This window comes from Dromiciops gliroides, chromosome 1, assembly GCF_019393635.1.
Source record: "Dromiciops gliroides isolate mDroGli1 chromosome 1, mDroGli1.pri, whole genome shotgun sequence".
NCBI classification, from domain to species: domain Eukaryota; kingdom Metazoa; phylum Chordata; class Mammalia; order Microbiotheria; family Microbiotheriidae; genus Dromiciops; species Dromiciops gliroides.
The window spans coordinates 724,765,080-724,837,168 of record NC_057861.1 but is presented as its reverse complement, the minus strand read 5'-3'; positions in this window follow the sequence as shown (position 1 = coordinate 724,837,168).

The window sequence follows — 72,089 nt, the reverse complement described above, 5'->3', positions numbered from 1 at the left end:
TTCTGAGCTCATCACCTCTCTATCGAGAGATGGGTAGCATATTTCATCATTAGTCCTCTGGAATAAAGGTTATTCATTGTGTTGATCAGAGTGCTTAAGTTGATTAAAGTTATTTGTATAAATTATTTTCCTGGTTCTATTCACTTTACTCTGTATCAGTTCATATAAGTCTTCCCAGGTTTCTCTGAAACTATCCCCTTCATCATTTCCTTTAGTACAATAGTATTCTTTCATATTCATATATCATATCAAGCTTACTTTTCTATTGCAAAAAGAATGGCAATTAGACCTAGTGGTAGTGGCATTGCTGGTTAAAAGAGTATGTACAGCTTAGTAGCTTTTCAGAAATAGTTCATATTGCTTTGGGGAATGACTGGATCAGTTCACAGCTCTACCAAACAATATCTGTTTTCCCATAGCTTCTCCAGCATTGGTCATTTTCCATTTCTTTGGGTCAACTTTGCTGATCTGATGCATGTGAAACAGTACCTCAGAGTTATTTTAATTTGCATTTCTCTAATCATTAGTGTCTTGGAGCATTTTTTCCCACATGGCTAGGAATAGTTTGGACTTCTATTGAAAACCGATTATTCAAATCCTTTCATCAATTAAAAATGACTCTTACTGTTATAAATTTGAGATGGTTTCCTACATATTTTAGAGATGAGACCTTCACCAGATGAACTTGTTGCAAATATTTTCCCCATTTATTTGCTTCTCTTTTCATTTTAGCTTCATTGCTTTTCTTTGTGCAAATACTTTTTAATTTTATATAATCACAAGTGTTCATTTTACCTTCTGTGATCCTTTATCTCTTGTTTAATCATGAATTTGTTCCCTATACATAGAATTAATGGGTATTTTCTTTCTTGCTCTCCTAATTTGTTTATGATGCCACCCTTTATGTGTAAGTCATATCCATTTGGAGTTTATCTTGGTATATGGTGTGAGATGTTGGTCTATACCTAGTTTTCTGCCAGATTGCTTTCAAAATTTTCTAACAGTTTTTGCCAAATAGAGAGTTCTTGCCTTAATAGCTAAGATCTTTGCATTTATCAAATACTAGGTTATTGTTCTAGTTTTCTTTTGTATATTGTTTTCCTTCTCCAGCAACTGCTAGATTTGTATGATCAATGCCTAGCACAGAACTTTGCCTTAAGTAGAGACTTAGTAAGCATTCATGGCAGTGACAAATTGTAACGCCTCTCTCTTGTTTCCTCTGTAGGAAATATAGAATCTGCAAAAGGACAACTTAATACATCACCTTTTCAAATTTATTAAATCTTTATAGGATCTTGCACAGTATTTCCTAGACATTGGGTACTCATTTCATACAGATAACTGGGTAGAACCTAACAACTCTACTGGTGGCTCTGAGATAAAAATCTGGACTTGATGACTTTTCCTTAGACCCCAAAACCTTTAATTCATCACACTAAGTCAAACTGTGGATCATTTACTATATAGTTTTGGGTTTATATCTTTGGGAATATGGGCACATGTAGCTATCTCCTCCATGAGGCATTTCCTGATCATCCCAGCCCTTTTCTCTCCTCTCCCCCCCCTCCCCCTGCCATAGAATATAAACTCCTTGAAGGCTGAATCCATCTCACTTTTGTCTTTGTGACTCCAGGATGTGGTACTATGCCTGGCACATAGAAGGCCTTTAAGAAATGCTTGTTGATTGATTGATTGACAGTTGAGGTGTGTGAACTTTACTAGATGTTGCAGATGTGACTTAACTCCCTCCATGAGTTAATGAATGTGAAAGCAACCCTCCTTCCAATACTTACAAATGAAAACTATCAGACCCTCATTATAACATTGGCTACGGAGTGAATTGTTAAGTCAGTCTCAGACCCTAGTCAAGGGCATCAGTCTTATTGAGAAAGTAGTCTTCTGGCTTAGAATCTTAGGATCATCGATAGAATCAATGATTTAGAATGAATCCTAGAGGCAGAGCTCTAGGAAATAACATGGTAAAGGGGGGGAAGAAGAATGGAAATCAGGAGACCTTGGCTCTAGCAATTCCTCTGCCACTAGCTGTGTGACCTCAGGCATGTCACTTGGCATCAGTTTCCCCATCTGTAAAACAAAGGAATTAGAACTACTTATCTCCAATGCCTTTCCAATTACTTTCTACTATGGTTCCAGTGAGACTTCAGTGTATTACTGATAAAAAATATGAGTTTTGGTGCTATGTGTATAAGCTTGTGATTGTTGATATAATTGAAATATCTTTCTGCTTTCTAAAATGCTTGTGCAAGGTGTTTACTTTTCTGTTTGCTGGATGGATTTTAGAATCCATTCCCTACTTCAATCCTGTGTAGATTTAAGACGCTTTCCTTCCAAACAAAAGAAGTTAATGAAGTGAGTTACATTAATATTTTGTTAAGTAAAAGTCTCTGTAGACCACATTCCTCAGCTGTGATTAATTCTTTTAAAGTTCCTCTAAATTGCATGTCTGCTCTACTGGTGTGGAACAAATATATGATTTCAAACTTATGTTTCTTGTTAGGACTTTGGGACAAAAAATAAATGTACTTCTTTATTAAAAAAAATCAAAGACCTGAAAATGGATTGTTGTGAAAGGAACACATAAATACATTGTGATCAATATTTGAATCCTCAAAAGTACCATCAAGACAAACTGTTAAATGCTCTAAGTCAGTGATTGGTGAAGCCAGAAATCCATAATGTTGCAGGTCACACAATATTTAATAAATGGTATCTAGAGTGTCTTAATTGTACGCATTTATCACTTTCCTCTGTTTCTAGATACATAAGGTTATTAAACTCTCGAAATGCAAACAGTCTCCTTCCTCTATCCCTGCCTTTGTTGAGTTGGGCTTTGTTCTTCCCTTTTGTTGAATTGGTTTTGTTTTGAAATTAAAGACTTCTGACATTGCTTTCATGAGTCATTGGCATTTACATATAGTGAGAGGAAATTTCTTTGCCAAGAAGGATATTGGAAGCAAATTTTACACCAGATCTTATTTTTAAAAAGCCTCATTACCAACTATTTCATACATCAAAATGTTCTGGGTTTTTTTTTTAACAAATGTAAATATTATAGGCATTGTAACATACTGTTTTAGAGGGGCAGGGGCTGTTTATTATATGGAGAGCTCATAATATTGAGCAGTTACTATGTGTCTAAAAACAAGCAATAAAGCTGACACATATCTATAAGACGAATAATACCTGTACCTTGATGACACAGTGGTCAAAGGAGAGAAATAGAACCTTTACAAAGGATGAAATATAAACTGTTAACCTCCATATGAAGAGATGCTTCAATTCTATAGTAATAAGAGAAATGAAAATCAAAAGAATCATCTACCTGCTAGAATGACAAAAATGGAAAAAAGCCAAAAGATCAAATCCAATGTTGGTAGGACTATGGGAAAGCAAGTGCTCTTGTACATTGATGGCAGGATTGTAGATTGTAAAAATATTTTGGAGAACAATATAGCAATGAATGAATGAATGAGAAATCTTTTATTAAGCAAACATGGGCTAAATCCTGGAAATATAAATTAAAACAAAAAAAGAAAATTGTTCCTGCTTTCAAGGAGCTCACCTTGTAGTAGGAAGAAATAACACAAATACGAGAGTTCAGATGGAGGGTAGGTAGAAAGACTTCATGGTCCTGTGGTTATAGTGGCAAGGCAGATAGCAAGACTTGAGAATCCTTAGGATAAATTGGGGCATCTACTATGAAGGACACAGACCCTAGAGGAGACTGGCCCAAACCTTGGGCAGGGGGTATGGATGTAAAGGTTTCAATGAAGCAGAGATTCTAGGTTCGAGATTTGGGGGTGGGCAGTATCTGACCAGATGGAGAAAAGTAGAAGAGGGGCAATGAGAGTAAATATTGGGATAAAATCTGGGCACCATGGGAAAGGGGAGGGGGGAGCACAATCCACTTTGTGGCATCTCCATCTAGTGCCCTTAAGGCATTCCAATGGATAATATGGAGTAAGACACAAAACTAATCATACATTTCCATCCAGTGGTTATCCATTGTTAGGACTTTATATCAAAAACATCATGAAATGGATGAAGTGTAAAAAGGTTTTGTTGATGCAAAAATATAACTTCTCTATTTGCAATATAAAAAAAAATTAGAAACATCCTCTAAGTCCAACAGTTGGAGAAAAGTTGAATGCCATAGTAAAATCACAGAATACCATGATTGTATAAAAAGATCGAAGTGTGTAAGGAAATCTGAAAAGACTTTCATAAAATAATGTAAAGCAAAATCAGCAGAACCAACATTTTGTGTACACAGACTACAACTATATGAGAGAAAGGAAAGAAGGGGAAAAAGAAAGAAAAAGAGAGAGGAAGTAAGAAAAAGGGAAAAGGCAAAAAGAATGAATAAAAAGAAATAAAGGAAAAGAGAAAGAAGGGGAGAAAAGAAAAAGAAAGAAAAGAATGAAGAAAAAGGAAAAGGGGAAAAGAAGGAAAAGGGGAAAAGAAGGAAAAGGGGAAAAGAAAAAAGCTAAAAATGCAAAGAAAAAGAGAAGAGAAAAAGAAAGAAGGAAAAGAAAGAAAGAGAAAGGAAGGAAAGGGTTATTAGAAGCATTTTTTGGTTGTTTATCCATTTGATTCTACCTCCTTAGATGCTACCAGGTTTTATGTAAACATTAACCTCATTATTTATGTTTATTTTCTCATTTTTGGTTGAAAGTTATTAAGTCTGCAATAACATGAGTAGCCAACGGCTGGGACGTTGGAACTCTCAACACTCACTACCTATGGGGGTGAAATTTTGTCAAAGGCTTTTCTCTAATATATCCAATGGAGTTTTTTTTTTCAAGTTGAGTAAGATCTGTATATACAATGGATAGTGTACAATTAACAGGGGGATCTGATGAGATCAAGTAGATTTTTAATCAGTGAATTAATGTCTGATTTATAATGGTCAAACTACATGGTGTTTTAATTAGGCTTAATGCATGTCCAGAATGATCAGAGAAAGCAACTCTAATTAGAGAATGAACAAACATCCACTGAGGAAGCTAGCAGGATTTCATTTCTTTAGACCTGTAACAGTTCTCAGGCATCCAAACACGGACAGCCAACCCCACTACCTCATATCCTCAGGAATCCTTTCAAGAAGGATTGTATCAACACAGGATGGTTCTCAAGCTTGTAAAGTGATTTGAATGACTTCAGCTTAACTAGGTATTGTTATTCTAGGTGTCTGTAGGAGTATACACAGTCATCGCACCCAGAATTCTAGCAATGCCTTTCCTCTGAATTGCTCATGAAACTTTTACATCTGGAGTGCCAACTTGATTAACTGGACTGCTTGAACGTTAGGGTCTATGGGCGTATTTAATTTCCCTTTTAAGTCAAAAGCCTATTTGTTTAAACCCTCATAGTTAAAGTTCTAAAAGACATGAATTCACTTTCCTTACGTATATTTAGTGTACTTAACATAGCCAAGCATTTCTCTGACAATTTGAGATATTGTAGCACCTTAAAGTCATCTTTCCAAACGTCAATTCTTATAGAATTGTGCTTTAGAGGAAAATATCAGCTTTTGTTGTTGAGCCATTTCAGTCACATTTGACTCTTTGCCACCCCATTTGGAGTTTTCTTGGCAAAGATACTGGAGAGGTTTGCTATTTCCTTCTCATTTTACAGATGAGGAAACTGAGTCGAACAGTGTTAAGACTTGCCCAGGGACACACAGCTAGTAAATGTCCAAGGCTGGATTTGAACTCAGGTTTTTCTGACTCCAGGCCTTGAGTTCTATCCACTATACCACCTAGCTGCCCCAAAGGTTAGTAGGGAATAATCTTGGTTGCTAGAGGGAAGTAGGGCAAAGGCCAACAACTTCATTAGATTCGACCTACTTTTTTTCAGTTTTGTTCCCAAATTGATTTGCATGGCAACGAGGCAGGCACATATCATGTCATTATCCGGCTCTTTTGCAGTTATGCTAAATGGGGATCCCAATATGAGGCTAAATAACGTTATCCAGCCTAACTTCCCCCAATAACTTAGACACTAGTTTGGAGGGTGTGGGGCCTGGGCAACAAAAAGGGATAAAAGGTAGCTCAAGAGACAGAATTTTAAAACCCCTAAAGACTTTTCTAACTAGCTGAGGTCTATATAACAAAATAGCTAGAGATAGCCACTGAGGTAGACCCCGCCTACTTATGGGAAGAAGCCACATTGTAGCTGAAGACCAGTAGGTGGCAACAAGTGTCTTATGCTCATCCAATTCACCTCATCACTGCTGACAACCAACATATGGCAGCAGAGAGCAGGCACATTTCTGCAGTAGGTAAGCACCATAAGATTATTGGTACCTCTGCAGCATCCTAAGAGTTAATCCCCCTTGTCATACATGATCCTTGACCACATGTGTTCCTTTTAGGTTTGCTCTAGCTATTCATACTTTCTGTGGTGGGAATAGCAAGGTCAGTGTTGCTAGATCATAGAGTAAAGAGAATTAGGTGCAATGAGATTGGAAAGGTAAGAAGGGTTCAGGTTATGGAGGGATTTAAAAGCCAGACAGAAACTTTGATATTTGATCCTGGAGATAATAGGGAGCCACTATAGTTTATGGAGTAGAGAGGTGACATGGTCAGAACTGTGCTTTTGGAAGTTTATTTTGGCAGCTAATTGTGGGATGAACTGATTTTGGAAGAGACTTGAGGCACAGTGACCAACCAACAACCTATTCGTGATGAAGAAGAAGAGGAGGAAGAAGAAGAGGAAGAAGAAGAAGAAGAAGAAGAAGAAGAAGAAGAAGAAGAAGAAGAAGAAGAAGAAGAAGAAGAAGAAGAAGATGATGATACAGGCTAGAGACTATGAAGACCAGTACCAGGGAGGGGGTTGAGTGAGTAAATAGAAAAGGAAAAGGTATATGGAAGATGCAAAGGTAGAAATGGAAAGATTTGGCAATAGATTAGATAGATAAGCAAGATAAGTGAAGAATTAAGGATGCTACTAAGGTTGTGAGCCTGGGTGTCTGAGAGGATGGTGGTCTCTTAACTGTATTGGGAAATTTAGAAGAGGGGAAGGAGGGGAAAGACAATGAGGTTTGTTTTGGACATGTTGAGTTTGAAATGTCTTTAAGACATCCAGTTCAAGATGTCCAATAAGCAGTTGGTGATACAAGCATGGAGGTCAAGAGAGGTGCAATGATCACAAAGTAGCATAATGTTGTCATCAAGAACAGATCATGTCAGAATAGCCCCCTCTCCCACCTACTCCTGGTATTACTAGCTAAGTAATATAAGCAGATAGTTTCCCTGGTTTTTAGCAAAGCTATCATGCTATTCTGAAGGGAAGATTGAGAGAATTTTTATTATAGATTGGCATGAGTAATACATTTGCAGATGGCATAAAGCTAGGAGGGACAGCAAACATGTTGGTTGACAAAGTCAGCATTCAAAAATAACACAACAGGCTAAAACATTGGGCCAAATTTCATAAGGAGAAATTTAATAGGCATAAAAGTACAGTTTTCCATTTCTGTTAAAAAATTAGCTTTATAAATAAAAGATGGAGAAGGCATAAATTAACAAAAGTTTATCTGAATAAAAGTCTGGGGATTTTAGTGCACTGTAAGCTCCCTATTTTCCTTCAAGGCTTAGTTCAAGTGCTTAGCGGGTGTTTAAAAAAATCCACATCCACATCCATATCTGTACCCACACAATCTATATCTATCCATATATCTTCATATATCCGTATGTGTTGTTATTCAGTCAGTTTCTTTTTTCTTTTCTTTTCTTTTCTTTTTTTTTTTTGCAGGGCAATGGGGGTTAAGTGACTTTCCCAGGGTCACACAGCTAGTAAGTGTCAAGTGTCTGAGGCCAGATTTGAACTCAGGTCCTCCTGAATCCAGGGCCAGTGCTTTATCCACCGCGCCACCTAACTGCCCCTATTCAGTCATTTTCTTTTTTTTTTTTTTGTCTTTTTTTTTTTTTTTTTAGGCAACGGGGGTTAAGTGACTTGCCCACGGTCACACAGCTAGTAAATGTCAAGTGTCTGAGGCCGGATTTGAACTCAGGTACTCCCGAGTCCAGGGCCGGCGCTCTAACCACTGCGCCACCTAGCTGCCCCAGTCATTTTCAATAGTGCCCGACTCTTCATGATCCCGTTTGAGGTTATCTTGGTAAAGATACTGCGGTGGTTTGCCATTTCCTTCTTCATATCATTTTACAGATGAGAAAACTGAGGCAGAAGTTAATTTACTTCTCCAGAGCAACATAGCTAACAAGTGTTTGAGAATTGATTTGAATTCCAGTTTTCTAGACTCCAGGGTCCTATCCCAAGCCACTTTGCTGCTGTGAACCTATGTTGTTTGGACTTCAAGACCTGCTCCCTATTCCATCCCATACTGCTTTTCTATATGTGTACTGTATTTGAGCTTTCCAAAATGTAGGTGTATATATTCATGCATGCATGCATATGCACATATGTACACAACACACACCTGTACACATACATATAAACACATACACACATACATACATTTTGGAAATAGCACATTGTAAATCATGCTTGTCTTTGGACAAAGTTGTTAGCATTCCATGTTCTTCTACCTCCCTTTCTATTCTATGGCTGATCTTCGACCCTCCCCCACCCCATGCCCAATCAGGTATGCAGTGTCTTTGTGCTTGCTGATTGGCCAGACTCTACTCTGTAGGACTCCACCCAGGCTTCCATAGCCTAGGCTCATCACTTTGAATGATATCATTGTAGAACATTCGGGTTGTAAGAAATCTTAAAGATCTAGTCATTTTATTAATGAAAGCCCAGAAGGGAAATGTTCAGGATTAAATATAGGAATTTGTACTAATAGCATCCCTCTCAAAAAAAAAAAAAGTTATGGGACATATGAAAATGCAAGGAGTGAAGATTCTGGAAAGGGTTGAAGGAAGAGACTTCCAACTAAGGATCATTTGTCCCCCAAATGGGGCAGTTTTTTCAAATACTCTTGGCTAAGTAATTGAGGCCATTAAGAGTGGATAAAGAGGGTCAGCTAGGTGGCGCAGTGGATAGAGCACCAGCCCTGGAGTCAGGAGGACCTGAGTTCAAATCTGGCCTCAGACTCTTGACAGTTACTAGCTGTGTGACCCTGGGCAAGTCACTTAACCCCCATTGCCTCACCCCCCCCCCAAAAAAAAGAGTGGAAAAAGAGCTGGACCTGGAGTTAGGAAGACTTGATTTCAAATCCAGCCTCAGATACTTAATAACTATGTAACCTTGGGCAAGTCATTTAACCTCTGTTTGCCTCAGTTTCCTCATCTGTAAAATTGGGACAATAATAATATCCATTTCTCCTGGTTGTGGTAAGGATCAAATGAGATTATGTATGTAAAGTACTTTGCAAACCTTAAGATGCTGTATGAATACCAAAAATTGCTATTATCTGTCTAAGGAAATATCAAGTTAATGGGAGAAGTAGGGATAGAATGCAAATTCTAAGAGTACAATTCTCTTTTTATCATGCTGTTTTCTGACTGACAGGCATCTTTTTCTTTCCCATAAAAATGTACCTAAGAATTGAATTCTATCCTTGCCTTGCTTTCCAAAGTTATATGTGATGCCTTACTCCCCAAATCTCTAAGGGTCAAATGTCAGGTTCTGGGCGGGTCAATGGGGTCAGGGTGGGGAGATTCGATGGTAAGGAGGCCTTTTGACCCTTCTCACATGATACTCTGCCTACAGGAAAGGTTAGCCCTTGGTAACAAGGCTTGTCTTGTGGTAACCCTAGCAGCAGATTGGAGAGGTAACGGTTACAGGGTCTTATTTGTAAGGCATTTGGAGATAGGCCATTTGGCAGTGATTAGCTCCTAATAGGGGCTTCATCTTAGGCATTTCCAGGTTCATTTGAAGTGTCTTTTCTTTTCCAGGAGTGATCTCAGAATCCAAATCCCAAGACCCTAGAGGTGGAAGGGACTTCATGTTGACTAAAACTCACTGAAATGCCCCCTATGACATACCCCACTGTTTGCTCGAAAACACCTCATGATGGGGGGACTTCCACATTAGAACAGCTCCCATTACTAGGAAGTTTCCCCTTAGCTGAAGCCTAAATTGTCTTCTTAACTCTCATTTCTCCCAATTCTGATTTCTGCTTCCAGGCAAAAAAAGTTGAACTCCTGCTTCCCCAGAACAATGTTTCACCTACTTTCTTGAACCTTTTCTCTTAGTCTGGTATAAGTAGATTGCTTCCACCTACTGTAATATGAATCCAAGGCCCTTGACTATCTGAGTTGCCTTCCCCTAGATAGAGAGCTCTTAATCCAGAGTCTACAGACTCCCAAGGGCAACATGGACAGGCTTCAGGGAGTCTGTGAATTTGGATGGACACCCCACTTTGCCCCCAACATCTTTATTTTCATGGACTTCTAACTGAAATTTGCTATTTCCTTCGATTGTGAAATAAACAAAAACCATTTTGGGAAGTACAATAGATTTCACCAGATGGCCAAAGGGTTCCATGACCAAATGGTCAAGAACTCTTGCTTTAAATGCTCTCTAGTTGTTCAGTGTCTTTTCTTTTCTTTTCTTTTTTAAAAATTGTTCAGTGTCTTTTCTAAAAAGGGGAGCCCAGAACTGAACCCAATACTGCTGATGGGATTTGACCAGGGTAGAATAAAGCGGGAATGCCATTTCCTTAGTCTTGGATGCTAGGCTTCTCTTAAAGAAGCCTAAGATTGTATTAGCGTTGTAGGGCTATTATATCGCACTGACATTTTCTTCTTTCTTTATAGAAGTGGGGGACAATGGGTGTGAAATATTGCATACACTGTTGGACTCAATGTGTTGGTTTTTCTGAACTGCTTTTCTTTCTCTTTCTTTTTTGTTACTGGGGTGGCTCAGTATTTAGGGGAGGGGAAGAGAGGGGAGAGGAAGATACCTTGATACTGAATGTGATCTAAAAACAAATTATATTAATAAAAATGAAAAATAAATAATAATCAGAGTTTTTAGCTCATGAAAAACCCCAGACCTTTTTTTTTTCTTCCAGAAGAACTGCTACCTGGTCATCTCTCCCAGATCTTCCACTCCTATTTGTTTGATTTTGTTTTTGTTTTTGTTTGTTTTTTGTGAGGCAATTGGGGTTAAGTGACTTGCCCAGGGTCTCACAGCTAGTAATTGTTAAGTGTCTGAGGCTGGATTTGAACTCAGGTCCTCCTGAATCCAGGGCCGGTGCCTATTTGTTTGATTAATGGGGAAAACAGAGACTTGGACATTTGAAAGCAGGGCCAAGACAATCACAAAGAAAGACATGGATATAAGACTCTTGATTTTCACTCCCGATTAGTTACTTCTGTCACGGTTACACCTTTCTAGGATTACCTGGGTAACGAAGCTGACTTGAGATGTGCGTTAGAGACAGTGGCCTCCCCAAAGACAGTTTGGCTTGTTGTGAAGCTGACTTGCATATGCACAAATTGAAATAATTCTGGACTTGTTCTACCTGTTGTTTTAAAAAGGCAGTGCTGAAAATACTTTGACGATTTCGCTGCTGGGGTTTTGGCAGAAGATATTTCAAATGAGGAAAGATAACAAACAGTGGGAAGGAACGGATGAAACCTAGATGAGGCACAGCTAGTTAGGACACATCTGGAAGTTCCTTCTGTATGTGAATTAGAATATTTTGAGACCTGCTGGTATTATTTTTGAAGGCCATTTATCCTTTATAAATGGCTCCATTATCAGCGTTTTTATTCACACACACATTTATTGGGGGACCTGGGGTTAGCCATTTAAAAAACAAAATAAAACTCACCATATATTTTAGAGTTATAGGTGCATGCATTTTTTTCCTACCCCATCAAATCTTGCTTTTTATTTTAGCCACGTAAACTGGTTGTCACAGGGACATTTGCTTCCAACCCCTGCAGCTCTGATAGGGCAAGCCATGCCCACATTGTAGAGGATGGTCATAAATCCAGTTATAACTGTCCCCTAAGCTCTCGGAGACTCATCACAATTGGGCCTGGACCCAGAATTATGGAGGCTGGCAGTGAATCCAGTTGAAAACACATAGTGACATAATGAAACAGCTGGACACATTCTGATTGGTATTGCTCAATTTTAGAGGGGGGGAGGGATAAAGTTAATTATTCATTCAGAATTGTAAAGAGGTGTTTAGCCTGGCCCACTGGTGATAAATCTTTGTAAATGGTAAAGAACAAAGTTTCCTTAATGTTAACTATCTTTGTCTATGGTCAGAGGGTGGGAATTTAAAAAGTTGGTGTGGCTTCCTAAGATTTTAAATTCTTTTTTTTTTTTTGCTGGGCAATGAGGGTTAAGTGACTTGCCCAGAGTCACACAACTAGTAAGTGTCAAGTGTCTAAGGTAGGATTTGAATTCAGGTCCTCCTGAATTCAGGGCCGGTGTTTTATCCACTACACCACCTAGCTGCCCCCAAGATTTTTCTTGAAAGGTTGTTAGTTCAATAAGAGCCTTAAATATCTAACTCTTACAACTCTTTGCTAACATTATTAGGAATTACTCTTGGCATTTATTAAGAGTAGAAGACCATCTGTAGACTATTGAAAAAAAGATTTTCTTGTGCTCTAAAAAAAATGGCATATTGGTTAGTTTACATAGACTAAAAGTAGATTCTCCGTAGCTGAAAATTTCATGAGTTATTGATTGTGGGCTTGTATAAACTCCCACATGTTTGCTCTCTATATGTTTATAGAGGAAGATGGGGAGAAATAATCCTTTTGTCCAAGAACATTAAAGGGGACTCTTGTTTGGTGTCAAGACTGCTCTCTTAGACACTGAGTGGCGCAGAACACTTCTGGTTTGAAAAGAAAGGAGATGAACTTTTTGTTCTTAGCATTGGAGGGAAAGGTGAATTTGACTCAGTGGCCAGAGCTGCTTTTTCTGTATTTCCTATCTTCTCCTGTGTGCTTGGTGTGGTCGATGGAGAGCTGGGCTTAGAATCAGGAAGGCCTAGGTTTAAATGCTGCTTGAAACTTACTGTGAGACCATGGACAGGTTACTTAATCTGAGATCCACTTTCCTCATCTATAAAATAGGCACATATATCACAGGGCTGCTTTTCAATTCCCTTGATGAAACTGTAGGGTGTGAACCTCTGTCAGAAAGCGGCATTTTCCACAAAGCACTTTATCTGTCTTGCTGGGATGACACAGAAACTTTTGAGACTGGTCCATATGACTAGGGTATTAGATAAAAAAGGCCTAAGGTTAGAAAGGCCTCTGAGTCTTGTGGAGAAAAGAAGCTCCTCCCGAAGCCTTTCCTTATAGGACTCCTTGCTAGTGATATCTCTCCATCCCTCCTCCCAAGCCACAATGGGAACTCTAAGTACAAGGCAGTAGGAACGCTTGGGTGCCTAGATAACTTTGAGTTCACCAAATCCTGAGTCCCAGGCTGCTTTCTTCTGCTTTAAGTTTCCTTCCCTGAATTTAGGTTTTCAGTCAGTCAACTACCATTTGTTCATCCATCCATCCATCATCTATCTATCTATCTATCTATCTATCTATCTATCTATCTATCTATCTATCTATCTATCTATCTATCTATCTATCTACCATCTTCCTTTCTTTCTTTCTATCATCTATCTTTCTATCATCTATCTCTTTATTGGTCTAAGATTTACTAATAAGAATTTTATTTTTAATATTCATTTAAAAATGATCTCCCTCCCATCAGCCCCTCCTCCATTTCTTGAGAAGGTAAAAAATATGAAATGAATTACACATGTGAAATCATGCAAAATATATGTTCATATTAACCATGTTGCAAAAAAAGCATAAAAATAAAGTTTAAAAATTATGCTTCAGCTTGCACTCAGAGTTTATTAGTTCTCTTTCTGGAGGTAGCGTTTTTTCATTATGAGCCCTTTGGGATTGTCTTGGATCATTGTTTGTTCAGAGTAGCTAAGTCTTTCATGTCAACCAGCCTTTACTAAGCATTTGCCATTGCTAGTGATCCATTGAAATGGATATTTTCAACCTTGGTGATTACCTCATGAATTTGAAAAATCCTGAGATTTGGAGTCAGATACCAGCTACCTAGTAGGAGTTCATTTACATACAAGAACTCTTTCCAGAGAAGAGATATTTTCTGTTTTTCTACTGGTTAATGTACTACAAACCTTCTTATTTTAAGCCCTTTTTTTTTTGTGGTGGAAGAAATAAATAGCTGTCCTGTAAGTACCTGATACTCATATTGCACATAAATGCCTTTTCTGGAAGGAACTTAATCTTCCTGCATATCAGTTTCCTTCTCTGTAAAATGAGGGAGTTGTCAGGAGGTCCCTTCAGTTGTAGGTTACATCTAGGGATAGCCTAGATATGAGATATACCTAAGTTTTTTTTGAGAGATTTCACCAGTTTTACTCCAAACTGGAGGAGAGGGAGAGCAAGAGCTATAAGATATTACAGGTAAGTTTCATTTTTGTTTTTGCCCAACAGTGCTTGGCATATAACAGTTACTTAATAAATGCTTATTTTTAATTTTTAAGATAAATCTTTTTTTTTTTTACAAACTTGACAGTCATCAACAAATATTTCCATATATAAGGGAGAGAAAAAAAGGACTTCATACTAAAATGTGAATCAAACACATACAGCTAGTTTGTGTGTTTTTTAAAAGTACATATCAACTTTAACATGACCATGGTACCAACAATCCCCTTCTTGTCCATGTCTCCTTCTGCACTTCTGTTTGCCCCTTAATAGATGCTTGCTGAACTGAATTATGTAAAGTGATTTGCAATATGAAAATAGTCTTATCAATGTCAGCTTTTTTTTTTGAACCTGTAGTATTTTTGTTTTAGGGGATTCCAGAAAAGGAAAGTTCTTTTTATCAATACATCAATTGCTTCTCTGCAACTTATAGCCTGGAGTGAAATTTTGGTGAGAGAACTTAAAAAATTAAATAATTAGCCCGGGGTCACACAGCCAGTATATGGATGTGTGCACATACACACAATGAATGTATGCATACATGCTTATAAGAACATATGTGATCACACAGATAAAAGTGTGTATAGACATACATACACATATGCCCACACATGTATGTATAGACACACACGTATGTAGGGGGGTGAGACAGGGCTTGCACCCCTCCCTTCCCTATTCCAAGGTTGGCTCTTTACTCACAAAACACATGCTGCCTCTTGATTTGGCTTCAGCATTTGTATCCCTAGCACTTAGCACAGAGCCTGGCACATAGTAAGCATTTAATAAATACTTTTTCATTCATCCATTATGAAAAGCAGCACTATTAATTCTTCCTAATTAAAAGCCCACCAATAAATAATTTTATGAGTTATTCTCCCTCCTCCTTTCTGCATTTCTGTAGAAGAGGTGCCTGTCAGGAGAGCTGATCATGTTGTCTTGCTTGGCTACAAATCCCCAGGATGAATAATAAAATGACAATAATCTCGCATTGGAGGGAAGACAGCCAATTTGTAAAGTCCATTAAGAGGAGAGCAAAGGATTCTCTTCACTAATGAGATGGAGAGTGGCAGGGAAACTATGCATCAAGATGGTATGCCACAAAGGCACAAAGGGGTGGGGCAGAGGGGCGAAGCCTACTGTAAAGGAGGCAGACAGGGACATGTCAGATTGGATTTGCATTTGCATATTGTCATTGATCAGCCCCCCGGAGAAAAGAGATGACAAGCAGAACACTGGAGTTCTCCATTGTAAGGCCCACGGTGTGTTTATGCTGCCATTGATTCATTTCCCAGGGGACAGGGAGTATTACTCACCATTTCCTTATGTGCCAGAAAGAGAAATGGAGTCAATGGGCATATCATCTGCTTGTTGGGATATGACAGGTTCCTTATTATAAATCCGCAGTAAATGGATGGAAGAGCTGTTCATACTTCATAGATATAAATGTTTCTAGAGATTAATGGGAAGTTATTCCAAGAAATGACTTACATTTCAGGAACCAATCTTTGTGTTTGGGGTATTTTTTATTTTTTTATTTTTCAAGGGTCACAGTGCCCCTCAAGCCAACTGAGCAGAAAAGGGAGAGATTTCCTGATTATGCTTACCGTCCCCTGAAGAACCTCCCCTCTCTTTGTCTCTGTACCCTCACAGTTGCATTCCAAGATCTAGGAGGGAATCCTTTTGGCTGGTATTTCTCACATTTGGGGGATTTCTTAAATATTCTCCTTTCTAAACATACTGGATGTATATGTAGGTTTGAGTATGTATGCAGATAATTATATATAAACTTTATTTTATTTTATTTTTTGCAGGGCAGTGGGGGTTAATTGACTTGCCCAGAGTCACACAGCTAGTAAGTGTCAAATGTCTGAGGCCAGATTTGAACTCAGGTCCTCCTGAATCCAGGGCCGGTGCTCTATCCACTGTGCCACCTAGCTGCCTTCTATATATAAACTTTGATGGACCTGTGATGTCATCAATGTGGTTAATCTCCAGGGATGTAGATTGTCCCCCATTGCTTGTTCTCCCTGAAACCACTTTTCCCTTTTCTTTGTATATTTTTTGTTCTGACTCACCTGTGCTCATGTTTCTCCTCTAAGTTCTTGTAGCCCTAGTGCCTAGCACAGTGCTTGTGATAGTAGGTGCTTAATAAATGTCTATTGATTGAATGACTACTGTTGCTTGTCTGTTTAACTCCTTTAGAACAGAGTAGAGTCCCTGCCATTTTTTTTTGGATAACCAGTTCCTAGCATGTGCTAAGTACACAATCGGTATCTACTGAGTTGATTGCATTCATATGCCAAGAAATACACGCCTTCCCTAGCTGGATGTAACTTCTGCTGCTCTTTACTTTTTTTGATCACAGGTTCATAGAGTTTACCCTCAAAGGAGCTTGGAGGCCACCTACACCACTCATGAGGAATCTGAGGCCCAAAGAGGTTAAGTGATTTGTCCAATATTAGGCAGGTAGGTGGTCTGGTGGATATTAGGCAGCTGGCTGGTCCTGGAGTAAATAGGACCTGAGTTCAAATCCAGATTCAGACCCTTACTGGCTATGTGCCCCTGTGCAAGTTACTTAGCCCTGCTTGCCTCAGTTTCCGCATCTGTAAAATGAGCTGGAGAAGGAAATGGCAAACTACTCCAATATCTTTGCCAAAAAAATCCAAATGGGGTCACAAAGAGTCAGACTAGACTTAACAACAACAAATGTAGCAGAGCTTGGATTTGAACTCAACTCCTCTCTCGGTGTAGTTCTCTTTCTACTGTCCCACAGGGGCTCTCATGCATGAGAGGGACTCTTAGCAAACAAGCTCTTTAAGGGCTGGAATGGGGTATTCTGCAGAGTGCTGTGATGATGCATGCGCTCAGTAAGTGCTAATCAATAGCTTTTACTCCCATCAGAATTTGGTCCTATCTCCTCACTGGACAAATCCCGAAGAAACCATTTTTTCCCATGCTTTGAGCCTGATTTGGAGGAGGCCCTGAAGGCTTTTGTTCTACCTTTTTCCTTTGTCTTAGCTTTGGGTGGGTAGACATTTTCTGAGTTGCTGTAATTTGTTGGCCACTGTCTATGAAATTTAGATGTGAGTTTTCCTGCTTCTCCACTTGCTACGTTGTTCCTTAATTATCTCCACAATTAAGGCTGGGGTTTCCCCTGTTTATTTACTTGATATATTCTGCTAAGTATTGTGGTAGGTACTCTTTGTTCCCAGTGAGAACTGGGAGCACAGGGCAGAAGTTACAATGGGACAAATTTCAGCTTGATGTCTGGAAAAACATAAGAATAAAACTATCCAAAAGGGGAATGAGTTGCTATGGGAGGGAGTAGGTTTCTTCTTCTTCTTCTTTTTGGCAATGGGGGTTAAGTGACTTGCCCAGGGTCACACAGCTAGTAAGTATCAAGTGTCTGAGGCCGGATTTGAACTCAGGTCCTCCTGACTTCAGGGCTGGTGCTTTATCCATTGCATCACCTAGCTGCCCCTAGGTTTCTTCTTCTTCTTTTTTTTTTTAATGGGGCAATGGGGTTAAGTGACTTGCCCAGGGTCACACAGCCAGTAAGTGTCAAGTGTCTGAGGCCGGATTTGAACTCAGGAACTCCTGAATCCAGGGCCGGTGCTTTATCCACTGCGCCACCTAGCCGCCCCCCTAGGTTTCTTCTTAATGAAGATTTTCATGCAAAGGCTAGATGACCATTTGTCTGGCATATTGTATATAGGTTGTACTGAATGGCTAGCTGGCTAGGGGAGTTCTTTCCAGATTAAAATGTGATAGGAGCTGTTTAACAAAATAAATAAAAACACAGTAGAACATAGATAATGCTGGTGTATGGTTTTTCTAAGTCAATAGCCCATAGGAATCTTTTGTTTGCTTTTGTTTTGTTTTTGCAGGGCAATGAGGGTTAAGTGACTTGTCCAGAGTCACACAGCTAGTAAGTGTCAAGTATCTGAGACCAGATTTGAACTCAGGTCCTCCTGAATCCAGGGCTGGTGCTTATCCACCATGCCACCTAGCTGCCGCCATAGGAATCTTTATGTACCCTTTAGTGACCCCCGTTTATATTTGAATTTGACACCACTGGCCTAGAGTCCTTAGAAGCTAACTGATTTCCTCAAGTTCCTGAGGTGGAACTTGAACCCAGGTGCTACCAACTTAGTAGCCAGCTTTTTATACTCTGCCCCACGTTGCCTTTCAGCTCTAGTGTCATGCTCAAATATTCCAATAGAACTGTGATCTCATAAGATATGGGGATTTCTTGAGACCATGAAGACTGCCACCTATGCTTGCCCATCTTCTGTGGCTCTCACTCATGAATTCATACAGGTTATCCATTGGTACTTGTTCATATTCTCTTGACACTTGGAGCATGGATGCCAATTCCATTCCTCAACCTTCTCGCTTCTTCCATGACTGCTCAGCTTCTTTTTTTTTTTTTTTTTTTTTTTTTTTTTTTTTTTTTTGTGGGGCAATGTGGTTAAGTGACTTGCCCAGGGTCACAAAGCCAGTAAATGTCAAGTGTCTGAGGCGGGATTTGAACTCAGGAACTCCTGAATCCAGGGCCGGTGCTTTATCCACTGAGCCACCTAGCTGCCCCCTTGCTCAGCTTCTTTTTGGAACATATATTTCTTTGATGACCCCCGTCAGAATATCTTGTGTGTATGTGTCACTGCCTGTTCATATCTGCTATGCATCTTGTTTCATTGCCTCTTGGATGATTTTCAACTTCAGTTCTTCGGAGACTATATTGTTTCATGACTCACAATCATGTAACAAAAGAATATTGAAAAGGCAATTGGGCTCATTGTCTTCCTTCTGTTCGACTCTAGGTCTAGCTCATTGTCCATTTGGAGAGACTTTCCAAGGCATACATCCTGAAAGATGAGATTTGGAGCAGGGCTTCTTAACCTTTTTTCTGTCTTAGACTTCTTTGGTGGCAGTCTGGTGAAGCCTATGGATCCTCTTGCAGAATAATGCTTTTAAATGCTTACAATAAAATATACAGGCTAACAAGGCAACCTACCCACCTATCCATCTATCCATCCATCCATCCATCCATCCATCCATCCATCCATCCATCCATCCATCCATCCATCCATCCATCCATCCATCCATCCATCCATCCATCCATCCATCAATATACCTACTCTACAGATCCATGTTTAAGAACTCCTGCTCTAAAGACTTACATGAACTGATACTGAGTAAAGTGAGCAAAAACCAGGAGTTTGTACATAGAACATAGTAATAGCAACATTGAGCGATGATAAACTGTAATAGACTTAGCTCTTCTCAGCAATACAATGATCCAAGACAATTCCAAAAGACTCAAGGTGGAAAATGCTTTCCACATCCAGAGAAAGAACTATGGAGTCTGAATACAGATTTTTCACTTTGTTTTCTTTGTTTTTTTCTTTCTTGTGGTTTTCCCCTTTTGTTCTGATTCTTCTTTTGCAACACGACTAATGTGGAAATATGCTTAATATGATAGTACGGTGCAGCCTGTATCAGATTGCTTGCTGTCTTGGGAAGGGGTGAGGGAGGGAGAAAAATATGGAACTCAAAATCTTACAAAGATGAATATTGTAAACTATCTTTAAATGTAATTGGGAAAAATAGTATTAAGTGAAGATAAAAAGAAAAAAAAAAGAACTCCTTCTCTAGAGCTTGTCTATCCAATCTTAGAGTGTAGATCATAGACATTTTTCACCCACTTGTGTTTGTTTCTTCTTTCTTTTTGAATAGTTAGACCAAACGGCTTTGCGTCATCATGGGGCTCATTTAGGAGGCTCTGAAGTGTTCAGTGCTAGATGCAATCAGAACAATGCTATCTGAAAGTAAGAGCAGGTGCCTGACCTCCCCAATTGTAGAGAACCCCACTTTGACTTGGACTACTCACTGGATCTGATACCTTGATTGACAAATATCTCTGGTGAGCATACTCATTTCCTGTTTAGATACTCATTCCGTATCTCATTCCTTGCTTCATACTAGTAATCACAAGGTCAATGAGCAAGATTATTTCTATCATTATAGCTTTCAGGGAATCTTGGAGACACCTTTTTTGGAGGCAGCTAGTATAGCCTGGGAAATATACATTTTTTCTTCCACTTTGTTTTTCCAGTGTTACTAGTTAGACTAATTTCTTTTGCACAGCTATGGATTTTTAATTAAGGAACTTTGTAGCTGACTCCTATTTCCACAGTCTTATTTCATATTAGTTTCTAGGTAAATTAGCTGATTTATTGTTTTCCTTACACTATATCCCATCTCTAACCTCCATATTTTGCACAGGTGGTCCTCCATGTTCAGGATATGTTTCTTCTTTGCCTCCTACCTAAGTGGTGTAGTGGGTAAAGCACTGGAAGTCGAGTCAGGAAAAAACTTGAGTTCAAATCTGACCTTAGGCACTTACTAGCTGTATGACCTTGTGCAAGTGACTTTATTTCTGCCTGCCTCAGTTTCCTAACTATAAAATGAAAACAATAATAGCACTTCTTTTTCAAGGTTGTTGAAGATCAAATGAAATAATATTTGTAAAATGCTTGGCTCAGTTCCTGGCATATATTACGTGGCATATAAATGCTAGCTATTATTTTATTATTAATGATTATTATTCAGTTTATTATCTTGAAGTTCCAGCTTCCTTCAAAGCACAGTCAAGGGTCCTAAATGTCCCACATGTTGATAACTTCTCTTTCTTGGAATTATAGTGTACTTAATTTATCTGCGTCCATGTTCTATATCCCCAGTAAAGTGGAAGCGGTTATTTTACTTTTGTCTTTGAATTTCTAGCACCAACCGCAGTTTCTGGCACATTGTAGGTGATTATTAATTTTTTTTTTTAGTAGAGCAATGAGGGTTAAGTGACTTGCCCAGGGTCACACAGCTAGTAAGTGTCAAGTGTCTAAGGCCAGATTTGAACTCGGTTCTCCTGAATCCAGGGCCGATGCTTTATCCACTGCGCCACCTAGCTGCCCCCTTAATTTTTTTAAAAAGTGAATTAAATTAGTTGTGTTCTGGTCTCTATGAAATTAGGAAAACGTTAGCTTTGGGAGAATTTCACTACCTTCTTTTGATTGAACTATTATAAGTTATGTTCCATGAGGCAGCTAGATGGCCTCAGTGGATAGAACACTGGGTCTGGCGTCACAGAGACCCGAATTCAAATCTGGCTTCAGATACTTACTAGCTGTGAGACCCTGGGCAAATTACTTCACTTTGTTTGCCTCAGTTTCTTCAACTGTAAAATGATCTGGAGAAGGAAATGACAAACCACTCAGGTATCTTTGCCAAGAAAACTCTATGGACAGTATCGTCATGATATGGTTCATGGGGTCGTGAAGAGTTGGACACAGCTGAAGGAAAAGAAATCGTTTTCTTTGCTAGCAGAGAACACTTTAGCTTTTCTCACCCTGTTTTCCCCTTCACTGCCAGTGCTCTGAGAGGGCTGAACGAAGTTTTCTCTCTATTTTGTATGTGTCATCTCATCTTGTAGCACCTTATGTGTGGGAGACACCTTGTTTGAGGAAAGACTTCAAGAATACATATTGTTCTGTTGAGTTAAATACTTTCTAAATGTCAATAAACAATAGACACAGTTGGTTCTTCTAGTCTCTAGTTCTCAGGCCCCTGGGATCCCATAAAGATCTGGAACATTGTGAAAGTCTGCTTCTTCCCTCCTCTTGTTTTCATTAAGAGTAAGCCTGATATATGTCTGTTCTCATAAACATTTTATAGACTTAAGAAAACAGCCATGTAGGTTGGTATTTGTTAGAGACTTCTTAGTCACTGGTGGGGTGGGGGTAGGGGTAGGGGTCAAAGCATGGTCTGTGCTCTTTTCCATTCCTTAGATGCTGTGAGTCAGGATCTTGGTGGTACTGGGGAGCTATGATTTAACCCCCTACACCCCCACAACACCTACTGGGACTATTGCAAGAAAGGATGATATGGTGAAGAACTGGGACATTTGGGGTTAACTCTGTCCCGAGGTGGATTAATTAAGGATCCAGTTGTGGGGCCTTTTGAGAAGTGTCAAAAAGCAGTTTTTTGGATTTCAGACAGAGAAATTCTGAAACCCCAGAGAACCTTCCTGTTCCCTGTTTTTTAATCTCCTTATCAGTGGCTTTTATTTGTTTTTAATTTCCTATACTTTTTTTTTTTTTAATAATTTAGAGAACTGAACCTAGGTGATTCAGGGTAGCTAGGTAGTGCATAATACATGGATAGGGCACTGGGTCTGCAATCTGGAAGACTCAAGTTCAAATGTGACCACAGACACTTACTAGCTGTGGGACCCTGGGCAAGTCACTTAACCTCTGTCTGTCTCAGTTTTCTTCACTGTCAAATGGAGATCATAATACCTATATTCCAGGGTTGTTCTGAGGATCAAATTAGATAAAATTTGTAAAGTGCTTATCACAGTGCCTGGCATATAGTAGGTGGTTAATAAATGCTTGTTATATACCATATGTTTTTTCCCCTCTGTAAGGGCAATGAGGGTTAAGTGATTTGCCCAGGGTCACACGGTTAGTAAGTGGCAAGTGTCTGAGGCCAGATTTGAACTCAGGTCCTCCTGAATTCAGGGCTGGTGCTTTATCCACTGCGCCACCTAGCTGCCCCATACCATATGTTTTTGGCAAAAAGACTTTATTTAAACCCCTTACTTAGATCTGAGTGACCCACTCTATCACAGAAGGAAGAATGACTGGGACATTTGAACTTTTTTCTTCTTTTAAGAAGGCTAAGGCCTTCTTTCTAGTGATTATATTGTATAATAATAATATATTGTATAATAATAATATAAACTGTATAATATAATATAAACTGTGAGCTTTTGGAAAACAGGGACTGTCTTTTGCCTTTCTTGGCACATAGTAGGTACTTACTAAATGGTTTTTGATTTTGAGAACACATTCTCTGCATTTCTTGAAAGTTGTGCCATCCCAGCACCCATTTTTCCCCCCTGTAGCTATTTTAGTTGAGTGCAGTCACCCTTTGGGACTCACTTTAGGGATTATCTCTGCTCTGCCATTTAAGAAATGGGCTGCTAAGATGATACAGTCTAAGTGTGTTTCTATTATCTAATTAAGGTCTTCAATGGCTTCCAATTGCTTATTGAACAAAACTGAAATTAATTTTCCTGGCATTTATGGCCCTCTAGAATCTGACCAACTTTTTTTCAAGCCTAGTCTCATATTGCTCCCTTACTATATTTTGAACTCCCTCCTCTACCTTCCCAAACATACCATGCGCTTTTCTGCTTGTTTGAATTTCCTCATATTTTGAATATTCTTTATACTTATGCTTAATTCCACTTGGATTACTTCCATGAACTTGCTCATACCTTATGCTTATTATTTCTCTTTACCTGTTTAATTCTTTTTTTTTAAATTAAATTAAATTTTTTTTAGCGAGGCAATTGGGGTTAAGTGACTTGCCCAGGGTCACACAGCTAGTAAGTGTTAAGTGTCTGAGGCTGGATTTGAACTCAGGTACTCCTGACTCCAGGTCCGGTGCTCTATCCACTGTGCCACCTAGCTGCCCCTACCTGTTTAATTCTTTTTCATTCTCTGAAGGGGAAATCTCTCCTGAAGCAGCATAGACCAGAGTACTATCCTGCCTGAGATACTCATAAGCTGTGTGAACCCAGGTAAGTGTCTTAACCTCTCTCAATTTCAGTTTCCTCATCTGTACAATGGAATTAATAACACCTACACCATAGGATGGACTGTTGTGAGGATCAAATGGGATTCTGTATGTAAAGTACTTCGTAGGCATTCATTGTTTGAATTTCAATCATTTCAGTCATGTCTGCTTCTTTGTGACCCAATGTGGGTTTGCCATTTCCTTCTCCAGCTCATATAACAAATAAGCAAACTGGTCATGTAGCTAGTAAGTGTCTGAGGCCAGATTTGAACTCAGGAAGGTGAGACTATGCCAACAAATGCTAGTTATAATAACGATGATGATGATTATCCGATAGAAATATTTTCCCTGTCAGTAGTACTTTTAAAAATGACCACAATGTATTTTTTGTTACAGTTATAGTTGCATATATCTTAGTACATGAAGGTAGTTATTAAACTTTGAAATGCTCCCAGTGCCTAGCAGAGTGCTCTGTATGCCAAAGGTGCTTACTAAAAGTTTGTTGGATTGAACTGATTAGATGGTGGGTTCTGCTCAACATGAGTACTATCGGCTGAAAGATACAAAGTGGTCCTCAGTCGTGAGTGGCTCCCTTCCAGTCCTGCAGGGATGGTGTTGTAGTGACAGCATAAGGGGTGACTCATTGGAAAGTTCAGAAGCCCAGAGTCCTGTATGAGGAAACATGGAACCCACAGAGACAACAAAGCAAGCCAGCTGTATTGAGGGGAATTTACAATATAATATGAAGGGCAGTCAGCGAGGATAGACACTGGGACCCTGAGAGAATGGGGCACTCTCCCAAACCAGGAAAATTTGGGGCATTTTTGTAGGGTTTTTCCCTGAGTCTGGCAGGGTCAGGCACTGGGGGAAGGGAGCTAGAAGACAGGACCTGGGGACTGAGGTTGATTTATGCTGGGGGATGCTGGGAGAATTGGCTAGTTGTTATTCAGACTCCCTGCCAGTGAGAAAAGGGGGCTCTGCTTATTACTGAAGGTCTTACCCTGACAGGGGATTTTGAGCTTTCTTGAGGCTTCAGTTTTGGAATTGTTTCTAAGTGTTTTCTATATTCTCTGAATTCAGTAGCCGGGGCCCGAGTCCTGACCACCTTTCCCTAGTTAATACACTACCATAAAAGAGAGAACAATGACTTGGATAGACCATTATTTTGACCTAGCATGGCACTGATTATTAATTTCAGATGGAAGAACTGGAAAACTTTTTGGAATAGCTTTTTCTTGCTTTCTTCAACTCCAGGCAGAATAGAAGATAATATTTTTCAAACTTCTGTATGACAGATGACTCTGTTTCTGAGAAGAGGAAGTCAGGGCTTTTATGCATCTTTTCCTTTCAGAGAAGATTCCATTCACCTTCACCTCCATCCTTTTTGTTCATGGCAAGCTTGGTGACTAAGCTCACTCTGAATTGGAAGGATGATGACAGGTGGTGTATGATTGGGAAGAAAACTCTTGGCTAGCGGTCAAAGAGCAACACATGCTTCATGAATTTCCCCAGGGAGGCTCATCATTAAGTTTTACTTGACAATGGCATCAGAATCAGAAATGAAGCCCTATTTATATTTAAAATTAATTTTCAGCCCTGGACAGGACCTCTGAGTTGCAGTTAAGCTTTACCCTTTTAAAAGAATACACCAAAGAAATGAAAAAGGTCCATTATCAAAAGCAATCAGATGGCTTCAAATGATTCAAACTAGGATTGCTTTATTGAAGGTCATCTTCAGAGTTCAGAACCAATGTCCTTTACTGTCCACAGAACTGTGCTAACATTATCTACCATAACTGTTTATTCTACTAGGTAACCGGAACAGGCAATTGGGAATGCATCAGGCCATCAGAAATGCATTTTGATTACCTCTTTAAAAGGTATTAATTTATGTATAGGACACTAATTATACAAGTATGCCAGCAAGACTTTTTGTTAAATCAAATGCCATATATCCAAAGATTACTTCGTAAACCACTGATTGTTCTTCTTTCTATTTTTTGTGTATGAAAACATACAAAAAGATATAGAACTGTTTGATTTACACTGGGACCTGATAAGAAAGGGAGTATGGATGAATGAAAAAAACATAGACTGTACTCTTAGGAAAGAACCAAATGTGTGGTCCATTAGTTAGTCCACAAGAATTTATTAAGCCCTTACTAGATGCTAGGCACTGTGCCAAGCACAGTGGATACAAAGAAAGGTAAAAAAACCAACAACATGGTTCTTCCCCTCAAGGAGTTTACATTTTAATGGGGGAGATGTGATGATTTATTTATATAGAAGACACATATATGTATATACATATGTATGTTCATAAATATAGATAGTAAATGGAAGATAAATTCAAAAGGAAGGGACTCAGATGTGGGGGGGGGCTAAGAAAAGGCTTCTTTTTTTGTGGGGTAATGGGGGTTAAGTGACTTGCCCATGGTCACACAGCTAGTAAGTGTCAAGCGTCTGAGGCCAGATTTGAACTCAGGTACTCCTGAATCCAGGGCCGATGCCTTATCCACTGTGCCACCTAGCTGCCCCAAGAAAAGGCTTCTTGCAGAAGATTGATTTTGAGCTGACTTTTGAGGGAAGCTAAAAAAGTCAGGAATCAGAGTTGAAAGGGAGAGTATCACAGTCATGGAGATAGCCATTGAAAAGACTCTATTGGGGGGCAGCTAGTGGTGCAGTGGAAAGAGCACTGGCCCTGGAGTCAGGAGGACCTGAGTTCAAATCCAGCCTCAGACACTTGACAATTACTAGCTGTGTGACCCTGGGCAAGTCACTTAACCCCAATTGCCTCACCCCAAAACCAATATAAATAAATAAATAAATGAAAAATTAAAAGAAGAAAAGTACTCAAATAGACAAAATATTTTAAAAAAAAGAAAGAAAAGACTCCATTGGGAGATGGACTATTTTGTGTGAGGAACAGCCAATAGTCCACTATAGCTGGATTGTGGAATTCTTAGAGGAAAGTCAGGCATAGGAAGACTGGAAAAGTAGGAAGGGGCTAGGTTGTGAAGAGATTTAAATGCTAAGCAGAGAATTTTATATTTGATCCTGAAAGTAATTAACTGGGAACTACTAGAGTTTATTGAGTAGGCTAGTGACATGGTCAGGGACAGCTAGGTGGCACACTTTAGATAGGGTGCCTGCCCTGGAGTCAGGAGGACCCAAGTTAAAATTTGGCCCCAGATACTTCCTACCTGTATTTGACCCTGTTCTAGTCATTTAACTCTGCCTCAGTTTCCTCATCTGTAAAATGAGCTGGAGAAAGAAATGGCAAACCACTCCAGCATCTTTGCCAAGAAAACCTCAAATAGGGTCATGGAGAGTCAGACATGACTGAAACAACTCAACAACAAAGTGACATGGTCAGACCTCTGTTTTTGGAAAATCACTTTGGTAGCTGAGTGGAGGATGGAGTAGAGCAGCAGAGAGACTCATGGAAGGGAAGCCAAGTATGAGGAGACTGCAATAGTCCTGACTAGCAATGAAGGCCAGAAATTGGGTTATGTCTGTGTGAATGGAGAGAATGGGACATATGGAAGAGACACCAAGAAGGTAAAAACAGCATGATTTGACAACAGATTCAATATGTAGGGTAAGAGCGCATGAGGATTGAGGATGATGCTGAAGTTGTAAGCATGGATGACTTGGGGGATGGTGGTACCCTTAAGAGAATGCAAATAACCATATTAAATACACATGTGCACACAGCATACGTGGATGCACAAGAGTACTTCCATACACACAGCATACATGAAAGAGAATTTTGTGTGAACCCATGAATCTTATGAATTTTGTGCTATTTGTTTTTAAGAAGTTGTGTAATAAATTTCCATACATCACTTTCAAAACTGTCCTGATTGTCCATGTTCCCTTCTAAACTTGCTTTTGTTTTCTTCTTCTTCTTCTTCTTTTTCTTCGTCTTTCCTTTTTTTTTTTTTTTTTTGGTATCACTATTTCTAACCATTCCTTACCTGAGCCCTATTCCTACCAATTAAAAGGAAGATCTTTCTACACAGGAGAAGGAGGTTCCTCACTTAATGAAATTTCAGGTCTTGACTTCTCTCCTAAATTCCGTTAGGCTTCCCCAACCCCTGCCAAAAAAGGTAAGAGCAGAGAAATATATTATTCAGTCATGGATTGTGAGTCAGAGATAACTGATGGACTGATGACTTGTGTGCACTGTTGGTACCCACCAACATGCCACATCACAAGAGCTAGAGAAGAGTTTCCTAACTTATTAGTTGGATTCTCCATGAAAGAATTACTGGAGGACACAGATGGGATTGATATAGGATAAGAAGACATGGATGGGTGGCAATATGCACCATTGGATGTAGTAGCCACATTGATGAAATCAGAGATCAATTGCTGCATTTTAAGTATCACTTTTTCAAGTTTTGTTTTTATTTCTTTTTCCCCGTGGTCTTTCAGCATGTTTTCTTATGACCTGTATGCACTTAATTTCAAGGGATCAAATAATCGGAGCTAGAAGGTGCCTTAGAATACACCCCCCCTTTTTTTTAACAGGTGAGGATACTGAGTTCTAGGGAGGTTAATTGACTTGCCCATGTCACACAGGTGACCACTTTTCAGCCAAGGTGCTATGACTGGCTTAGGTTAAGTGCTGCAGTCCTGAGTCACGTGGAGACAACCGCACAAAATAAGGCATTTTGAGATATTTTGCATGTGAAGACCCATTATAAATATGTAAATCAACTCTCCTTTGCTCTGCTCTATAGCATAATGGTCAATCAATTTAACAAAGCAGAATCAGATTTCAGCCCTGAAACCCTACACACACGAGTAATTGGATGAGGAGTAAGAAGATAAACTCACATAAACAGATTACTTAAAAATAGTCTCAGGTGAATCTATGCTGGCAGGAAAATTTAAATTATATAAAAAATAAGATGGATGTAAGCATGACTGAACTAAATTTAATGGTTGGTGTTCTTGCTTATTTAATCACATAATACCACTACTTGGGACACTGTATTACTGGAGCAAATCATTTGTTGCATCCGAAGGGAGCGATAATAATGCAAAATGTGCCATGAAATACCCAATTAAATTATTCTAACACTTTGGAGATTGTGGGCAAGTGCACACGTCCTAAATGTTCATCTGCCTGACAGTCTGGAGGGTACTCTTCGAATTTAATATCTGGTTTGCGTTTTGCAACTCTCTGGCCCAACAGAGCATTCTCTTGTGTTTGTTTGCCTCTGTGTGTGTGTGTGTGTGTGTGTGTGTGTGTGTGTGTGCCCGGCCCTCTACAGATAGCTATGAATACAAACTTGTGAGCACGCTGGCATGGAATAAAAATCTCTAAACAAACAAGTCATCTCACAGTGTATCTATTGGGAGGAATTTCAGGACTTGGCTTACCTGAAACTTTGAAGTGAGAAGTTTCTTCAACTCTCTGTCATCAAATGAGATAATATTTGTATAGTGCTCAGGACAGTGATTGGCACATAGTAGGCACTTAAAAAGGCTTATTCTATTGTCTCCCTCCCTCTATGTCAGCACCTGGTGTTAGGAAAACAAATCAGGTTGAAAGCACATACTTTGATAATTTTAGTCAGTCAACAAGTATTTATTAAGTATTTACAGTTTGTCAGGCACGGTGCTAACTTGGGAGCAAGCGACACTTCTGTGTTGGTTACAAACTTGGGCCCCTCATATTTTTTTTTTTTTTTAGTGAGGCAATTGGGGTTAAGTGACTTGTCCAGGGTCACACAGCTAGCAAGTGTTAAGTGTCTGAGGTCAGATTTGAACTCAGGTACTCCTGATTCCAGGGCCGGTGCTCTATCCACTGTGACACCTAGCTGCCCTGGGCCCCTCATATTTATGAGCCATCACCTCTGGCAGCATCCTGATACCAGCCTTGCTGGGAAATTGGGTGCAAGCAGGGGAAAGATGATCATCTTAGATGCCTCTAATGGCATGGATCTCTATCAAGTTAGAGACACTTCTAAATGTAGGTGTAGGTCAGTCAACAGGGATCACAGTTGTTACAAGGTTTCTCTGCCTTGGAGCACACATGATCTTGGATATGGCTAATGATGGAGCTCATACCAACAAAGTTTGACCATGCCTCTAGTCAAGATTCTGTTGTGCTTATCCTGGTCAGAGAAGTGTCCCCAAATAGTGAAAACAAGACAACACAGAATGATGGAGCTCTCCCATTGGGAGCAAGATAACTCAGCTCAACCAAGAAAGAGGATCCTGGATATCACCCAAGGGGAAATTTCCAGAACTCTCTAGTCTGATAAACTGGGAATAGGGACATGAGCTTTTCTTTTTTGTTTTGTTTTGTTGAGCTTTTGCACACTTCGATTGGTCACTGAGTCAGATACAGAGTTTGTTGTTGAGCCATACTTAAAGCCTTTCCAGCATGTGAGGATCTGACACAGCTTGGCCTCCTCTGGCAATGTCTTTGAGGGCATCATCATTTCATGATGAGCTATTACAGTAGGACATCAGTGGCGGGGTGGGCTTTAGTGGGAAGAGTGCTCACTCGGGAATCAGAGTACCAATCACTGAGCCTCCCTGCTGGGTCTCAATTTCCTCATCTGTAAAATGAGATGGTTGGATTCTATAGGCTCTGAGGTCCCTCTGAGATCTACCCCTGTATTGTCAAGATAGAGGAATTCTTTAGTCATTCGATTCTGATTGTCACCACTTAGGATCTTACACCATGGCTGCTAAGTGGTATAGTGGATAAAGTGTTGGACCTGGAGTCAGGAAGACCTGAGTTCAAATCCTGACCCAGATACTTACTAGCTGTGTGACCACTCTTGGCTCCCAGTTTTCTCATCTGTAAAACATGAATAATAATTAATAATAGCAACACCTACCTCCTAGAGTTATGGTGAAGATCAGCTGAGATAATACATTTAAAGTGCTTTTCAGATCTTCAAGTGCTATAGAGATGTTAGCTGTTATTAGTGTCTAGAGATAGAAGGGACCCTCAAAGGCCCTCCTCATTTCACAAATAAGGAAACTGAGGCCCAGTAAGATGAAGTGGCTTGTCTAAAGCCACACAGTTTGGACATAGTAGAACTGGGATGCTTGCGAGCTTCTTGACATTCTTGGTTAGTCTCCAGCTTAGAGAGAGCACGTGACCAGCAAAATTCATTATTCAGCATTGACTACTCAGGGAGAACAGGAAAGTCAACCCAATCCCCAATCTGGAGTATCCATGAGAAAGGGTGTTTTTCCATGATAAGAAGGAGAGTGTTGATATTTAACCCTCTGAATCCCTTCCTCCCCAAGATACCATTAAATTGTGCCTGGTTCTGTGATTGTTCTGAGATGCCCAGAGAATGGGGGATAAATATTCGAAAAACTGAAAACGAGAGAAGATTGGAAGACAGCCTCGGCGATGATGCAGGGCCTCCCTAAATTCTTAAGGAGCAATGTCTGACAGCCCCAGCATCAGAATCCTTTCATCTTTCTAGCTGAACAGGAGCTTGTCTGTACAGGGAAATGAAAAGGCAAGGTGGGAGCTCCCACAGAGTTCATGCTCACCTGCTTGTGGGCCTGTGATGAGAGCGTAATTACCTGGAGGAAAAGCTGCTGCCGCCTCCCTTTTCTCATCTGTGGCCGGGAGAGAGGGAGCATCCTCTATAAGGCTCCAGGATGGGGAGGGTGTTGGGGGGCAGGAATCCTTAATTCTTCCAAAGCTTCTCATTAGCACTTGGGATTTCACTTGGTGTCATCCCTCCGTTCATCCTCCAGTCAAGTTTAATCACTGTCCATCTTTGTTAGGGTAGTTTGCACCAGGAAGATTCCTCTTTGTGACTTCTCACAATTAGGAAAAAGAATGTCTAACTGAAGGGAAACACTGGATCTTTTTCTTCTTTAAAAAAATAAACTAGTTCAGGATTCCACAGATGTTTCTAGTTTTTGTCTTGGGGGGGGGGGCTATGGGTACAGATAACTAATAGAAAATTGGAAAGATTTTGACCACAAGGAATAATAATAGTAGTATTTTTTTTGGGTGGGGCAATGGGGGTTAAGTGACTTGCCCAGGGTCACATAGCTAGTAAGTGTCAAGTGTCTGAGGCTGGATTTGAACTCAGGTCCTCCTGAATCCAGGGCTGGTGCTTTATTCACTGTGCCACCTACCTGCCCCCTAATAGTAGTACTAATAGCTCATGTTTATAAAGCTCTTTATGATGTACAAAACACTCTCCTTTCAATAGCCTATGCAGTAGATCTTATAAGCATTGATTCCATTTTACAGATGAAAACACTGAGACTCTCAAGATCATAGATTTTGAGCTTGGTGACTTTAGAGGCTATCTAGTCTAACACTGATTTACAGATGAAGAAACTGAAACCCCCAAAGGTTAAGGTGTTTACCCAGGTAGTAACCCAGCTGGTATTCAAATTCAGATCCTCTCAATCAATTAAATGTTAGTAAGGACACAAATTCACTTCTGATTCTAAACCCCAAAGAGGATAACCAGGGTTGGGCCATTGGAGCTTGCCTCAGAGCACTAAATTTAAAGGGCTTGTCAGAATTTACCAATTAGTTAGCAAGAATAATTAATTAAAACAGGAAATGACAAGATTGCTCCCCCCCCTCCACCTAACCCTGTTCCACTTGCTCTGGCCTTAGTTTATGGTACTTGCACGAAGTGCACATTTCCTAGTTATAACTCTCAAACTCAGGGCTCACTCTTTTCTTTTTTAAAAGTATGAACCTAATGATCACTCCAAAATATCCCCATAACGAATTCAATACACCAAAAAAAAAAAAAAAGCAAAAAAGAGGATTGTACAAAAAAACCTGAACTTTTATCATGTAGTTTAAAAACATATTAATTGTAACATGGCAGTAACAATACTCCATTTGTATCTTCTTTAGCACTTTAAAGTATGTTTTTAATGCCCTTCCCCATTTGCATTTCCATTACAATCTACCACCTTACCTTCAACTCTACCATATTGTCATAAATTTCACATTAGACAGTTTCACCTTTAGGCAAAGTTATAATAACCTACCTCTGTTTGATTTTGCCAAAATCCTGACAAAAGGGGAACAAAGTTTGGGGACCTTTATGTTACTAGAGAAGCCCAGTGGGGCCGTGAAAGGCAGTGGAGCAGCTGAAGTTGGTTGTTTGAAATTCCTTTTCTTCTGTCTCATGATTGTGACATTTAGCGAGAGAATTTAAACAGCAGAGGAGGAAGAACCTATTGCTGGTGGATGTAAGCCTGATGGTGACCCTGTTGTCTTTGGGAAGAAAAAGCTGATTGGTGGAAACAGGAGCTCAGCTGGATAAACTTTACATATGTGGAGAAGGGCAAAGCTGTAGGTTTATGGGTAATGGTGAGGGAGGAGTCTGCAGGGGGACAGGATGTACCATATGTTAGGTCCTGGGTGTCACATACTAAAGGACACTGATGAGCTGGAAAGCATTAAGAGGATGATATTTAAGTTGGTAGAAGTCCTTGAGATTATGGGGGATAATAATAGCACCTAACTCACTGGGTTGTTCTGATGACCAAAGAAGGTTAGGAGAATCGATACAAATGCAAACTATTGTTATCTGAGTTTTCCTTCCCCTTGGGAGCCAAGGAAGAAAAACAATGGATCTTTCCTGGGAGGAATGATAAAAGGGAAGGGAAGCCCTTTACACCCCAGCTCTCTTCAGCAGGGAGAGCCCACTTGAAGTGACAGTCATTGAAAATTGCCTATTTTATAAGGGACAGTTTATAGGTTCACCTCAATTAATTGTTCCTGAAATAGCAGTAAAATCTGAACGTGAGACTGTGTGAGATGACCATGTCCTGTGATGGGTGGGAGCCCAGGTGTGGTATTAGCATTATTGAGGTTAAGATGACTGATGGTGAAGGGCATCAAATATAAAGAAGCTGTGTCTTGATGAGTTTAGGGGACAACCAGCTAGTTTGGTTCTTCAGGCAGGGTGGGGAGGTAAAGGTCTTGGGCAAAGAAAAATGAGGCTTAAGAATAGAACTGGGGGCAGCTAGGTGGCACAGTGGATAGAGCATCGGCCCTGGAGTCAGGAGTACCTGAGTTCAAATCTGGCCTCAGACACAACACTTACTAGCTGTGTGACCCTGGGCAAATCACTTAACCCCAATTGCCTCACTAAAAAAAAAAAAAAAAAAAAGAATAGAACTGGGTAGATTACTTGTTGGCCTGAACAGACCTGCTTTCTCTTTTGAAATCTGCTCTCCCGTTAGGACATAGACCCTTCCATTCTCTTTCCTTGGTTCTCATCCATTAGAATTAGTCTGTGAGGGGGCAACTGGGTGGCACAGTGGGTAAAGCACCAACCCTGGATTTAGGAGGACCTGAGTTCAAATCCGGTCTCAGAGACATGACACTAGCTGTGTGACCCTGGACAAGTCATTTAACCCTCATTGCTCCACCTTCCCCAAAATTAGTCTGTGATCAGAAAAGGCAATCCTGTCTCATTTTGGGAGCTGGGATATTCTAGTCTTTTGAGTCCCCAACACAGCTCTGCCCAATTTCCCCTAAAGTAATGGATGACATGTATTTATATTTCAGAGAAAAGCGGAATTTAATTTGTTCATGGAGATGGGCCTCTTTTTACAATAATCAGAGACAACTTAAATAATCAGAGGCACAAACTGTAAGGGGAAAGGGAGTCAGCCTTTTCTTTCCTCACCAAGGGTGATCTTCTTTCTTAGCTAGCTCATCAGTTTACCACTGCGCCATCTAGCTGCCCCATTTTATTAATATTAAGTTAAGCTAAGGGCAGCTAGGTGGCTCAGTGGATAGAGCACCTGCCCTGGATTCAGGAGTACCTGAGTTCAAATCCAATCTCAGACACTTGACATCTACTAGGTGTGTGACCCTGGGCAAGTCACTTAAACCCCATTGCCCCACAGGAAAAAAAATTAAGTTAAGCTGCCTTTTGCTTTCATTTACAACTCGAGCAGAAACCAGTTATAGTCCTTTCCTCTCTCTTGAAGTATATTGTATCTTTTATATCTATTTTGTGTATGTATACTCACTAACTATGGTTATCTCTCATTGCTACATTATAAGCCCCTTGAAGACAAAGATTCTTTCATTTTTCTCTTTGTATCCCATAGGGGTCAGAACTTTAGAGATGGAAGGGGCCATAGAAGCATATTCCAAGAGCAGTACAGCATTGGGGGGAGTGGTGTGTATCTGTTTGCAGGGCTCCTCCTTCCCCTTCTTTTTTTTTGGGGGGGTGGTGGGGAAATGAGGGTTAAGTGACTTGCCCAGGGTCACACAGCTAGTAAGTGTCAAGTGTCTGAGGCCAGATTTGAACTCAGGTCCTCCTGAATCCAGGGCCAGTGCTTTATCCACTGTGCCACCTAACTGCCCCCTTCTCCTTCTTAAAGACTCCGTCCCTACCACTTCTGGAGCTTGGCAATGAGGATGTCATTCCATTCCATGAAGTCACGAGGGCCATTTTTTTCTACTGTGGAATATCTCCAGAATGACTGGGGAGGGGAACATTAGAAAGGAGATCTTCAGTGTGAAATGGTGACTCTGGTCATCGGTATGGAGGGCATCAAGTATAAATTTCACTTGGCAACAGTAAAAGGTTATGTATGCTTATTTTATATACCTATAACTTGGGGTCAGTAAAAATTTCTCAGTCAAGAGTGAAAAAAAATTTAAGAAGCCCTGCCTTAAACCCAAATCACTTTGGCTCTCATTGACTGGACAACAATAGCTTGAGCCCAAGCCTCTGATGGCTCAGAGTAAGTGTAAATAACAATTGTTTCTGTTTTGTCTAGAAACCCTGAGTGTCTTCCCCTCCCAGTTGATCAATTTATTATCTATTGATCTAACTAACTAACTCTCTCTTCTGTCTCTCTGTCTCTGTCTCTATCTCCCTTTCTCTCTTTCTCAGAGAGGAGAGGGTCCTGGGTTCTTGTAGTCACATGCTAGTGCTGAGTTGATTATAAGTGAAGGGAGTTGTTAACCTGTGCTGAATATAATAAAGAGCAGTTGGAGCCTTGTTTGGCTCACTGACCCTCTGAAGGAATGATCTGTCTGAACAGACTTCTGGTGTTTCAATGACTGTGCCTGCTTTGTGGCTACTGGAACCTGGTGCTGTTTTTCCATTCTCTATTTTTCCCTTTCCTTTCTTATCACTGATAAACTGGCATTGCTTACCCTTGGGAATTTCCTGCTTTGTTTAAAACTTGTTTATTTCCTCTCTGCACTTTTATAATGGGTTTTGTCTCCAGATAAAGATAAGCTGATGTTTATTGCTTTCTCAGTGAGTGTTTGCTATAAAAGTAAGGGATCCCTCAAGGGAGAAGGACAACAGGGTACCCCTAGACCCATAGCCCTACATTTACTTACAAGTTTATATTAATCTCCCCCTGATGACACAAAGAGGGGGTTCACAAGCATTATTTTCATTGTTTTGTAGATGGAGAAATTATAGCAATGTGAGAAATGTGGGTTTGCCCAAGATCTTGAGTGAATCTAGAGAGTACACCGTCTTCTTCACCACTGCTACCACCATCACCACCATGATGATGACGACATGTCTTACTTCTCCTTTTTACAGACTAAGTCAGTTAAGGTTCTAGTTTACAAAACTGGGATTTTAAGACCTTATTAAACATCATCTGGAATAAGGATTCTTCCAAATGAATGAATCGATATTTGCTGGAGAAGTTAAACCAGTCACACCTGAATGCTCCCAGGGGAGCACTGCAATTCAAAGGAAGAGACATTACAGCCCTTTTAAGACTGGGAAACTTTGGTCCCCTACAATCAGCTACTGCCTTAGTACTGAATGCATCAGTGGTTGATTGCAGCAACAATTAGCCAGTTCTCCTCACCGTCATTTGCATTTGACATTTTTAGCCTATTAACCAGAGACAACCATGCACAGAAAGACTCGTGGAGAGAAGCTTTCTGAATGCCAATTCATCCTTGAGTGAAATTTGGACTTATCCTATCTCTTGTGCCACAGTTGAAACCCAAACTTGCAGAACAACCATTTGTAATCAGTACTTGTGTAATGGGACTCTAGTTTGCCTCCTAACTGCTTTGCAATTCATTTGCATCACTCCAGGACAGACCTCTTCCCAGGCTATCGACTCAATCTGAGGTTGATTAGCTTCTTCCCAGGAGTTAACCATCTACTCCTGGCTTAATAAGTCTGATGAATTCTTGCCATTCTTGGCTGGAGTTAATAGGAAATGAATCGAAAAAGGAAAATTCATAAATAGATCTATGGTTTATAGTCTCAGGCTTTGTGCTCTCCACCCCCTCAAGGAAATGAAATATTCCATTGGAAAAACTCACTTTCTTTGAGATACAATAGACTTAAGGAAATAAGAAAGGGGGAGATGTTTGGAAATGGAAGAAAATTATTTTGGATTTTCTCCAGGTAGAGTTGGGAGGTTGATGTACCCAAGCCAGAGTGTTAGTTGGAAACAATCTGGGTCTTCTCGGTTTACTTTTGCTTATTTGTTCCAGCATGGAGGGGCTCATCAGACATTGATTGGGCCTTTCCTAAGAAAGCCCTTATCTCCACTCAATTCAAGAAAACACAATTTGCTGCATGCTTAGTGAAAATCAATATATCTGGGTCATTTGCCGACTGCTATTCAAATCATTGTGCTCTTAATTCTAGGCCTTTGCAAAGGTTTGATGGTTTCAGAGGTTAGTTAGTAAATACCAATCTCTAGCCTTCTGGCAGAATTGAAAAGCTTTTCATTTTCTGTCATCTGCATATACTTTTTTTCTGTGGTAATAAAATAGGAGACAAAGAATGAAAAATCTACCTTGGGTAGAACCAGAATCTCTCCTCTGATCCTTTTATCCCACTTGAAGATTTAAGTTCACAAGGAAATGCCAAGCTCAAAATGTCTCGGGCTTTCTAAAAAAAGCAATATTTACAGATGACTTTATGCTGATTATTTTTTTAAGGCTGCTCTGGCACAGGTGGAGAAAACAAAAGGGATGATTTTCCTTTGCTCTGAGACCCCTTCCTGATTGCTGTGATCTTTCCACTGGGGTGGTGGCTGAAAATAAAGCATCCACTTCCAAGTTTTGGCCCACTTGTACTGAAAACACATCCATACCCACACTTCTCCAACAAGTAAATTAGGGTGGTTGACACCGTGTGATCTTCCCCTGTCCACCTATAAACTAGGCTAATTTTATTGAGAGGGAGCTTGGAAGAATGGATAGTAAACTGGCCTTGTAGTCAAGGTGATCTGGGTTTGAAAACTGCTTCTGAGTCACATTAGTGATGTGACTTTGGGCAAGTCACTTGACCTTTTAGTACTCCAGGCAAAAGGGTAGAAGATTTTAACCTGTATTCAGTGATTCAAGAATTTCTCTCTCTGCTTTCCTCACTAGGATTTCTCTTTACTAATGAAATCACAGATCCAAGACAAATACATTTTTTCTTTAGTTTTCTGATTTTATTTTTGGTGGTGGTGGGGTATTCTCCAATCTCTGCATGAAATGTTGTCAGCTTCTTTTACATGAAAATTAGAACCAGAAGTGTAATTTCCTCTTCAATTCCTTTACCTTCTGAAGGATAAAATTATTATTAAGGAAAGTCAAGAAATTATTTTCCCCTTCTGCTTAGAAACAGTGGAGGGCAGAGTACCAAACTTGTTCCAATGTCTTCCTTTATAGAAAGTAGAGATTGGGCGGGCTTTCAGTTCATTCCATTTTGTATCTGCTGCTATGCCTGGTTTCAGCTCCACAGAACAAGATATCTCTTGGTGTCCTGTGCCCCCTCCTCCTCTTTCCTGTCTCTTTTTGAGTGTGCTGTCTCCTTTAGATTATAAGCTCTTTGAGGGCAGGAGACTTTCTTTTTATTAATTGTATCCCCAGTGCTTGTCACAATTCCTGACATGTCATGGGTGCTTAATAAATGTTCATTGGATTGGATGTGGCCAGCTGGGTAACTCTTTATTTCTGGTGACTAGAAATCCTCTTCTCCCTTTGTGGGGTTCTTATGAAGTCCCTTTTAGCTGTCTGCTGGGCTCTGAGGATCAGTGCTTTTCTGGAGACGTTGCCCAGCACTTCCTTCTGTCACGAGGTGTTCAGTCCCTGAAGCCACTGCCATCCTCAGATGACTGTGTTTCCACATCCATCTATAGGTACTTCCTCTCTTGGTGGCCATGGGCACAACCTCTGGAGAATTCTGCTACTGACCCTGGCTGCTTGTGGTACCTCTGATGATTCTAATGAATTTCCTGAACTTTCATGATTGCCTTCAAACTCCTCTCCCAAAATACACATTCATTTTCTGATCAGGAAGGAATAAAAATGAGAGGAAGTGCAAATGCCATATGTTCACGGACACATGGCATTTGGGTAGGAGATAAGACCACTCTTCCCTCCCACCCTCCCAGAAGCTCACAGCATTTCTGCTTCAATCATCACCATAAAGGAAAAGAGAACGAAAGATTGGCCTCTTGTCTGTGAACTCAGTTCTGGCTTGGCACCTCCTGATTCATCAGTACTGGTTCTCCAGTCAATTAGAAGACTTTCCCTAATGACACAAAACTAACACCAACCACACTTGGACAGAAACTGCTCCTCAAAGTTCCATCTATTAGAGATTTGCTACTGCCCAGAAAATAACAATAAGATCATGACCACAGAAAATATCTACACACGCTTTATTTGACCCATCATGAAGGGCATACATGAGTGTGCTCTAAGGACTTGGCCTTCACTGGCAAGTCCTCTGGCACTCTTAACTTGTTACCTATCTCTATATGTGTATTTGTGCATATATTTCATATTCTTTATGTTCCTAGTGTGAGCGACTGAAATTGGCCTTGGGGCCCCCAGTGGGCCGCCCCTCCCCTAGCCTAACTGCTCTACCCAAAACCTCCCCGGGCACATAAGTTTCAGGAGTCCAGGCCCCGCTCATTGGGGATGCCCACAAAAAACCTCAGGCACACGCCAGCCCCCAGCCCTGGCTTGAGGCACAGGGCTCAGGCTGCCCTAGGGGTACCAGTGAATTGGCTTGGCATTTGTGTGGGCACAACATGGCCCGAGGGTCCGGTGAGAAAGAAGGGTTTATATTCAGGAGTGGAGGTAGTAGTGGAGGGGTTTTCAGTCAGAAGAAGCACGGGACAGCGAGAGAGAGGAGGAACTGAGGGGGGACGCTGGAAGAAGGAGACACTACTGAGAAAGGAGATGCAGGGGGATGCTAAGAAAGTTGCAGGTGCAGCTGACAGTAAAAGGGCCAGACCAGGGAAGGAAAGGAGGCTTGGGGGTCGTAAGTGCAAGTGGTGGTGGCAACAGCAGGAAAGAAAGTAAAATGCAGTCAGGTTGTATTTCTCTTTGTTATTCAGTTCTAAGTTTGTTTTATATAAATCAACCCTGCTTTGATTAGTTTTTAAAAAGGTGTTTGCTTATCAGCCTGAGAGGCAGTGGGGGAGGGGCAGGCCCTTGCAGACTGGTTTAGGCAGCTAATAGCCAGCTATAGCTTTACCAGCTAAATGCAGTCAGATAGCCAGCCAGGAATTCACAGATTAGGCCTAGCATTTAAAATATTTTTTACACTAGACTGTAATCACCATCAGGACAGGGACAATATCTTATGTGAATTTGGCATCTCTCCCTTTTCCTACACAGTGTTCTGTATGCAAAAGATACTTAATCAGGATTTGTCAAATTTTTGAGTTGTTAAGAGAGACAGGAAAGATATCTGGGGGAAAAACATTTACATGCTCATGTCAAGAAAGTGTGTGTGCATGTATCCATGTATATACACACATGAATATGTATATATGTATAAATGTGTGAATATATCATGAGAAATGAGGTAATAATGGAGTAGATGAGAGTTCTAGATTCAGGTGGAGCTATTCATGAAAATCTTCATGGAGGAGGTAAGTCTAAATGGACATCCGAAAGACAGAAGTACCCATGATGAAGAGAAGTAAGGAACAAAAGAAGGAATAGTAGACCATACAGTCAGTAAACAAAAATTCATAAAATGCCCACTATGTGCTAGGCACTGTGCTAAATGCTGGAGATACAAAGAATGGCAAAAATAAACAAATGGGGGCAGCTAGGTGGTGCAGTGGATAAAACGCTGGCCCTGGATTCAGGAGTACCTGAGTTCAAATTCTGCCTCAGACACTTGACACTTACTAGCTGTGTGACCCTGGGCAAGTCACCTAACCCTCATTGACCCCCCCCCCCAAATAAATAAACAAATGAAAAAATCAAAATCCTCAGTCCCTGCTTTCAAGGAGTTCACAGTTTAATGAGGGAGATAATGTGTAAGCAACAATATACATACAGAATATATATTCAAGATAAATAGGAGATAATTAACAGAGGGAAGGGACTAGCATTAGAGGGGGTTGGGAAGAGCTTCTTGTAGAAGGTAAGATTTTAGTTGGAACTTGAAGGAAGCCACGAAGTCCAGAAGTCTGAGATGAGGACAGAGAGAGAAGTACAAATTCTCAGAGGGGAGAAAGAAAGGCATACTGATTTATCTAGTAAGAACAGTATCAGTGGTGGAAGGTTCAGGAGCTCAGGGGGCGTGTTGCATGCTTCATATATTGCAGGCTTTTGACTCAGATAGACCTGAATATGAATCTTGCTTCAGATACTTTTTTTTTTTTTAGTGAGGCAATTGGAGTTAAGTGACTTGCCCAGGGTCACACAGCTAGTAAGTGTTAAGTGTCTGAGGCAGGATTTGAACTCAGGTACTCCTGACTCCAGGGCCTGTGCTCTATCCACTGCGCCACCTAGCTGCCCCTTCAGATACTTATTGTCAATGCAATCCTCAGCAACTCACTTTACCTGTCTCAGCCTTAGTTTTGTCACTTGTAAAATGGGACAATAATAGCATTCACTGCACAAGATTGCTATGAGGATCAAATGTGATGATATATATATATATATATATATATATATATATATATATATATATATAGTGCTTTGCAAGCTTTAAAGCCATATCTCAATGTTATAATTACTTAAAAAATAAGAGGGAAAGGGGGTTTAGAAATACAAAGAGGAAATGTAACACCAGGAGGGTGGGGGAGGGACAAGGGAAGAGCAGAATCAGAGATGAGAAACAGTGGCTGAGAATTGGCTTCTATTGAACTTGAGATAGGATTGTAATTTATTATGTCCTAACTCCTCCAACGATTGGTAGGAAATCATGCAGTCCCTTGAAATTTTACTAAGTTGTCATTCATGTATTATATGAGCTGAAACTTCAACTGCTACATCACCACATTGAAAGAGAGACCGATTTCCATGATCTGTTGCCTCTTTGGGAGTATTGATTTTGTGTGGGCAAGGGGTGATTCATGGGCCTTTCGTCTTGGTGCCAGATTGTCAGGTGCACTGTGTGAATGGCACCAGCTCAGTGGAAGCCCAGTGAGTAATCCCAGGAGGTTTTCAAACGATGATTGGGGATCTGGGATGAGGTGGAGGGTGGAAGGGGGAGGGGCAAGGAGGTAGCCTATGGTGAAAGAGGCCCAGATCATAATTCGAAAATAAAGTGAAGGGGAAACTGTTGAAACCCCAGGAGCCCACAAAGGCAGAAGGTGCTTGTAAACCTGTCAGGATGTTCCAGAAATATAATGGAAACATTCAGACCACAGATACTCTTGCCCTCCCATCCAGCTGCGTCACCATGGAGGTAGGGGGGGAGTGGAGCAAGCATTTTTATAGCTGCTGTTTTCATGTTTTATTAACGGCTTTCCAAGTCATTTCCCACTTTCCCCCCTGAAAATGTTGCCAAAGGCACTGTTGCCCAGAAAAGAAAATTAAGATACCAACCATGGAGTTTATGAAGACAATATGCAAAGTGGCTGTCAGTGAGATGTGTCTAATTATGGCCACCGGTCTGTACTATGCAACAGTGGCTTTTTTACTGCCTTGTGCATCTCGGCTCAAGATTTGGGGTGGAAACTACAATTTTCTGGACAATCAGTGCAGATGTATATCTATAGGACTTGTCCCCACATTGGGCTGGTGGCCAGTGGTAATCGGTATACAGAGGTATCCCCTTGCCCTGGAGAAAGGATTATAAACCTTTGAGTTTGTCCATATGAATATGGGGTTTGGACATCCGTTGTCCTGGGGTATTTGTTTTGGTATAGTACAAAGAGTATCAGCCATAGTTAGAAGAGATCTGGCGCCCAGATCCTACTTCTGATAGTTATTAGCTGCAGGACCATGGACAAGTCACTTAATCTCTCTCAGCCTAAATTTCCTCATCAGTAAAATAAAGATAATAAAGGTAATTATCTCACCATGTTGTTGTAAGGATCCAATTTAATACTTATAAAGGATTGGCAAAATTTCAGGGCTATTTAAATGTCAAATGTTATTAGTTACCTTTATTATCAATAATATCTGACATTTATAACTCCTGATAAGACTAAGTTGCAGAGCAGGTTCTAGTTTGCATTGGAAAGGGAGTATCCTCTGTGGGAGTTTCTCATACCAAGAAAACACAGGTTTAGTTAAAATTAAATCGAGATCCCCAAAGAGGATCTAGAACTACATGCGTCCTTGCTTAAGTCAGAATGAAAAAGAAAGTCATTCCTCTCCAAAATGCTTGTCAACTTTTCTCCTCAAATAGGCATGCAATGTAGAGTCATCCTCTAGACCAATGAGGGAGGTCTTACACAAATATGCCAATCTCAAATTTAGGATTATAGTTCTATTTTTTAAAAAGTTTTATTGGTGTCCTTGTTTTTATATTACAGTGATTTCCCGATATAGCCTTCCCCATTAATCCACCTCCACCCTTGTAATAGAGAAAAATTTAACTGACCACATTTAATAATATATGCTACATTTTACATCCACAGACCGCCCCCCTTCTATATTGTGAGAAGGGAAGTAAACTTCATCAACTATTCTTTGGGTCCAAGATTTTGCATTACAATTTGGCAACAACTTCCTTTCAGCATTATTTTTGTTTATATTATCATAGTTGTATATATTGTTCTGATTTTCCTTGCTTCATTTCGCATTAGTTTCTACAAGTTATTTCATGTTTCCTGGTATTTCTTATATTTGTTGTTCTCATAGTGCAACAACATTCCTTTATATTCACATGGCTACCCACTTTGTTTCTAGGTTTTACGTTGCCATACCCCAAAATGATGCTTTGAATATTTTTGTGTATCTGGGGGCATTTTTTTGTTTGTTTTTGTTTTTGTTTTTTTTTTGGTGAGGCAATTGGGTTAAAGTGACTTGCCCAGGGTCACACAGCTAGTTAAGTGTCTGAGGTCAGATTTGAACTCAGGTCCTCCTGACTCCAGGGCCCACTGTGCCACCTAGCTTCCCCCTGGGGGAATTTTTAATGCTTTTCGTACCCTTCCCAGTTGTGTTTCTGACTTTCTTGGGCTTCTCTACCATGACTCAGCCACCTATTCACCCTGTAGTTTCCTTCCTCCATGCTAGCCCTTTTCTCCCATTGGTGAGTTCCTTCTATGGGCCTCCATTTTGGGGACAGGCTTCAGTGTCCTCTCAGGCGTGCTACTGACTGGCCAGACATTGTCATGATACTCCTGCACAACAAGTACCTTCTCCCCCACCTCTTTAGCGCTTTCTTCTATGTTGTTTTCCCCATTAAAATGTAAGCTCCTTGAGGGTAGAGACTACCTTTGTTTTTGCTTTTATTTGTAAGCCTAGAACTTAGTACAGTACCTAGTATATAGTAAGTGCTTCATAAATGTGTGTTGCGTGGGGGATGTGTCCAGGAGTAAAGTATTTAGGTCAAACAGAAAAAAAAAGTTGGTGACTTTTATCACGATTCCAAATCATTTTCCAGATTGGTTGGTCCACTTTACAACTCCACCCACAGTTCATCAGTGTGCCTGTCTTTCCATAGCCCTTTCATCATTGACTATTTCCATCTCTTCCCATCTTTTCTTATTTGAGGGGTATGAGGTAAAAGAAACCTGAAAGCTGTTTTGATCTGCTTTTCTCGTATTACATGCAGCCTTTCATGTTTTGAGCAATTTGCTTCTGTCCAGGACAGTAGGGTGTAGATGGCTTACAATACATCAGTGCACAACACTCTGTTGGTTGATTGGTTAGGGGCCAACAAAGCCAGGGATCAGAATAAGTGAAGAATTCCAAGTCCAGGTGTCTTTGATTGGTTTCTGAATCTTGTGCTCCCTACACCCCAGAGGAGCTCATTTCCTGATATAACCTGACAGCCACCAAGAAAATGTCATTTTTCCCCCTCAGTAAAATGATTGTGGGGTTGAGCCCCATTAGCAGGCTGACATTGTAGATTTAAGGCAGGCTGTTTAATGGATCGCGGAGCAGGTTCACTTTCCGGGAGCCCTATTCTCACTGACCCCTTGCCGATTCCATTATAAATGGGTGCTATGTTCAGTCTGGCAGTGGGTATGCTTGGCAGCGAAAAGCTCCCGGGGCTGTTCAGTGAATCAGATCTCTTGATTAGCAGAATATTCTCTCCCCACTGCCTCCTCTAAGTAATGTGCGAGGAACTGTGCAGTGAGCTATATACATTGATGAATTAGATGTTATTCCTTGGCTGAGAAGTGGTGGGTGGGGAGAAAAATCGACAGCCCAATCTCTGTTCCTTTCGACAAGGGTATGAAAAATTCCAAGGTGTGGGGGCCAGACACCTCTTTTGCCCTTCACGCCAAGAGAATTATATATATCATATGACCTGAAGCAATCCTGAGACATTACCCAGTTCATCTCCCTAAGTCAAGGCACCCAAAGGTTCCCCACAGAAGGCTGTTAGAACAGCCAGGGGCTGCACCATATTTCCAGTGTCTTGTTCAATTTGGAATTGTCAAGAATTGGCCATGTGAAGTTTGAGGATGTGTTAAATACCTTAGAGCAGGGGTTCTTAACCTTTCTTTGGGTCATGGAGTTCCCTTTGGCAGTCTAGTGAAGTCTGTGGCTCTCTTCTTAGAATAATGTTTTCAAATACAAAGAATAAAACACATAGAATTATAAAGGAAGCCCATCATATTGACACAATGATGTCTTTTTTCCCCATCAAAGTTCATGGATCCTTTGAAATCTATCATAGATTTTTTGGGGGGGGAGAGGTCTATGGACTCCAGGTTAAGAAACCAACTGCAGAGGTTCACTAAGAGTCAGTTCTGTGCATTGATTATTTTATAGATGAAAAATATCTTCTAGTGATATCCTTTGGAGATTTTAGGACCCAGAGTTCAAGATGGACCTAGCTTGTGTTGAATTATACACTTTAAAAGAACCTTGCTATTATAGAGAATTTTCATTGGGAGATTGTAACTGGAATAAAGGAGGCATAAGAGTATAGTTAAAGGAGACCTGATTCAGGGATCCAATGACTTGGCTTCAAATGCCATCTCTGATGCTTTAGTGTTTATATGACCTTAGGGAAGTCACTTAACTGCCCTTGGCCTTGGTTCCTCAACTGTAAAATGAGGGAGTTGGACTAGATGGCTTCTGAGGACCCTTGCAGCTCTAGATCTATCTTCCTATGTCATAAAAGAAATGTATGGTTGAGAGAGAAGTTGGGCAGGTCATCTGACAAAATTAAGGAGAAACTGATCAACAGCCCATGTACTCCAATGGTATCTTCTCCATATTAGGTGAAAGCAAGAAAGGCCCTCCATATGTTGGGTAGACGAAGGATATGGAGGAGATATGTCCAGCATGAACAGACCCAGATGGTTTTCAATCTGAATCTTTTGATGGAATACCCACGTTGATGAGATAATTTCCAATGGGGGCAGCTAGGTGGTGCAGTGGATAGAGCACAGGCCCTGGAGTCAGGAGGACCTGAGTTCAAATCTGGCCTCAGATACTTGACACTTACTAGCCGTGTGACCCTGGGCAAGTCACTTAACTCCAAACCTCCCCCCCCTCCCCGCAAAAGAGATAATATCCAATGGAATACCTGAGAATACCATAGCTAGCATCTCTATGGCATTTTAGGATTTGCAAAACAGGTAACATATGTTATTTCATTTGACCTCAGCCATACTGTGAGGTAGATATTATTATTACCTCGGTTTTACAGCTGAGAAAAGTGAAATTGAGAACAAAAGATTCATCTGAAGAAGGATGCATCCCCAGGGCTTCTTGATTCCAAATCCAATGGTTTCTATTTTTAAGGTTTTAAAAATGTAATTCTGCAAAGACCTAGGATAGTCCTAACTTTGAAGTTGATTCTATACAGTATGCCAAGCTGCCCCCTAAAGCAGGAATTCTTATCCTAGGGTGCACAGACCTCCCCCCTCCCCCACAAGGAATCCATGGAGAGACTTTGTAGGGCTTTTGAACCTGAATGGGGAAGATTATAACTTTATTTTCATGGTTAGTGAAAATACCAAATTTATCAATTCCTTTAATTATGAATTTAAAAAATAGTCTGAGAAGGGGTCCATAGACCTTACCAAGACTGCCAGCAGGGTCCATGACACAAAAAGATTAAGAACCTTTATATAGAGAAGAAAGTTTTAATTAAAAAATGGAAACCAGGGATATACAATGCAAATCATGGAATGAGCAGCCATGAATTCCCTCAATGTATCCACATCTCCAGGATCAATTAGAATTCTTGGTTTTAAGTCTCCTCTGACAAACACCCTCCCCCACTAGCATTAACTTTGCTTGTGCCCACCTGGATTAGAAACCAAGGAACTTGAATTCAAATCTTGGTTCTGCTGCCTCCTTGATTTGGGACAAGTCAATGTCTCTCTCTTAGCCTCAGTTCCCCCATCTATAAAATGGGGTGGAGTTTGGATTAACACTATATGGTCTTTGAATTCCCCTTTTAACTCTGCATCTTATCTCTTCTTCCTTCTTTGCCTCATATTTTCATGCAAGGCTACCAAGTACTCAATTTCTTAGGTAAGGCCAGAGAGGCTCCATAGAAGCCTCCAGTATTCCAATGCACTCTTCTCAGTAGAAGATAAAAGCAAAATAGCTTTTCTGGGGACCCTTATTCTCTCTTGGGTCACCCAGCTCTTTTCTTCAGGCTCGTGCCTATTCACTGTCTCCCTGGTTACTATCCTACCTATTGACATGTATATTTTCTAAGGCAGAGATTTTATTTTCTTTACTAACATATATGAGAAAAGACAGATATCAAAGAGCTTGGCATATGAATTTACCCATTCTTATATGGATTTTGATCTTTTTTGGACCAGACTCAAGATTTCATTGGTGTAAGGAACTCTTAGCGAGGAAAAGAAGATTCATTAGTACCTCTGCCACTTCTTTCAGTCTTAGACAATTGCCTGGGGCACTGATGGCTTTCCCAGACTTATATAGTCACCATGTATCAAAAGTAGGACTTGAACCCAGGACTTCCTAACTCCAAACTGGCTCTTATACACTATGCCAAGATGTTTCCCATTTTGCATGTCATATTCCAATGATCTACATCCAAATTTGCAAGATAACATAAAGCCATTTAATCTTTGGTTCCAAATAATAACTTCCAGGACCCTAGACAGCAACAACCCCGTAGATTACACAGGAGGCTGTAGGGCCAAAGCAATTGGATCAGGAGCCAAATCATGGGTATGAATCATGTCTCTTCCATGTACTTAAATTTTAACAATTCACTTTTCCTCTTTCAACCTCAATTTCCCCAACTATAAAATGAGAGACCTGGACTAGAATTGAATTCTCTTTCCACTTTATTTATTCTCCAGCTGGGTTCTAGCAGAAGAGGCAAACTTGAGTATAAAATAAAGAAAAATTTTCTAGGAATTAGAGCCTCTCAAAAGTAGGATGACCTTTATAGGTAGACATATCCCTCTCTTGCCCTCAGGAAATTCTTTAAGCATGATATGAACAAGTGTCAGGGATATTGATAAAGGGTCTTTTATTAAGGCATGTATTGGATTAGAGCCTAGTTTCTTAAACTGTGGGTTGTGTAATTTAATGTGGTTGTCCTGAAAAAAGTTGGCAACAGTAAAAGGTTATGTATGTCTGTTTTATATAGTAATATACCTGGGGTTGTGTAAAAATTTCTTGGGCAAAAAGGAGTAGTGAGTGGAAAAAGTTTAAGAAGCCCTGGATTAGAGGACCTTTTGAGGTACTTTCTAATTCCAAGAGTCTAGAATTCTAAAAGCTAGTTATCGAAGTAGACAGAATGCTGGGTCTACAGTCAGGAAGATGGGTTCAAATTTGACCCAAGACATTTACTAAGTATGTGAACTTGGGCAAGTCATTCAACTTCTATTTGCCTCAGTTTCCTCTACCATATAATGAGGATAATAATAGCACCTACCTCCCAGGATTGTGAGGATCAAATGATATAATGTACTTAGCACTGTGTCTGTCACACATAGTAGGAGATATAGAAATGTTATTTGTTGTTGTTGTTACTAACAACAACAATAATAATAATACATCATTTATTCTGATGACTGAGAACAGCCTTTGGAGATAGATGCTGAGTTTTTATGGGCAAAAGAAAGCAAAACCACTGAGCCTGGGGGTGAAAGCCGTGTTAATGGGATGGGCTCTTTAAAAGGTAGATGGACTGCTCAGAGCTAATACTATGGAAAGAAACCTAGGAGATGACATTTTAAGAGTCAGGCTCACGGGGGCAGCTAGGTGGCGCAGTGGGTAGAGCACCGGCCCTGGATTCAGGAGGACCTGAGTTCAAATCCGGCCTCAGACACTTAACACTTACTAGCTGTGTGACTCTGGGCAAGTCACGTAACCCCAATTGCCTCACAAAAAAAAAAAAAAGAGTCAGGCTCAGTAGCAAACTTCCATCACTGAAACAAGCTCTTCTGGGAGCCATTGGGGCTGTTGCTTCAGGGTCTACATTGACTTTATTTGCCTTTTCTGATTCCCCAGTCCTTGTTATTCTTCTATGACTCTCTACCCCTGCCAACCACCCTGTGTGTCTCTCTCTTTTGTATAGAATTAATTTCCTGCCCATGACTTTATTCAAACCTGCCTACTCCATCTCCATTCAGGAGTCCTTACCTCTGGCTTCTGCTTATAGCTGTTGGGTCCTCACATTGATCTGCCTGTCTGACTCAGATTGATTGGAGAACACTTGTTTGATTCCCAACCCATCCCCTTTCAAACTTTCTCCATAATTTGGCTTGACACTTGGCTTCCTTACCAAGCTTCAATCTAGCCTCTCTGCAGAATTCCCTGCCCCACCCAAAGCTACATTCTTGGCATTAACCCTGCTACCTAGTCAGGGAAGCAGAGCAGCTACATCCAGTCGTGATGTAGTAGGGTGGTGCAACTTGAAGCTTCCTTGGGAAATTCCCCGAAGCCAATGTAACCAGGGATAGCAAGACTAGCCAATGGGCATTTATTATGAGCTTACTATGAACTTACCATTGGGCTAAGCCTTGGGAATATGACAAAAGGAAAAACACTGTTCCTGCTTTCAATGAGCTCACATTCTAATGGGGAAGATGACATGTAAATAGCTATGTACTTGCAACATACAAACAGTGTAAATGGAGGACAGTCTTAGGGGGAGGACAAGTTGGGGTTAGTAATTGGGAAGATCTCCTATAGAAAGTAGCATACGAACTGAGTCTTAAAGGAAGTCAGGGAAGCTAGGAGGTGGAGGAGAGAGAGCAAGAGCATTAAAGGCATGAGAGATAGCCATGTTTAAGTCAGGAGGCCAGTGGATTGTGGAGGGGAGCAAATGTAAGAAGACTGGAAAGATAGGAAGGTGCCAGTTTATGAAAGACTCCAAGTTTCAAACAGAGGTTTTTATATTTGATCCTGAATAATAGGAAGCCACTGGTTTTATTTAACAGAGGGGTTTCATGGGCAGATGTTGGTTTGATTTGAATCTCTTTGGCTGGTAAGTGGAGGTTGTACTGGGGAGGGGAGTGACTTGAAGCAAGAATTCTAATTAGAAGGCTATTGCAATAGTCTAGGAAAGCATGATGATGAGAGCTGAACTGTGGTGGTTGTATAGATGGAGAGATTTCATGTTTGAGCATGGAGAGACTAAGGAGTCACTGCAGTTTATTGGGAAAAGCAGTGACACGGGCAGACCTCAACTCTAGAGAAATCATTTTGGCATTGGAGTAGACTAGAGGGAGAGACCAAGACTATAGAAATAATCCAGGTAGGAGGCTATAGGGGCTACATGGCTGTGTTGGGGAATGTAATGGCTGTGGAAGTATAGAGAAGGAAACATACAAGAGCAATTTGTGAATGTGGAAATGATCGGGGGCAGCTAGGTGTTGCAGTGGATAAAGTACCAGCCCTGGATTCAGGAGTACCTGAGTTCAAATCAGGCCTCAGACACTTGACATTTACTAGCTGTGTGACCCTGGGCAAGTCACTTAACACCCATTGCCCCACAAAAAAAAGAAAGAAAGAAAGAAAAAAAAAAAGATCGATCCAAAGAGCTATTCCTGGAAAAAAAAGTCTCTTGAAGCGGCATTTAAGAATGATGGAAAAACTTATTAGGCAAATAGAATAAGTACCTCAGCTCTACAGCTTATTGTATTGGGGAGTTCACCAAACACAAATCTTTGCAAGGGCTCTCTCCTACACATCTCTAGACATCCTTTGCTAAGTGCCAAATGCAGAAATAACTTCCAGCTATAAGAATGGGCAATAAATCATCAACTCCATCCCTGATGCTACTCTTGAACACTCCCAAATAGCCACCAAAACAGAGAGGGCTGGATATGTCAGTCAACTAGCATTTATAGAGTGTCTCCCTATTGAAAAGAATTGAGTTATGTGTTTAATACTGGCCCGCTGGCCCACCTCTCTGTTGTTGTGAGTCTTTGCCAGGCATATCCTATGATTTCTTCGACCTCTTTCCTGAGTAATATAGTGGCCCTAGAAAACCATATTTCTCCTCTGCTCTGCCATCTGGTACTCATAAATATGATGATCCCTTTCCCTGTTTCCCACTATTCCTTCCAAAAGGCAGTGGTGTTGGCCATATCTCAGCGCTCAGGTTTTTGGTTTTCCATTCCTAAATTGCTTAGTTCGTTCTGTGCTCCTTTTTATCTTGTCCAGGTCCCAGAGCTTGTGACACAGGATGGCTCAGTGAAAGCCCCAATTCTATGATTGCTGGGATCAAAAGCCAGCCCCATTCGACTTTTCCTTGTTGTTCCCAGCAGTATTGACACCAGCTGCTCAGCCATATCCAGTTTGGTCCAAAGTTGGCAATGGCTGGATCATACAAGAAATTACAACTGCCAAATTGTTCTTGGCAGTCCTGGAGATGCTTCAGCCTATCTCTGATCACATCAGGGGAGGGATTGTTGGAACGGTGGATCTTCTAATTGTCTGAATTCCTGGCAAATGCAAGCTGCAAGTGATTTTATTTATAAATATAACCTATTGTTTCAAACAGAGAACATCACCAGGTGATGTTCATGTAAGTGGGGCTTGGATTGGTTCTCCTTTGAGCAGGTTCAGGGGCTGAGCTTTTGCTAGGGATTTGGAAGTTTGCAGTCAAGGAAAAGATTGAGCTATCATGAACTCTGAGCTGGAGAGGGGGAATAGAACCTTTTGAATGACTTGGCAACAGACTAAGAGGGAGAGCGTGGGTATGAAGGAAGAAAGGAGGTGGATCTGGTTGCTGAGGTGTGGCAGGGAGAAAGCCATGTCATCACTATGGAAATGGGATCCACTATGGAAGTCTTACTGTATGTGTACTGGGACCAAGGACTAAGTGTGGCAGGCCAGCCTCAGGGCAGCTTTCTCCTCTATGGAGCAAATAACTTAAGATGGCACCTGTTAGGGTCAGCCATCTCTTAAGAAGTATGGGGGGGGCAGCTAGGTGGCACAGTGGATAGAGCACTGGCCCTGGAGTTGGGAGTACCTGAGTTCAAATCCAGCTTCAGACACTTAACACTTACTAACTGTGTGACCCTGGGCAAGTCACTTAACCCCAATTGCCTCATTAAAAAAAAAGAACTATGGGAATGTGGCAAAAGGTTTTAAATCCCTCTCAACTTTTTCCTGTGTTTGTGCCTGCTGGTAGGCACTGCATAGAATTATTATTATTTCTTTGCTGTGTTGTGCATTTGCTGATTTTAAAAATTATTTATTTAGAATTTTTATTTTCTCAAATTACATGTAAAAAATTTTAACCTCAATTTTAAAAAACTTTGTGTTCCAAATTCTCTTCCTCCCTCCCTCCCCACCCCCCTCTTAAGAACTCAAGCAATTCAATATGTTATACATGAGTGGCCATGAGCATTTGCTGATTTTAATAGTACTTTTTAGATCTATTTTATTTTGTTTTTAAAAATGTGATAAACATTTTTATTTATAGTTTGGGGTTCTAGTTTTTATCCCTCCTTCTCTCCTCCCCCCCTTATGTGGCGAGCAATCTGATATGGGTTATACATGCATGATTATATAAAACATTACCATATTTGTCTTAATAGTTCTTTAAAGATGGCTTTCTCTTGATAAAGTTAAGAATAACAAGCTGTGAGTGGCGGGGGCAGGGCGGGGTGGGGAGGCCCAGTATCTAGATTGAATATATAGGATTTAAATAGTTTAGAGATGTTCATCTTGGGAAAACTTGGACATTTAGTCTAATCTCTTCAAGATCATGATCACAGATTTAGGGCTGGAATCAATCACAGAGGTCATTTAGCTCAAACTGCTCCCTTTACAGATGAGGAATCTGACGGCTCATGGCTAAATGACTTATTGAGGGTGACCCAGAATTATTAACACCAGAAACAGGATTTGAACCCAGTTCTTCTGACTCTATAGCCAGTGCTTTTATCACTAGAGCATATTTTATAATCTGCTTGTTAGAGAGGAAGGATAGGGCCCTGTAAGTCAGAATTTCAATCAGCTGAGCATCAATTATTTTTCTGTCCAGTGTGGTCTGACTCTAATAGTTTTCCTCTTGCTATTTCTTGAGGTCTCAAAGAGAATAAAAGACCAATGACCTACATCTAGAAATTATCGTTTGCAAAAACTGTAAGACGCTTTTTTTTTAAAAGGACAAAAGGGTCCAGTGGATCCTTCTTGATTTAAGGCAAAGCCAACCAGATTTGATTAGTGACTCCTAATTTTATAAGTATATGTATACATATACATATATGTTAACATTATTGATATCATTAGATAAAACATTGTATAATTAAGCTTTATTGTAAATCACCTCCATTTAAAAGGTGCAGGGACCAAGAAAAATCTAAGCATGGCATGTGACTTTCTTATTATAGGTGTTAAAAATATCATGGACAACTAACAAATCATTCATCTCCTTGAAAGTAAAAGCTTAATGAAAGTTCTGGTAAATACCTGGTTATCACAGCCCAGTTCTTCTTGCAGAGTTCAGTACACATGATCCTAGGATGAAAAATATCCTCCCCTATCTGTGTGCCCTCAAATAATGGGCAGAGGTAAATAGCTATCTAGTGGGATCCCCAGCCTGAACCTCAGTGTGTTCTACCTGGTCTTACTTCAGTGAGTTACCAGGTGCATGATGTACTTGAGGCAGGCTGAAATGTCAGTTTCCAGCCCTTTCCAGTTGGTAAATAGCACAGCCTTTACTATATGAAGTCCATTTTCAAGGGCATATTGATTTAACTCTCCTTATGCTTCATGTGCAATTTACATGTGCTGTACTTTACACGAAATATACATGGGTATTTTAGCCCCAGGCAATACATGTACAAACAACACTTTCTCATCTACTGACAAAGAATTAGTGGCTTCTCCTGACCACCCAGCTGTTATGATTGATGGGCTTGGATGTCCTTTTGTCTGACAAATGAATTTCAAGGGCATGGGGTGCGTTGAATAAGCTGAAAATCAAAAAGCAAAACCCTGGGCTCAAGAGTTCCACATGCAGTAAATCTTCGAGTTTAATTACTGCGATAGTTAAAATAACAGGAAATATAATGAGGTTTATAAAGCATCATTCCCTTGATGGTAGTAAAGGGAGGGGTGGCTTTCTCTTGGTGTCAATCAGGAGGAAAAGACTGGGGTCTAGATTTCTTTATGAAGAGTGTGTAGGAATCTGACCTGAGTGTCTCTGTCTGTCTCTGTCTCTCTGTGTCTCTCTTCTCCTCTCTTTCTCTCTTCTTTCATCTCTCTCTCTCCTCTCTCCTCTCTTCTCCTCTCCTCTCCTCTCCTCTCCTCTCCTCTCCTCTCCTCTCCTCTCCTCTCCTCTCCTCTCCTCTCCTCTCCTCTCCTCTCCTCTCCTCTCCTCTCCTCTCCTCTCCTCTCCTCTCCTCTCCTCTCCTCTCCTCTCCTCTTCTCTTCTCTTCTTCTTCTCTCTCTCCCACTCACTCATTTGGTTGTTTTTATTTTGTTTTGTTTCGTTTGTGGTTCCACAGTCTCCCATCTTATTCTAGGCTCTTTCAACATCTAAACTCAACTGTTAGAAGACATAACAGCCTGTAGGACTTTGGATGGTTTGAATCAAGACACATTTATTGAGTGCTTGCTATATGCAAGGCCTTCCACTAATGTCAGTCTTCGATGGTGTCCCCATAGTTTCTTTCAAAGTTCAGCTCAAATGTTGCCTCCTACATGTTGTTGTTCAGTTATTTTAGTTGTGCCCAACTCTTTGTGACTCATTTGGAATTTTTCTTGGCAAAAATACTGCAATGGTTTGCCATTTCCTTTCCAGTTCACTTTACAGATGAAGAAACTGAGGCAAACAGGGTTAAGTGGCTTGCCTAGGGTCACACAGATAGTAATTGTCTGAGGCTGGAAGATGAATTTTCCTGACTTCAGACATGGCACTCCATCACTGTGCCATCAGCTCATTTCCTTAGTTACTAGTGCTTGCTCTTCCCCCTGTAACAATTGGAATGACGCCACCTGCTGGAGACTTACTGTAGAAAAGCTCTGCCATGAGGTGAAGGTCTCTGAGGGCCAGACCATGAGTCTTTTCTTTGGCGTCAGGAAGTGACGTTTGCTTGTGGGAGGAAGAAGGGGGGAACCTAGCACTCTGACTCTCTCTCTTTCATGTGGACTCTGGTAGAGAGCGGAGCTAGGAATGCTCTCTCCCTTTAACAGATAGATGAATCAGGCCTTTCTCTCTCTCTTTACCAAATTCTTATTCTCCTTAATAAATGCTTAAAAGCCTAACTCTTGCTAAAGCTTATAATTTATTGGTGACCACCCATTAGATAGATATTTTAGACAATAGCTAGAATTTTAGCCTTTAACACCCCCAAACTGTATTGTATTTATTTTGTATATTTCAATTTGTATAGTATTATCTCCCTAACAGAAGATAAGCTCCTTAAGGGTGGGGATTGTTTCATTTGTCTTTGTATCCCCCATATCCAGCACAGTCTGTGGTGCTTAATAAATGCAGGTTAATCAGTTGATGCCTCACTGGTTCATGTAGGTGACTTTGGATTTTAAAAAGCTATGACAATGGAACATGAACTCTGGAAGTTTCTTATAATGTAGAAAGGCATTAAATGTAGACCCAGCAGTTGTCTAAGGACCAACCTTGCACAATTGTGAGAATCTTACTAGTAGAAGGCTGGCAAACATGATTTCCAAGGTAATGAGTTACAAAGAAAGATGGCTCTAAAGTCAGTGAACCTGGATTCAAATCCCAGTTCTGACATTTACTACCTGTTGGGCATGGGCAAATCATTTAAACTTCCTCAGTCCCTTCATCTACAAAATGGGGTTTTGACTAGACATTTTCTGAGGTCTTTTGTGTTGTGGATCTAGCTTTTGTTTTTTGTTTTTTAGCCACAGCAACTTGAGAAGACAAATAAGGCATGGAGAGGTTGTGAGACAGAGCAATAGAGTGTCTCACCAATGAAATCCTAGATGCTCAAGTATTAGAATCCAAGTGCAGTAACCCCGTGGGTCAACAAATAAGCCCCTGGTCTGATGAGGCAGATTTAAAAGGTGCCAAGTTCATAGTAATTCTGCCCTTGAGAAGAGTAATTAAGAAACTATGGATGCCCAGGGATTGTGCCCAAAGTTACAGAGTAGAAACTCTCTGACAATGCACTGAAGTGTTGGGATCCCAGCCTCACTCTAGGAAAGGTCACTTTCCCATGTGACCTCCAAAGCTCTACTGTGCCCTCATGCCATGAACCAAGGGACACAAGGGAAGGCAAAGGACAGGGTTAACTAGGGGTGTAGATGAGAAATACAATTAGATGAGTCAGAGGCAATCTTTAACAAAATAACAGGGCATGCTTAGACCCATATGTACCAAGCAAGGAGAGAGGTAAATTCTTTGTTTCTATATTTTTTCATGATTTTTTTTTTGGTGAGGCAATTGGGGTTAAGTGACTTGCCCAAGGTCACACAGCTGGTAAGTGTCAAGTGTCTGAGGTCAGATTTGAACTTGGGTCCTCCTGAATCCAGGGCCAGTGCTCTATCCACTGCGCCACCTAGCTACCCTCTATCTTTTTTCCTTAGTGTTCCAACCACCTCAGTGAATGGCCATGATAAAAATAACCCCCCCTCCAACATACAACCACAGTCAGCTTCTCCCTCTAGCTTTTGCCTCTCAGCATCTCCCTTGGAGGCTTGGGTTTGAGGAAGGGGTCCACTGCTGCTCCATGTGACAGAGAAAGGTCACACCACCACCTTCCTCTCCATGTATCCTCTCTCTACTCCCTAAAGAGATTCTTATAAACTTCATCTGTGGTGGGGGAACTCAGCCCTGCAGTCCTGAGCTTGTCCTGGCTTTCTCTCTTCCCACACTGCAAAGAAATACAACTCTTGGCTTCTGCAGTAACTCAGGGACTCTTTCAAGGAAGCCAGTCCAAGTGTTGCCAGAGGGACTGTTATATAGGCAAGGTACTGTATAAGCCAAAAGGAAGGATACAAAGTGAAAGACTCTGGGAGGCCCCTGGACAAACTTGGCTACTTATCTCTGTTTCTCTTGATAAGAGGATGCTGGATCCCATCTCTGTAGCAAGGCAGTATGGAATCATGGGTAGTATCCTAGTTTTGGAGTCAGAAAGATCTGGATTCAGATCCTGGCTCTGATATTTACTAGCTGTGTGCTGCAGGCAAGTCACTTACCCTCTCTGTGCTTCAGCTATTTCCTCTGTAAATATTGCTTGCTGTACCTAACTCCAGGTTATTTTGAGGTTCAAATGAGACCACTCCCATAAAATGATTTGCACGTTTTAAAGAGCCATATAGAGTTAAGTAATGATAATGATAACAATAATAACTAACATTTATATAGTGTTAACTCTATGCAAGGGATTGTATTTAGATGCTTTTTTTGTTTTTGTTTTTAGTGAGGCAATTGGGGTTAAGTGACTTGCATAGTTAGTACTCAAGTGTCTGGGGCCGGATTTGAACCCTGGTCCCCCTGACTCCAGGGCCAGTGCTCTATCCACTGCGCCACCTAGTGCCCCTAGATGCTTTTCAAATATTAATCAGTTCATTCTCACAGCACTCCTGGGAGGTAGGTGATATGATTATTCCTATTTAACAGATGATGAAAGTAAGGCAAACAGAGGGTTGACTTTTTTGGTGACTTTTCTAGGGTCACACAAAGTGTCTGTAGCTGGATTTGAATTCAGGTCTTCCTGATATCAGTCTCAGGGCTCTATTGAGTAGCTGCCCCAATAAATATAAGCTTGAGATTCAGCATGGCATCAAAGATAGAAGGCTTGGCTTGGAGCTAGGAAGTCTTGGGTTCATATCCTTCCTTTGCTGCATCTTGTCTGTGTAACCCTGAGAAAATCACATGATTTCTCAATGTCCTGTACAACTCTCTAAGACTACCACGGATGGTGCAGGTCTGCATTCACAGAAGATTTTTCCTAAGTGAGAGGTTATTATACCAGTGTAATCCCAGGTCTGGTAAGAAAAAAATGGTCACATTTTTATGGCCAGAACTCCACCTAGCTGCCCCCCAAGGCTTTTTTCAAGGTAAGCTTGACCAGTTCGATTCCAGTAAAATGCCCACAATGGGTCCAAAGAGAAGTAATAAGAAAGGATGAAAAGTTACCAGCAAAAAGAGATCTTCTCATTTGTAGGTTCTAAGGATGGCTTCTCTTAGAAATGAAACAACCTTGTAAATTATGGCAATAATAAACCTGGCTAGGGGCAGCTAGGTGGCACAGTGGATTAAGCACTGACCCTGGATTCAGGAGGACCTGAGTTCAAATCCGACCTCAGACACTTGACACTTACTAGCTGTGTGACCCTGGGCAAGTCACTTAAGCTTCATTGCCCTGCCCCACCCCCCCAAAGAATAAACGTGACTGCCCCTTGTTGCTTTTTTAAAAGCCACGTTTTATTGATACCTTTTGTTTTTAAACCACAGTTGTTTATCACCTTGTAATAAAGAAAACCAGTTGTACACAAATTCCCTCAGTGACTACATTTAGCAGCATATACAACGTTCTTCCCCTCTTGTTCCCCTACTTCTCTATGGAGAGGAGCATCAGATCATCTGTTTTCTGGGACAGAGATTGCTCCTTACAATTAACCAGAGTCTGATAGCCATTTAAGGTTGTTTTATATCTGTTATTGTAGTCATTGGGTGTATTACTTTCCTGGTTCTGCTTACTTCATTAGGCATTCGTTGATACAGGTCTTTCCATTTTTCATTGATTTCCTTACGTTAATTTCATTGTTGTTCAGCTATTTCAGTCACATCTGACTCTCTGTGACCCCATTTTTTGGGGTTTTCTTGGCAAAGTAAGTGAAGTAGTTTGCTATTTACTTCTTTAGCTCATTTTACAGATGAGGAAACTGAGGCAAACAGGGTTAAGTGACTTGCTCAGGGTCACATAGCTAGTAGGTATTTAAGTCTGGATTTAAACTTTAGTCTTTCGGACTCCAGGTCTAGAGCTCTGTCCACTGCACCACTTAGCCACTCCTTACATTAATTACTGCAAAATAACGTTCCATTACATTAATATGTCACTATTTCCCAACCATTTCCCAGTGGATGGATAGCACTTTGTTTCCAGTTTTTCACTGCACAAAAAGGACTCCAGCCCTGCTGGTCAAAGAGAGGAAGCAGTCCAATTTGCAATGCTGACCTCGGGGATCTGGCCATGATATCCAAGGTATGGGGTTTCATCTTCCACGCAGGCAACTTTGGCTCTGAACTATGTTAGGTTTCATTTGTAATTACTTTCATCTTGATGACATCCTAGCTCAGGATATTTTTATTGCCTGCAGAGAGGAAGTGCCCTTAAGTTATCTAAGGGAAATCAGTCAAAGGCACATCCATAAAGGTATTGACCTTAAGACAATAATAAAGTGTGTGGTTGAGGGAGTAGGAAAGGATATTGGGTTTGTGCAGCATGCAGAGAAAGAAGCTTGTCATTGGGGATTGAGAAAGGTGAGAAACAAATTAGAAAATTGGAGCATAGCAAATGATTGGAATGTAAATACCTTCTTTTATTGTGTTTTGGCTTGGAGAGTCCAGAAGCTGTTTTTCAGAATGCTTTATGTGTATATAAATATCCTGCAGAACAGTATGGGTTTTTTACATTAGGCAGTTTCATCGCTCCCAGTGAGTGCAGGAAGAGGAGAAAGTAATTTTTTATGAAATGCAGGGTCTATACTGCAATCTATGAAGACTGGAGAGAAAGGCAGAATGCAGCACTGTCTCCTGAATCGTCTCAGACTCTCTAGCCTAAAGTGAAGGATTTAGAGCGAGTAACACAAGAAAACACCATAGCAGAGAGCCCTCACCACTATCAAGAGCCCAGGAAAATAGCCTATAATTTCCAGATTTAGAGGAAGGATATGTGGAATCGAATTCAATATACATTTATTGAGGGTATCCAAAAAGACCTACTCTGATGCCTCATTGTGGCATGGGGATGAGTCTGGGTTCTCAGAGGCTACCCCAGTAGGATCCAACTCCTAACAAGGTTTACCTAGCTGGAAAGGCTTTGGGTATAACCTAAAGAAACTGTGTCTATTTTCCAGGGACAAGGCTAGTTGCTTTCATAGAGGCTAAACACCAAGAGGCCAGTTACTCGATGAATTCTTTGGCTATGGCAACTCATGGTCCAAAGGTAAATACAAGATTACCCTCTGTCTTGTGTGATTCTTTTGCTTCTGCAGTGATGGTGATGGAATGTTGGGCAATGGTACAAAGAGTACTTAGAATCATGTGGTTTTTAGATAACTTATAAACACCTATCTATTGGTACTCTGAACATGAGATCCTTTCCCAATGACCAACAAGCAAATATACTACTAAGGGAACTAAATTGTTTCACTCTTGACATTTTTGCCATAAATGAAACCAGAAGACAAAAGGAATGATAACTATGTGCAAGGATGACTCCCAGGTTTTCCTTGGAGATGCAAACAAAGAAGTTGGCAGAGTTGGTTCTAGTATGCCTCCCAAGGCCATAGGAAATGTCATTCATTACATGAGATATTCAGTCATCCGGTATGGCAGAGCTCATAATAGGCATTTGCAAAAAGACACTACTACGAAAATAACTGCCGCTTATGTGACAACATCTGCTGTGGAGCAGGAAGGAGTAAAGAGATTTTTTGAAGAGCTTAATTAGACTCTCCAAATTAAATAAACATTTACTCTGATATTCATTGACTTCAGAACAAAGACAGATTCAGCAAAAGATCGCAAAATAGATGCTGTAAGTGGTAAGAAAGGTGTGGAAGCAGAAGAAAATGGGTTATTGGCTATAAGAAAAGAGTGAAGCTTAAACTTGTAGTCTCTATAGAAATCTCATGCCCATATAATCTGAATATTTCTCTCAAGAGGAGAGTTGGAGTGGAGGGGGAGGGTGAAGAACATGACTAGCACCAAATAATATCAGAAGAACCCCAATTGATATTTTCACAGACGGGAAATCGCTACTTACTAATATGGGAGTTGTTTACAAATCAAACCTCTGTGTAGAGTCAGCCCCCTGGCTTGTTATAGCAAAGATCAAGATCTATTGAAATGAGAAGACATGGTATATAATTAAGGCGACTCTAAGCTAATCTATTTAATGAACTACTGACTCAGAAACAAATGGAGAGCAGAATAGACATTGACATGGCCTATTGCCATTTTATAAGGAAGTCGAGTTGATGGAAATCAATGATCTCAACAAGGACACTAAAAGAGCTTAAAAACCACCTTAACTGGCCAAATCTTGATTGCCTCAGTAAAGTGTGAAGTTAGAGTAGGAGGGGAAGGGAAAATGCATTTTTTCTACGCCTATTACATGCCGTGGATGGGATCATAGATCCATTGAAGGATGTAGCGAAGTTATTAAGGGCTTACTGTATCCAGAAGACTGTGCTAGGTCCTGGGAGGGATGGGGCTGACTGGATCTATGTGGTCATCAATATAGACTTTCCCTCCAACAGTGCATATATCAGTCAATTCATGGCATGCCCATTTTGTATACCAATGGAGCACATGACCTCTCCATGGGTTACCCCTTATTTCCTGTGTGACAAGTCACCAAGCATTTATTAAGCACCTGATGTGTGGTAGGCACTGAGTTAAATGATGGTGATGCAAAGAAAGGCAAAAGACAGTCCCTGTCCTCCAGTAGCATACAGTTTAATGGGGGAGAGAACATGTAGACAATGGTGTACAAACAAGATAGATATATGATAAATCAGAGATAATCTTTTTTTTTTGTGGGGCAATAAGGGCTAAGTGACTTGCTCAGGGTCACACAGCTAGTAAGCATCAAGTGCCTGAAGCCGGATTTAAACTCAGGTCTTCCTGAATCCAGGATTGGTGCTCTATCCACTGTACCACCTAGCTGCCCCAGAGATAATCTTAAGGGGAAGAATCATGGTTTTTTTTTTCCATTCACATATTTCTTTGATGGCATCCTTTATTCTGTATCACCTCGTAATTCCTTATTTGTAATGCCTTGCTCATCAGTGCACCATGGAATGCACCACTGCCTTTTGGATGATCCTCCCTTTCAGTTCTTCAGAGGCTGTTGTGTTCTATGACTCACAGCTATGCCACAACACCAGAAGATTATGGATTTGAGAAAGATGGGTTTTTGTTTATGAAGAAGCTTAGGTCATTAAAAGAACTTTGCAATTTCCCTAAAGCAGTCCTCCGAGCTCTTTTTCTTATGCTCAATTCTAAGCCCAAATAAACTCACTGATCATTTGCACTGTCTGTCCAAGATATGTATATTTTATTGGACAAGCTTGATAGATTGTTCATGCAACTGCATCCCATCATCTGGGCATCAGGCACTCTTTTTCCACTTGATTTTTCCTGGGTGGCTAGGCCAAAATTTTTAGAGTGATTATAGATCTCATTTAGGAGGCTCTGCAATATTCTAGGGTTCTAGGGTGGTAGCAACATCTACTACTAATAAAGAGACTGAAGGGCCCCTTGTCATATAATTTTTCTTCAAAAAGCAATTAAATCATCCTCGAGATTAAATGGTCACAGGGGATTAAGGCTTGATATAAACTTTATGGCTACAGAGCACAAGTGCCCTATGAATGCATAGTCAATGCTACTCAGGCTTGACAGATGGCTCACTGCCCTGCTGCCCAATACCCCCTTCTGTCTGGCAAATGTGGAGGTGAGAGGGTAGGAGAAGCTATGCTTTCCCAAAGCAATGCTGTATCTCTGCTGAATACCCTTTCTGTGTTATAGTTGTGCTGTCCGTGTCTTTTGTAAACTATTATGTAGTCAGAGAGTGGGTCTTACTTGGTTCCAGTCTTGAGCTGAATCAATTAGACTGGCCAGAGTCAGGCCTGGCCCAGAACATGGGGCTTGATGCAATCAGTGCAATGTCAGCTGCAAACAGGAATGAACATCTGGATGAACTCACCCTCTACAGGGAATCAATCCCTTATTCAAGCTGGACTTGGAGTTGGCTCTCTTCCATGGCTGTGGCATAAACCTTTGGTGAGCATATGTTTCCCTGTTTCATACATTGTTTGATATTAATGATCTGAGGGGTCATGAATGAGGTTACTCCTGTTACCTTTCAAGGAATCTTGTATAATTTTACCAAATGCATGGGGAACTCCTTACTGAATGAGAGCTTGTGAGGCAGCATTTTCCTCTACTGAATCAAATCCCTTTTCACAGACAACAAACAATAGGATCTCATATTCTCTCTATCTTTCCATCAATTGTGTGATAATAACGAAGGCTACCATGGGATATTGCCTATGAAAGCTGGACTGTCGCATTCTAATACTCTCATCAACCGTACCCTTGGTACATTTGTAGATTATTCTCATAAAAATTCATATTGCTGGGAAAGTACAAATATGGATTAGTAGTTATTATTTTCCCTGTCTCCTTTGAGGGGTAATAATAATAGTCAGCATTTAGATAATGCTTTAAGGTTTATAAAGCTCTTTACAAATATTATCTTATTTGATCCCCATGATAACCCTGTGAGGTAGGTGTTATTATCTCGGGTTTTTTTTTTACAGATGAGGAAACTGACTTTTCCCAGGGTCACTTGCAATACAAATATTATATTTGGGAGGCTAGCATTTACACCTATTTTTGTTAAACTTGGAAGAGGACTTGGAACTCTGTTGTTTTTGTTCACCCTTTGTTCTTTTTTTATTTGTTTATTTGTTTGTTTGTTTTGTTTTTGTTTTGGTAGGGCAATGAGGATTAAGTGACTGCCCAAGGTCATACAGCTGGTAAATGTCAAGTGTCTGAGACCAGATTTGAACTCAGGTCCTCCTGAATCCAGTGCTGGTGCTTTATCCACTGCGCCATCTAGCTGCCCCCATCCTTCATTCTTTTTTTTTTTTTTTTTTTTTTTAGTGAGGCATTTGGGGTTAAGTGACTTGCCCAGGGTCACACAGCTAGTAAGTGTTAAGTGTCTGAGGCCAGATTTGAACTCAGGTCCTCCTGACTCCAAGACCGGTGCTCTATCCACTGTGCCACCTAGCTGCCCCCCATCCTTCATTCTTGAAAAGGACCAGTGACATCAAGAGGGTGATGTCTTGACATGCTGTTGAATTGGATTTAAGTGAGGCAGAGCTGTGCAAAGTCATCAGCCTCACTCTCTCCTCCAGCATCATCAGAGTCCAGTGGCAAGACACAAGTCAGGATGACAGGAGATAGCCCCGGGTGCAGTGGGAGACCTTGGTCTTTTTTTTTTAACTTGGAACCCAATGGTGTAGCTGAGACCTGGGAAATTCATGATGGCAAGACTTGAGATGCTCAAGGCCAGAAGCAGAGAGTGGGGAGATTGTAAAACAAGGGCTCAATTATGACCCTCCCACTAATGGAGCTTTCAGGGAGAGTGAACAGGGCTGGTTGGAAAATGGAGCAGGCAAATCCAAGTCTGATATCCAGTCCCATCTTGGGAACCCAGGAGAATGGATTGAACTAATAGGAATAGTAATTCTGATAGCAGAGATATGCAGAGGTAGAATGGGAAAGAACCCATGGGATAGAAGGCCAGTTAGAGGAGTACTAAGAGTTGACTTTGATACCCTTATCACATTTCTGTTTTGCCAGACTTGCTCTGGCCTTAAAAACTCTGCATCTTATAGGGGTCTGCTTGGGTCAGGTCCTCCTGACTGAAACTATTGGTTTAAGGTTTAGAGGTAAAGAGTCAAGGGAGAGGTATATTTTGACAGAGAGAGGGAATTGGGATGATAGAGTTCCTCAAGGCCTTGAGGATTTATGGGAGAGTGGCATGACTGGGGGTCCCTGGAAAGAGATGTCCAAGACAAGAAGAGGACCATAGGGTCATGTATTTAAAGTGATAAAGAACATGGGAGGCCATCTATCCAACCCCTTCAGATGAAAAAATTGAGACCTAAGATATCACAAAAAGATATGGGGGACTGCCACAAACAAGCCAGCAGTATGTCACAACAGATGCTAGAGTTGGCCTTGCAAATGTGTATTTCTGGGGGAAAATCAAGGGACTCCAGGAAACTTTATACTATGGGCAAAAATGAATCAGAGGGATTTTGATTTAGGAGTTCAAGGAGGAAAGTGATTAAATTCCCAAATAAGGGCATTTCTATACTCTTTTCCCCTTGCTGTGTAGACAGAGGATTCATGGAGGTTGGATTCTTTCTGACTTCTCTCCTTTCCTCTCTCACTCTATGTCAGGCTTTTGTACCTGTCAATAAGGTCAAGCTTCTGTATTTGCAAAGATGTTTCCAAGAAAAGGCATCCAAGGAAAGAAGGTTGGTGGCACTGTTAGACACACAAGTTGGCCCGATTGGACCAATGGCTGAATCCAGTATGGTACTTGTGTTCTTGTCACTTCTGAAGTATACCTAGTTGGGTAGATTACCCTTCCTTTTTCCCTTTGGTCCTTTCCTACTGTTCTTCATCTCTCAGTCTTGCCCCCTTGATCTTCCAATGAAAAAAAGTTGGCTATTAGCTCCTTTGTTGGCAGGTTCAATCTGGAACACCTGTGAGTCAACTATGCCTAGCTGTGTGTGGGCCTGAGCTCGTTCCATCTGCAGACTATGACACCTGCCAGTTGTTCTCCTCAGAGTGGGTCAGGACAGGAGATGGATGAAGAGAAGAGGCCAGGCAAGTTTGAGAAAAAGAGCTTTGGAGCCTACTCATTTTTGGTCCCTGAAGGTCCACTTCAGTTCTGGGATCAAGAGTGCAGCTTTAATTTGAGCCTGAAAATCCCACCCACAGAACAGTGATGACGTTCAGTCAGGGCTCTATCCCATAGATCTGGGATCTTACTCATGTAGCAATTCTCTCCAATGGTGCAGATGGCAGCCCATCTATGCTGGATCATGTTAATGACCATCAACGGAGAGATCATTAATAGTAACAACTCTTGTTTACATATGAGCTTTCCCAAAGCACTTTCTGTACAACAAACCTGAGAAGTAGATTATGCAAGCAACATTGTCCCCATTTTACATATGAGGAACTGAGGTTCCCAGAGAGAAAGAGATTTGCCTCAGTTTATGAGGATGAGAGTCAAGGCTTGAATTCATATCTCAAAAGTCAAGTCCAATCTCCTCTTCATCATACCAGACTGCATCAGATCTAAGTTTGTCCCTGTTCTTTTGAGCAATGAGCAATTTAAAGTATTATCAAGGATGTTTCTTTTGCAACCTGAAAGACAGAATGATACAGATTGCAGTCTCCTACATATTTCTGATGATAACCAATATCTATATAGTGCTTTAAGTTTTGCAAAACATGGTATATACATTATCTCTTTTGATTCTCCCATCAACTTTTACAGTCAAGAAAACTGAGACAAACAGAGGTTATGGGAGTTGCACAACTATAAAATGTCTGAGATGGGATTCAAATCCAGATTATCCTTAGTCCAAGTCTAATATTTTGTCTGCTATGCTTTGTTACCTCTTAGAAAGAACATCTTGTACATTTTATTTTCCTGAATTTAAAAATAAAATCTTCCAACCTGGAAGTGGGAAAAAATAGTCTGCTTCTTGACTGTGACTTAAAAATATTACTCTAACCATGGAATATGATGCCTCTGGTCTGAATCACTGAACAATCAAAGATTTCCACAAGGAAAGTGACCTTTAAAAGGGCTTTTTAAAAAATTGGAAATAAAATAGATGGTAACTCCAGCTATTTAATTTTTTTTCTTAAGAAAAAAAACCTGGTTTCTTTGAAATCAAATCCCATGACTCCCACTTTACCCAATAAATGTTTTATTCTTCCTTTGCAAAGTCCTAACTTGTCAAAAAGGACCTTCTCTGTGAGGTCGAGGCAAAACTGCTTTTTGCAAAGCCTCTAACAGTCAATGACTGCTCAGCAAAATTGAGGGGGTTTGCTTAATGAGGGGTGAAGACAATATGGACTTGGAGCTGTGGACAGTTGCTTTTTCACAGTTGGTAGACTGTGTTGCAGGTGCATATTCCTAATGAGGGTTAATTTGTCTCATATTTTAATCTGACAGAATTTGGCAGCGTTCTGTGTTCCTTGGAGGTAATTCGAGGAGTTCTTGATTGGCATTGAAAAAGAAAGGGGAGTCAGTTTTGGGGGTGTTCAGATGCTAAAGTATCTGACTGCAATTCTCCAGAAAATATGACTTTTGCCCATGCCTTGGAATTTGTTTCACAAGCTGAAAAGCTGTAATGGGAATAATGATGAGGAAATCAAGGTCATGGATGGGAAAATCAAAGATGCAGAGGTCTTTGAAAGGGTTCCATTTGGAATCACTCAATAGAACGTGGACCGAATCAGCAAATGGATGCCATTGGCAGAGTCCTAATGAGGAATGCTCACATCTGGGGCAAATTCAGTTGAGCACGGAGACAATAGTGAGGGAGAGGAAGTAGACTAAGGTATGGCTGCTCCTGTTGGGGGTTGAGGTAGATTAGAGACAGAAATCTTGGGAGTTAAGTGGGTAAGATGTTGAAAACTAGGCAAGTAGGGTATTTAAAGAGGGTAGGGTCATTTTGAGGGGAAGACTGGGAACCTGGTATAGAACTCACTGGGAAGGAGACAGAATGATTTGGATGTCCTTAAGTGACAGCAACTAGGATGTGTATGAGATGGAGTAAACTTTAAAAGAAGGTGAGGTGGCTGTTTAGTAATGATGGCAGAGGGAATGTCTGAAAGTGGCAATGAAGAGCAGGGAGTCTACCAATGTTGCCTCTTGGCCCTGGGTTTTTTGTTTTGTTTTGTTTTGTTTGCTGAGGAAATTAGGGTTAAGTGACTTGCCCATGGTCACACAGCTAGTAATTGTTAAGTGTCTGAGGCCAGATTTGAACTCAGGTCCTTCTGAATCCAGGGCTGGTGCTCTATCCACTGTGCCACCTAGCTGCCCCTTGGCCCTGTGTTTTGAGGTGAATGAAAGAGCTGTCAGGTTTGGAAAGGGTGACACGAGATGTAGTATCAAAAGAAGGAAACTAGGTTTTAGTGATCACCAGAAGATGGAAGGAATGCAAGAAGAAGAGATTTGTAATTAGGGAGATCTCCCTCCCTCCCTCTCTCTCTCTCTCTCTCTCTCTCTCTCTCTCTCTCTCTCTCTCTCTCTCTCCCCTCTCTATCAATCAAATAAGTTTACATACATATACACACATATGTATGTGTGTATATGTATGTAAAATTTCTCTCACACATGTGTGTATATGTATATATATATGGTGGGGCAGTGGATAGAGTTCTGACCCTGGAGGCAGGAAGACTCATCTTTCTGAGTTCAAATTTGGCTTCAGACACTTACCAGCTGTGTGACCCTGGGCATGTAATTTAATCCTGTTTGCCTCAGTTTCCTCATCTGTAAAATGAGCTGGAGAAGGAAATGGCAAACTGCTCCACTAGCTTTTCCAAGAAAACCCCAAATGGGGTCACAAAGAGTCAGACATGACTGGAGCAAGTAAACAACAACAAATTTAAAGGTGGAAGGGTCACTCCTCATCCCTGTTCCTCATTCTCTAGATAAGGAAACTGACACCTATAGAGTTGAAGTGACATATCTAAGGTCATACAGGTAAAAGCAGAAGAATCAGGATCTGGACTCATTCTATGAATCTGTGCCACAATGTTCTATCTCAGGGTGCAGAGGAAAATGAGAGCTGGAGGATGGTAACTGAGAGAGGGCTAAGGACAAGTCTACCATGGGAAGTGGGGAGAGATGGCAGCAGTAGTAGATGCTTTGGTCAGTGATGCTGCCTTTTACAGTAATCCAGTGAGGATCCTGGAATTCCATGGGTGACTCAGCCAAGCAGTTTGTTCAGGTATAGTATGAGAGCTGAGAAGCAGTTAACTGCCCTGGTGGCCCCAAGGTGGCTCTCAGTCTAGTGTCGGTGAGGGAACCTATCAGCTGGTTACCTTGAGCTGGGAAGGGCCAGGGTTCCTAGTTTGGACTCTGATCTTAGGTATCCTTTACAACGAACTTGGCATTTTGGTCTGTTTGAGATGCAAACCATTCTGTGTGTAATGACAAGTTCTTGCTTGCTCCTGGTGCTCAGATTCTGCCCATCCTTAGCTTAAGATGGGAAAGCTCTGGGGTTTAGTCAAAGAAGGAAAATCTTGGTATGGAAACTTCCTCCCCAGTACAAATTTCCACCTGGTTTATGACATAGGTATGCTATCAGGCTCATTCAACATTACACAGTCAATGGCAGAGCCCAAACTCAGGATTGTATCCACTATGTTGAATTGACTGATTAATGAGCATCATTCAAAATTTTTAGCTGAATCCAAAGGAATATGTTTGTTTGATTGCTTTTATTTTATTTTTTTTGATTGTTTTTATTTCTTTAAAGAACTGCAAAGCATACTGGAAGCTAGATGGTGCAGCAGATAGAACACTGGGCCTGAAGTCAGGAAGACCTGGGTTCAAATCCATACTCAGAGCAAATCATTTCATCCCTGAGTATCAGTTTCTTCATCTGTAAAATGGGAATAATAATGTCACTTACCTCACAAAGTTGTGAGGACCAAATCAGATAAAATAAGTAAATGTCTTGCAAACCATAAAGTATTACATAAGTCTTTGTTGCTGTTGTTGTTGTTATCATCCTCGTCATTATCACTATTATTACCTTTTAGAGTCAAGGAAATTTAGACCAGGGCATTACCCTAAGTGGATTTGATTGTGAATGTCATTTGGATTTGCTTTATTGTATCTTGGTTTCTCATAAAGTCACTAGCTTCCATTTGTTCAATTCTAATTCTTTTTTTTTTTTTTAAGTGAGGCAATTGGGGTTAAGTAACTTGCCCAGGGTCACACAGCTAGTAAGTGTTAAGTGTCTGAGGCCGGATTTGAACTCAGGTCCTCCTGACTCCAGGGCTGGTGCTCTATCCACTGCGCCACCTAGCTGCCCCTCAATTCTAATTCTTAAGCAATTATTTTCTTCAGAGAGCTTTTGCATTTGGCTTTTCAAACTGTTGACTTTTTTCTCATGACTTTCCTGCATCACTCTCATTTTTTCCTCTACCTCTCTTACTTTACTGGATCTTTTGGCTTCCATATAACACTGCTTTTTAGCCACACCTATACCATCTAGCCCTTTTTAAAAATCATCTTTTGAACACAAGGGTAAAACATGATATTTATTTTTATGAAATTTCATCTTATTAGTTTTGACCCATTGTTTCTGGTCAATCAAGATCTTTACTGTTATTCAGAGTGTTAGCTATCCCTCCCTGTTTTTATGATAAGCATACTATTTATATATCTATCAAAGTCACAGGTGAAAATGGTCCAGCACTGGTCCAAGCACAGCCACGCTCCACCCCCCCCCCCATAGAATTCCATCGGACACTTCCTTCTAAATTCACACCAAAACATTAATGATATCATCAGATATCCAGCCGTTACACTAGCTCTGAAATCCATTTAATTTTGCTGTCAACTAGCTTATATGACTTCATTTTTTCTACAAGGATAGTATGAGGGATTCTGTCAAATGCTTTCCCCAAACCTAGGTAAGTTATTTCTATAGCATTCACTGAATCTACCACTTTAGTAACTGTTAAAAAGAGCAGAGTGGTTCAACCTCTTCTTGATGAGGCTACACTGGATCCTTGTAATCATTGCTTCCTTTCTCAGTGTTCACTAACTATTCCTCTATTTTCCAGGAATCAAAGTGAAATTCATTGGCTTATAGTTTATAGATTTCATTCTCTCCCCACTGTCCCACATGTTTCTTTTTTAAACCAGGACATTTGACTGTTTCTACTTCCTATGCTGTGAATTCATGTCTTGACAAAATTATAGGTCCTTGACATATTCACATATGCCTATTGTATACATAGTTTTACCACCAGGTTACACAGGGTGATGAATTTGCAGGCCACAACAGCAGGCCCCCAAAAGTTATAGAGGGGTTGCAGTCTGACGAGCTCATGGGTCCTTGAAGTATCAAAACCCATATTAATCACTTATATAATTATGTTCATTGTTCTAAAGTAAACACAGAACTCTCAGGAGAGCTTTGAAGTCTTAATAGGCTTCTATGTCAGGGGAGAAGGATAGAGTGTTGAGCTTGGAGATAGGAAGATTTGAATTCTAATTTGGCCTAAGACACTAGCTGTTTGAACCTGGGCAAGTCACTTAAGTTCCCGCTTTCTCCATTTCCTCTACTGTAAAACAGGTATGATACTAATAACACCTATCTCTTAGGGTTGTTGTGCAGATCAAGTGAGATATTTGGAAAGCACTTACCATGGTGCTTGGAAC